Source organism: Phytophthora cinnamomi (genome assembly GCF_018691715.1).
Source record: "Phytophthora cinnamomi strain GKB4 chromosome Unknown Contig21, whole genome shotgun sequence".
NCBI classification, from domain to species: Eukaryota; Oomycota; class Peronosporomycetes; order Peronosporales; family Peronosporaceae; genus Phytophthora; species Phytophthora cinnamomi.
Genome location: NW_027150954.1, coordinates 291,795 through 362,793, shown reverse-complemented (window position 1 = coordinate 362,793; position 70,999 = coordinate 291,795). Strand labels below are relative to the sequence as shown.

Genomic DNA, 70,999 nt, shown 5'->3' with positions numbered 1-70,999 from the left:
GCCCGATGTCGGCACGCGTGACTGCATTACCAGTAGGGCGCCCCGCGCCTACTGGATGTTCGCGTTTTGTGTTGGTCCGCGGCGATGCCTCGCATCGCCACGACTGCCACCTCCAGGGGGCATGGGAGCTGTGCACTCCCGTGCAAAGTGACCGATCCTTCCGCAACGGAAGCATCGCACGTTACCTCCCTGCTGCTGGTAACCAGCAGTTGTTGCGCTCGAGAGGTCCATTGGTTCCGGACCTCCCGTCCTCACTACTGGGCGTGGTTGCGGCCTCGATACGTTCGCATGGAGTTTAGCCTGCCGCAGGCTAAACTCTGCTTGCATGGCAAGGTGATCGCAGCTTCGAGAGTACTCGGGTACTCTCGGAAGAGATAGGTCTTCACAGGCCCATCTCTAAGTCCTTTCATGAACGTGACGACCTTGGTCGCCTCGTCAATCGGGTTAGTCACGATATTTGAGACCAAGTATCGTGCGCGCTGCGCGTAAGCATGGACATCATGCTTACCCTGCTGTAGGTCGAGGAACTCCGCCCTCGACCGAAACTCGTTTTGCGGGGCTCAAATGCTTGTCTGAGCTCCTCTTTCAATACTTCGTACGTGCTCAAGCACGTAATTGCTTACGCTCAGTTTCAATGATTGAGCACGCGGTGTCGTCCCCGACGACGCCGTCACTGAGGAAGCAGCATCACGCTGCTCATTCATGATAAATCCTAGAGCAACACCATGCTCCGTCGGCGATAGCGTACGCAGCATTGTAGCTATCGCCGCTTCTCCAATGACTGTTGACAGTCGTTGGAGGGCTTCTCACTCTGTGTCAGACAGGTGGGGGCAGTCAGCGCGTGGAACATGTGTTGTAGGCGTATTGGAGCTCTCCATGGGCACCTCCGTGCTCATGTGGTCCTCTGCTCCGCGTTCGTACCTCGTACAAACGTCAAGCATTCGGTCGTTGGACGGACTACAAAGTGCTATCAGGTGTAGTGGGCCTACTTCGGGTCACTGATTTAGCTTACATGTTGCGCTACGTGTATGAGGAAGCGTAGGAGTTTCTTAATAATTTGAGTTAATTATACTTGAGTCCACAAGTATAATATAAATCCGATAAGACTCCAAGTGACTTTGAATAGGTAAAATGAGAACAGTATTGTTTGTAAATTGATCTTCCTCCTCAATCTGCTAAAACTGTTTATCATATATGAGAGGGGTTGACAGCGGCTGGCTGTCAGAGCCCCACCAATATGCACGTCTCTAATTGGTAGAAAGATGCTGCTTTCTACCAATAGGATCTTGGGGTATGTGTGGACCCTCATTGTAGTGGCCCACTTCAATGTATCCATTGGTGTGACCGACACCAAGGTGAGAAAGTATCTAAAACTTTTCACTGATATTTTTATCTGTTAAAATCACAAGTGACTTGTGGCCACTTGTCCGCGTAACCCCGTTATAGAAGGAGGGTGAGAACCTTCTCTTCTGATTTCGAGAGGTCCAGCTCGTGATGGAAGCTGCGCTCGTCTCGGACGAGCGACTCCGTTTCGCTTTTGCGATTTCAAACCTTAGTGGTCGCGCTAAGCGTTGCGTGTATACGAGCGAAACGCCAACGCCGGGATGCTTTGTATCATGGTCCCAGCTCTATGAGCAGATGCGGGCCACGTTCCTTCCGGCGAACTATGAGTGTCGCCAGACCTCGCGTTGCAAACAAGGAAGGCGCGACATCGAGGAAACGAGAGTACTCACAGCCTCGCTGGCGGGCACGCCCCTGCCCGAACACATCAAGGTGACCGTGTTCATGGACAGTGTGCGTGTTGGCCCAGCTCGCTCGACAGCGTTTCGGGTGCAATCAACGTTATGGAGGAGGCGAGACATGACACGAAGCGGCTCCACAGAATTTGCCCAAGAGCCTATATGGTAACTCTGCCTGCGATGGGTCCATGGAAAAACATGCGACGCTGGAGACCGTCAATGACGGTGGAGAGCAGAGACACGCACAAGCCAAGAGCCCAAGCAAGTGGAGGTGGAGTGCGGAAGGATGCTGCCTGAGAACACTTGGACGTGAAGTATACCGAGCACAAGTTATCTCCAGAATCCCCAGTCTTCCGACTCCATTCCGACTCCAGACGAAGAAATTTCGAACGCCAGGCTCCGAATGCCGACCTCACGATGGAGCGACCACATGCGACCAGTCGCCGCCTGACTTGTACCCAGAAAGTCCGGAGATGTGCCCAGAAAATATTTCCAAGTTTCAAGTACAGTCCATCCAAGATGTTAACCAAGATGACCGACCATGATATGTTATGCACCCGACCAGATTCCTGCCCGATCCAGTGCCGGTTAAACCGTCCTAACTGACGTCCTAAACTGTCCTATTTGTCCTAAAATGCAAATACTACCTAGACATAAATGTACAGTCCAAAAACACGAGTTTTAAATTACGTCCTACTGGTTATCCTAAACTCGGTTTGGAAACTGATTGCTACTACAGATGACAACATTAGGACAATGAGGACATTAGGACATTTTAGGACAACGCGGGAACTATAATAAAACACGAACTACTATTTTCTATGTTAAGGACAGTAGGACATATAAGACGTTTAGGACAACCCAGGGAACCATAATAAAACACTTACTGCTACTTTCTATCGTTAGGACATTAGGATAATAGGACAGTACGGCCAGACAGTACTACTATACTGTTACTATAGTATACAACTTACATGAGGACAACCGTCAGAATACTAAAAAGCATCACCCCTTAAGTGGCAGGACACTCGCGCGTTGGCTCTCGCCTGCGGACTTCGCGACGGGGGACCCGCCCCTCTCTCGGTTCGCTGCGCTACACTCGGGGAGCGCCGCTGCGCGACCTGCGTCACCCCCTTACGTGAAGTCCTCGACTCGGCCAGGCGAGGTGTCTAGGAAAAAAAATTATCGGGTTGCAGCGCTCGCTACGCTCGCTCGCACAGGCACGCCCCCGCCTAATCGGCGGGTGATGGAAACGGGTGAATGCACTGTATGAGGCTTGCGCTCGCATCCGCTCGCCCTCGCCCGAAGCATGACTGAATGCTCAAATACTTTAGTGCGACAAGTGCAAGATTCAACAAAAAACAAACGAGGTTGTCCTAATTCTGGACTGAGTTGTCCTAAAAAAATCAGTTTAGTGACCGATAGTGACCGTAAATTACGGGTGAATTTAGTACAAATAGAACGTTTAGGACACCAATTAGGACGTGTTATTTTCTACCCCCGATCCATGACCTGTTCGACGTGCGGCGTGATGACGCCACGCCCGATCATAGTAAATTCAAGATAAAATGACTGCTTCCAGAAAGATTGCAGGTACACATATCTAACAGACATGATAATCAGAGAGTTCAATTTGCCAAGAAGAGCGCAAGTGCTGTTGAGTCCTGAGGGGTGAAGTGTTGCTGTCAAGCAGTGAGAGGAACAATCCTTGCCCGGAGGAACCAACCCTGCCGGCGGCCATAAGCTGTGAGGACTGCGTCTGGACGCGTCGTGACAGCGATTACCGCCGCGGAATTTCCCAATGGCTAAGACCAAGTTAGGCGGTGACCGAGAGACGTGCGCCTCGCAGTGACCTGTCCTATTTCATATTCAAGTTGTTGAGTCTCCTTGTGGAGGTGTAACGGGGTTACGCGGACAAGTGGCTACAAGTCACTTGTGATTTTAACAGATAAAAATATCAGTGAAAAGTTTTAGATACTTTCTCACCTTGGTGTCGGTCACACCAATGGATACATTGAAGTGGGCCACTACAATGAGGGTCCACACATACCCCAAGATCCTATTGGTAGAAAGCAGCATCTTTCTACCAATTAGAGACGTGCATATTGGTGGGGCTCTGACAGCCAGCCGCTGTCAACCCCTCTCATATATGATAAACAGTTTTAGCAGATTGAGGAGGAAGATCAATTTACAAACAATACTGTTCTCATTTTACCTATTCAAAGTCACTTGGAGTCTTATCGGATTTATATTATACTTGTGGACTCAAGTATAATTAACTCAAATTATTAAGAAACTCCTACGCTTCCTCATACACGTAGCGCAACATGTAAGCTAAATCAGTGACCCGAAGTAGGCCCACTACACCTGATAGCACTTTGTAGTCCGTCCAACGACCGAATGCTTGACGTTTGTACGAGGTACGAACGCGGAGCAGAGGACCACATGAGCACGGAGGTGCCCATGGAGAGCTCCAATACGCCTACAACACATGTTCCACGCGCTGACTGCCCCCACCTGTCTGACACAGAGTGAGAAGCCCTCCAACGACTGTCAACAGTCATTGGAGAAGCGGCGATAGCTACAATGCTGCGTACGCTATCGCCGACGGAGCATGGTGTTGCTCTAGGATTTATCATGAATGAGCAGCGTGATGCTGCTTCTCAGTGACGGCGTCGTCGGGGACGACACCGCGTGCTCAATCATTGAAACTGAGCGTAAGCAATTACGTGCTTGAGCACGTACGAAGTATTGAAAGAGGAGCTCAGACAAGCATTTGAGCCCCGCAAAACGAGTTTCGGTCGAGGGCGGAGTTCCTCGACCTACAGCAGGGTAAGCATGATGTCCATGCTTACGCGCAGCGCGCACGATACTTGGTCTCAAATATCGTGACTAACCCGATTGACGAGGCGACCAAGGTCGTCACGTTCATGAAAGGACTTAGAGATGGGCCTGTGAAGACCTATCTCTTCCGAGAGTACCCGAGTACTCTCGAAGCTGCGATCACCTTGCCATGCAAGCAGAGTTTAGCCTGCGGCAGGCTAAACTCCATGCGAACGTATCGAGGCCGCAACCACGCCCAGTAGTGAGGACGGGAGGTCCGGAACCAATGGACCTCTCGAGCGCAACAACTGCTGGTTACCAGCAGCAGGGAGGTAACGTGCGATGCTTCCGTTGCGGAAGGATCGGTCACTTTGCACGGGAGTGCACAGCTCCCATGCCCCCTGGAGGTGGCAGTCGTGGCGATGCGAGGCATCGCCGCGGACCAACAAAAAACGCGAACATCCAGTAGGCGCGGGGCGCCCTACTGGTAATGCAGTCGCGCGTGCCGACATCGGGCACGCGACACTGAGGACTGCAGCCCCCAGTGAGACTAGCTCTCGCTACAAGAAACAAGATGACAGGCCGAACCTAGTCATCTTGAAGGTTTACTCGAAGAGAGCGAGTGACTCTCTTCGAGCTTTGGTAGATTCAGGCGCGTCGAACAACTTTGTTCGATTACGGATCCTGCCGAGTCTTAACTTCGAGGAGGTACATGTACCTCGAAGTCTTCTGGAAGTGCGACTGGCAACAGGTGCCATCGTGAAGACCGAGAAGCGCGTCGTGAACGTGCGCTTCTCGTACAAACAACGAGTGTTTGTCGAACACTTTATCGTCCTGGACCTGGACGATAAGTTCGACGTGGTAATGGGCATGCCATGCAAGCCACGGCATGATCCGGTAATAGACTGGAAGAAGCGCGCGCACCTGCTGGTGCGCGCGACTCGCCAGTCGAGGCAGCGTTTAATGCTGCTGTCCCGAAGTGCGCGAGGGCGCGCACAAGTGAGACCAACGTCGGCAATGCTGCCGACGTCAGAAGAAAAAGATGTACTGGTTCCAGGAACCAACACCCACGTTCAAGCGTGTAAGGGACAGTCCCTGACCCGAAGAGGTCAGGTCGACAACGACGCGTCGGCTCCGGGAGCCGACTCACCCTCGGTCATGAGGGGCTCCGCCAATGAATGGCGTCGAGGTGACAAAGGTGTGTCGACTCCGGGAGTTGACGCTGCAAACAGTGCGGACGGTTGCAAACGTACCGCATTGACGCAATTTGCATGCTGTCGTACGGCTGGGCTTGATACGGCGCGCCCACAGACAGGGTCCGCCGGCGAACAACTGTCCACGGCCGGGCCTGGACCAGAAGAACAACTGTGCGGAGCCGGGCTCCACACAACAAGAAGACGGTGCATGCGAAGAACGCTGCGCAAGTCTCGGTCCGGGATCATGACGCTACAAGAACTGTCTGCCGGGCAGACTGACGCGGTGACACCGGACGTCGAGACGCTAAGCGTCTTGACGCGCACCGATACTGGATTCTAGTATCGCGAAATGGAACTCGCTAATCCTCCGACGACGGCGTCGGAGTTTACTTCACTTCCAGTCATGAGCTGGAAGCGCTTCACGCGCGACTTACACGATGGAAGCATCGAGCAGGTCTGCGTTCTTTCGAACAGCGAAAGAACAGAGAGCGAGAGCGAAGAGCTGAGCCAGCTCTTCGTGGGAAGTACCACTGAGCGTGAAGACACTCTCAGTGCGAAGACGAAGCGAGAGCGCTTCGAGGAGCAAGACTGGGACTCGCTGAAGTCGAGTCCTTATTACGAATTGTTGAGGGAGTACAAAGACGTATTCCCGGAAGAGATTCCTGCGGAGCTTCCGCAGGATAAGGGCATTCAGCACGAGATTGATCTCGTGCCGGGCACGAAGTACTGTGTCACGCGGCAGTGGCCACTGCCGCTAGAGCAAGTAAAAGCAATCGACGACTTCTTTGAAAGTCGTCGCAAAGCAGGACAAGTGCGGGAATCAAAGTCCCCGCACAGTGCTCCGACGTTCTGTGTCAAAAGCCACAGGGCGGATGGCGCATCGTTCATGCCTACAACAAGCTGAACGATGCGACGGTACCGGCGCAGACGCCGACACCACGAAAAGCTGTTATCATCGATTCGATGGCCGGTAGCACCGTTTACAGTGCTCTCGACTTGCGAGACGGATTCTATCAGATCCTAATGCGTGAGAGCGATATCCCTCTCACGGCAGTGAGCACGCCAAGCGGCATTCTCTAGGAATGACTAGTGATGCCGCAGGGACTCAAGAACGCCCCTGCGACCTTCAACAGGTGCGTGACGCACTTGTTGCGCTCGGAGCGCGATTTCGCACCGAGCTACTTTGTTCATCCACAGCCGGGTTGTGGACGGGAAGACCGACGTAGAGATGCACAGGGTGCGTCTCCGGAAGCTACTTGAGCTTATGCGAAAACATAAGCTCTACGCGAACTTGAAGAAGTATATGTTCGGGGCGAGCGAGATACCCGTCCTCGGGTGTATCGTAGGGAAAAATGTCCTGACCTGGAAAAGGTCAGAGTGATCAAATGAATGGCCGCGGGCAAGATCCGCCCGCTGTCACAACTTCTTAAGAAAGAAGCTGTGTGGAAGTGGACAACCGATTGCCAAAAGGCATTCGATGCAGTCAAGCAGGGCTTGACTGAGGCGCCGATCTTGGCAGTGGCTGACCAAGATCGCCCATTTCACGTCGTGTGCGACGCATCCGACTTCGCGATCGGGTGCGCGCTGATGCAACACGATCACGAGGGCCTTGATCGTGTCGTCTATTACCAGACGCGTCAGCTGAAGGCAGATGAGCGTAGTCATTCAGTGTGCATGACAAGGAACTCCTTGCCATGAAATACGCACTCGCAAAATTCCGAGTGTATTTGCTTGGAAGTAGACCGTTTGTGGTCTACACCGACCATGCATCACTGCGCACTGCAGTGACGTCACCACACATATCACAAAGAATGGCGAGATGGCTCACATTATTTGCGGAGTATAACTTCCGGGTCGAATACAAACCCGGAAGATTGAATGTAGTGGCCGATGCGTTATCACGTCCGCCGGACTACGCAGAAGCTGCTGACGTCAATGCCATTGATGCTATGCGATCGAGCAAACCCACATCGTCTCTGTTGGATGATGTGAAGGCCGCGTACACGCACGACGCGGATGCGAAGCTCTTGCTGGCCTATGGCACAGCGCCTTCTGACAAGTCCTGTCAGAATCTGCCCAAACACCTTCGAGCGCGTGCACACCGCTTTCAAGTGCACGACGGGTTACTGCTTTACAATGCAGTCGGCGCCAACGCAATCCGCGTTGTCGTGCCGAATGACCATGACCTGCGACTCAGGATCATGTACGAATATCATGATGCCCCGTCTGCGGGACATCTCGGACGTGAGACGACATACGTCCTTCTCACGCGTGACTTCTACTGGCACCACCAGTATAAGTGGGTGCGCAAGTACATCCGTGCTTGCGAGGTATGCCAACGCGTAAAGCCTGCGCCATTCGCGCAGGCTCCTTAACAAGCACTACCGACCCCGTCGGAGTGCTGGAAGTCCATGTCTTTGGACTTCACCTTTGGTCTTCCCTGGACAGCGGAGGGAATACTGGTGTTGTGGTCTTCGTCGACCGCTTCAGCAAGGTGGTACATCTTTCTGCGGTGCCGACAGAGGTGACCGCGAAGCAGACGGCCCGTCTGTTCGTCGACATGGTGTTCAAACACCATGGCATGTCAACCGACATCGTGTCGGACAGAGACCCGCGCTTCACAACGCACCTGTGGCAAGAAGTGTTTACACTTCTTGGGAGCCAGCTTTCCATGTCGACTGCGGATCATCCGCAGACGGACGGTCAAACCGAGCGCGTGAACCGCGTGCTCGTCGACATTCCGAAGAGCTACGCCCACTCGTTCCAATACTGGAGCGAGTGCTTATCGATGGCAGAGTTTGCCATCAATAACTCAGTGCATGCCTCGACCGGGCATACACCGTTCTACGTGAATGCCATGCGACATCCACGTCTGTCGAGTATACTCGAAGTGATGGCTCCCACTTTAAGTGGGGGAGGATCAACGACTGCAATACAGCAGCCGCAGAAAACCGCTGACACTTGCACATTGTCAGCTGCAACAACGAACAAAACGTACGAGTCTGCACAGGGCGCAGATTCCTCTAGCAACAAGACCAAGGACCACGGGTCTCCGCAGGCCGCAGACACCGCAAAGAACCACGCAGACGCCGGTCCTCTAGCGGATAGTGAGCTGATGACTTCAGCTCGGATGCAATCGACTTCATCAATAAAAGAAAAACCGCGATTCGGTTTGTCCAAGATGCAATAGCAGCTTCTGTTGACCAACAGAAGGTGAACGCAGACAACGTAGGTAGAGGCAACACAAATGAATTCAAAGATAGTTCATTGGTTCTGTTAGCTACGCAAAACATGCCTAAACATGCAGTTTTGGATTTAGGAGCAAGCAAGCTTGCTCCGCGCTTCATCGAGCCGTTCACTGTGTTGGCCCGGCTCGGCAACGCTTACACGCTAGACATACCGTCTAGCATGCGTCTCCATCCGACCGTTTACGTCGGGCGGCTGAAGCCATACCTGCAGCACGAGCCATCTAGCTCGGCTGACCCGAAGCCTCGGCAAACGCCGAAGCAGAAGCGGAAGCCTTAGCCTCGGCGACGAGCAGCCTCTCCTCCAGCATGTCCGCGCGCTGGAGCAACACCTTCATCCGGCTCCCAAGTCGCCCTGAATATTCAAGGCGGTCTGCGAGACCGCCGCGACCTGCGCCTTCTCGTTCGCCAGCTCCGCGCAGATTCTGCGGAGGGTGTCCTCGAGCACCCTGTTGACACGCTATGTCTGGCCGTCTGTCTGCGGGTGATCCGCCGGCGACATCAACGGCCGAGTGCCTAGAAGACGGAACAGTGTTTACCAAAACGCAGCGGTGAACCGCGGGTCTCGATCAGCGACGACGGCCTCGAGATGGCCGTGGTGTCGGAAGCCACAGTCCATGAACAGGCGAGCCACGTCGTTGCCAGTGACGGTGTCACGGTCTGATGCAAAGTGGACCATCTTGCTCAGACGGCACACAATGGCTACAACACCGGTATTGCCATAGTCATCGTGTAGTGGGCCTACTTTGATTCACTACTTTACCTTACACGTTGCGCTACGTGTATGAGGAAGCGTAGGAGGTTATGATTTAATTAGAATAAAATATACTTGAGTCCTCAAGTATAATTTAATCCGAATAAAGACACCAAGTAGCTTAACTAGGGTAAAATGAGAATTGTATTGATTGTAAATTGATCTTCCTCCTCAATCTGCTAAAACTGTTTATCATATATGAAAGGGGTTGACAGCGGCTGGCTGTCAGAGCCCCACCAATATGCACGTCTCTAATTGGTAGAAAGATGCTGCTTTCTACCAATAGGATCTTGGGGTATGTGTGGACCACTCATTGTGGTGGCCCACTTCAATGTATCTATTGGTGTGACTTACACCAATGTGAGGAAGTATCTAAAACCTTTAACAGATATTTATCTGTTGAAATCATAAGTGACAATTGTCACGCACAAGTGACTGTTGTCACCAGTGTGTAACCCCGTTACACCATCCCCCGTTAAGCTTAGCACGTGAGGGTTCGGGCGCTAGCGATGACCGCAACGCTCGCACTACTTCCGCTGCGCCAGCGCGTACTGCTCTTCGTACACCCTCACTATTTCCGGCACGTCCTCCAGCAAGGCGTTCCGCGGCTCCCGTGTATCTTGATGGGGAGGAAATCCTATCCAACGCATACGAAAACGAGGGTTCTTCTTCGGAATACTATGGTAAACATCCGCTCAACAATCCAGCGGGATGAGCCGCGGGCGTCACGGATCGACGGTGGCGGGGGTGGGAACACGCCCGTGTATGATCAGCCCCGGGCTGATCAACTTGCGTCTCTCCACGACCGGGTGACCGCCGTGGAGCGTTTGCAGGGCGCTGAGTTCTGACATGAAGCGGCTCCGGAAAATTTGCCCAAGTCTCTGCTCAGCGGCCCGGCCAGCGACAGGCCCGTAAGACATGCGACAGAAGAGCACAAGAGAAGAGCGAAGACTCAAGCGAGAACGAAGGCTCAAGCAAGTCCAGACAGAGAGCCGAAGAAGATTGCTCAAGATCGTCCAGACTCCCGCCATAGCGAAGTCAAGTCAAACTCCAGACTCACTGGTCTCCGGACCCCGTACGCAGGATTCCAGACACCAGGCTCCGGACGAAGATCTTCGATGGGCGACCGGTCGCGCCCTGTCCCAGCCTGATTTGTACCCAGAAAGGTCTTCCAAGTTTCAAGTATACTCCGACCAAGATGTTAACGACCGACCAAGACGACCGACCATGATATGTTATGCACCGACCAGATTCCTGCCTTATCCATGACCTGCTCGACGCGCGACGTGATTACGCCACGCCCCGACTATAGTGAAACCAAGATAATAGAGCTGATTCCAAAGAGAACAGTAGATACAGAAGCCTAAGAAAAGATAATCAGAGAGTTCAATTTGCCAAGAAGGGCGCAAGTGCTTCCCCGTCCCCAGGGACGAGGTGTGCTGTCAACTAAGCGAGAGGAACAAGCCTCGACCGGAGGGATTAACCCTGCCGGCGGCCCTAAGCTACAAGACCTGCGTTTGGACGCGTCGTGACCGCGAATACCGCCGTGGAACTCTCCCAAAGGCTAAGACCAAGTTATGCGGTGATCGGGCGACGCGCGCTCCGAAGTGACCTGTCCTATTTCATATTCCAGTTGTTGGTCCTTCGTTCGGAGGCCCCATTTCATAGTAACTGCGTTTCTAGGAGGTTGTGTGTAGTCACCCCTGGATCCGATCGATTGACTACTGTGTGATAGGATTGTATATTGTCTGACCGGAGGTTGTTCTCCTTTTGGAGTTGAACGTTTGGAAAGTCTTCCGCCTGGAGTTAATTATCTCCTTGTGGAAGCTGGTGCGCGTGAGTGAAGGGTGCTTTCGGACGCGACCGGTGGACCGGAAGAAACTCCAGTAGACCGGTGTACAGGCTCCCCGCTCAAGGGCCCCCCAAAGAATAAGTAGCGGCTGTATATTTGTATATTTGCATATTAACTCTCTGATTTTGAAGGTTTGGCTGGAATGATCTGCTTGTGATCTCAACCCCAGTCGCTGAGACCTACGTTTGAAGTAACGTAAGCGCTCTACACCCAAGACCTTATCATTGTGAAGACAACTCACCAGGTGAAGTTCGTTCTATCGAAGATAAACGACACCTACAGAGATTCACAAGGTCACACGCCACCTCCGTTGGGAGCACCTAGTGCTGCTATCGGAATCTGCCCCCATTGGGAAAATCCGTAAGGAGGAGTAATTCTCCGGACGGGCGGCCCCGTGACATCGTGCTACACACCTGGGCGGCAAAAGGCACTCACCCGCCTCGCCACAGCTGGTGCGCGTGCCCGGATTTTGTAGTCCGTGGAATTTCACCGAGTTGTTTTTATATTATATTGATTGAGATCTAGGGTGTTGACTGCTAACGATCTTCTAACCGTGGTTGATATGGCTGGAAGTGGAAGCAGGAAAAAGGAAGGGCGACGTCAGTCGGCGGAGTCTGAACCAAGCCGGCAGTCGCGCCGAGACGCGAACTTGGGGGTCGAGCCACATCGACCTCTGGAAGACGTCGAACGTGACGCCCGGAAGGCCATCGCGGCTAAATGCAAGGCTGCCAAGGAAGCGAAGGAAGCGTCGGCTCCAGACGAGACGACTTCTGGGCCCGGTGTTCCAGACGCGCACCAAGTGTTCAAGGACGGCGACCAGGAGACGGCTCTGGAAGATGCTGACACTTCTATGTCGACGGACTCGAAGCTGGGTCTGGACGACGAGGACAAGTCCGCCCCGGACATGTCCGCCAAGGCGTCTGCGGGAGGCGCCGATGTGGTTGAGCCCCCGGTGGGTGGTCGAGTTTCGGACTCCCCCCAACTGGAACATGAGGTCGAGGTTTCGGACGTCGACGACGAAGTCCAATACGTTAGAATGAAGAAGCCTTTGGAAGGTCCGGCTGGCGACGTCGAAGTTGTCGAAGTTGACTCCGAGCCGGACGACGAAGTGCAGCTGGTGAAGGTCGAACCGGCGGTCAAGAAGGAAGCTCACCTGTCTACAGTTCAGGAAGACCAAGTGCTCGAGGACACAGAAGTGTCTTCGCCGAAGTCCTCCGCAACGGCTTCTGCCCGAATGACGACTCAAGTCCGACCGACACCGGTGTCTCCATCGGAAGTTCAAGTGAAAGCGTATGTGGCTGACCAAGTGCGACGATGGGAGAGGGATGTCTCCGAAAGAAGTGTTTCTCCGAACATCAAGTATGAATGGCCTCAAGCTGATTTGGATGCAACGGCTTACATGTCTGCGATCCTGACTACCTCTGAGTACTTACGGAAGCGGACTTCGATGGCCGTGGAGGCGGACGCTTGGATCGCCGAGATGGAGCTGACACGTCGGACGTTTGGGGTCACCCGAGACTGGACGGCTGCGACGATTCCGGTCGGACTCTTCTCCCCACGCGAGTGTGTGCGGTCCTTCAGACGCACCTGTTCGAGTCCGGCTTCAGTTTTCTGAACTTGGTCCCTGGCTGGTTCCGGACACGAGCTAACAAGGCGCACCCGGACTTGGTCCACCACGTCGTCGAAGAGATGCTCCTGTTGCTGTCCATCGAGATGGCCGAGCTGAAGCAGCTGATGACCAAGGCATCCGAAGTCCAGGCGCAGATGGCTCGCCCCGAACGACCGCGTCCAGACTCGGCTGCACCGGAGCTTGATGAGGAGATGACCGATCACGAAGTCGAGCTGCTGGGACGCGGCTACATCCGGATGCTCAAGGTGTCTGGATTTCAGATGCCGCGAAGTCCAAGAAGCCCCGCGGTGAGTGAGCCTGGACCCAAACGCGTCCAACGTGTGCCGGCGCTCGCACCTCCGTCGTCCATCCCGACGCCTGAGTCCCCGCAATCTGTGTCGTCGTCCGCTTTCCGAAGTCTGGAAGGCGCTCGACCTGGCAGTGTGGCGTCCGGTCCGGATGCCTCGGTCAAGTCGGAATCTCGAGCATCGCCAAGCCTCTTCGGGACGTCAGGTGGCTCGGACGAGTCGCTTGCTAGCGCCACGTCCGGATCGCGAACTTCGAGGGACAGCTCGTCCGGATCTTCGGGACTGAGCTGGGGTCAGGACGCTGGATCGCACATGCCGGCCGTTCCGATGGCGATGACTGCCCAGACGCTTGGTGGTGTGGCTCCGGTCGAATCCGCGATGGCCATGTACGTCACCCAGGAAGCTCTCCCTCTGAACCCGGTGCGCGTGGATCACGACGATGTCGTTATGTCGGAGTCCGAACGATCGCACGCCCGGGGACGGGGGTCGAAGGCATTCCGGCGTCGCTCCAAGCGTCGAAGTCCGTCGCCATCCGAAAGTTCCAGCAGCGACGATGATAGCCGACGCCGCAGGTCCAGCCGACGCTCCCAGTCTGAACGTTCGTACCGCTCGGGACGATCGCATGGTTCAGGCAGTTCTGGAAGCACGCAAGTCGCCTTGAACGCCATGTTCCAGGTGCAGGAGGCGGTCGCCCGGATGGAGAAGCACCAGGACTCCGCGCTCGAGAAGCTGAACACCAAGCTGGACTTGGAAGTCGCTCGGAGGTTCGGATCTCCGGCTCGGGACCCACCTGCGAAGGTGGAGTTTACCCAGAGCCCGGTAGACGACACTTGGACACGCCGCGAGGCGGAGACCCGGGAAGCCGCTCGACTGGAAGACGCGCGTCTGGAACGTGAGCGAGCGAGCGCACTCCTGGCACAGTATCGTGCCCAGACGAAGGCATGTCAGGCCGAAGAAGCGCAGCGCGTGGCAGCCATGATGGAGTCCTTGCAGTGCGAGCTAGAAGACATGCGCGCGGGGCGGGCCCAGGAGCGAGAGGCGGCCAAGAATGTCCAGAAGTTTCTGACTGGACAGTTGCGCGACCTTCGTGCAACATCCGCCCAGACGCCTCCGCGACCATTCGCATTCAGACCTGATTAGGCAACTCTGGACCCTCATATGACAACGGAAACACCGGGAAATCCAGTGGCGACCAGTCGTCAAGTCAGGCGTCCAGAATCCAGTGGCGTAATCAATGATGACGTAATCAGGGGAGATGTCACACGGACCCCGACGAACCTCGACGAATTCCTGGCGGCCCAGCTTCAGGCGACCCTCAGCGCCGCCACCAAGACCGAGGCTGCACCGCCGCGCGTCAAGACCGAGAGCGCCCCCGACGCCTCCGCACGTGGACGCGCCGACGCGCGCCATGAACGGAAGGCGCAGGCGGAGGACGTGCCGCAGCGCAAGGCGCAAGCTGACTCGGCGAGACGGGCGAAGTCTGCGAGTGGCAAGGCGACAGAGCGAGGGGGAAGGGACGCCTCGTCCCGTGGGGAGAAATCGAAGAAACCCCCCAGCACCGTGGTGATCCGAATAGTTCCGATTCGGGCTCAAGCTGCGACGGGAGTTCTTCGGACTCCGACAGCTCCGATAGCTCGTCGTTTGAAGATGTCGCCCCGAACACACCGACTGTTGCAGGACCTGGAGGGACGCTGTTCACGTTCCGGCCGTATGTGAATGCGAACAGCCTGGAGGATTTCGATGAGAAGGCGTCGCTGGCGGTCCGGACAAGGTGGCTGGAGAGATTCCAGAGCATTGCAGCTCAGGGCGGATGGACGGAAAAGGTCAAGATATACGAGATGAAGCTCAAGTTGTCCGCCGCCGTCCGGAACTGGCGCGCGAACCTTCGTCCGAAGGTGAGACGAGACTGGAAGAAGTCCCTGAAGGAGTTCCGTGAGATGTATTGCAAAGCAAAGACCTCAGACTCCGAACGCTACTACACGATGGTTCAAAGGAAGTCCGAAAGCCCGCTAGAGTTTTACTATCACCTGAACAAGGTGGCAGATAAGGCGGGTATCGACTTCGACTCGTCGTCCAAGCAGCGGGAACGTCATCTGAAGGTGTTCACGAAGAAACTTTTGGACTCACGCCTTCGAACGACGTTGCAAGGCCAACGCATCCGGAGACTACGTGACTTGGAGTACGTTCTAAAGCAGCACGAGGGGATGACCCAAGGTGATCACTACGATACTCCTCTGGCCAAGCGGGACTTCCGGGCGGACAATGTTCCGCACGGACGGTTCCAGTCGAAGCGTTCCGGACGCGCGTATGTGGTTTAGGACGAAGATGTGTCGGACGAGGATGAAGACGATCGGGAAGTGCGTTTCCAAGATGCGGTGGAAGAAGTTCCTGCCACTCCGTCGACGGCAAGTTCGGTTGTTGGAAGTGCGCCGGCCGGAGGTGATTCTAGACGAGACGAAGGTCGCGTGCAAGATATTTCAAGCACTGTCTTCCGGATTATGGAGAACTCCGGTTGGAGATCTCCTTCGGGCGGAGATTTCCGAACACCACCTCGGTCTCCTCGTTTCGACACTTCGAACCGCACCAAGTTCTGTGAGCGCTGCAATGATTTTGGCCACTCTACGGAGAGCTGCTGGACCGACCTCAAGTGTGATCGCTGCGGCCGGAAAGGGCACCCCGCCCGCCTGTGCAGAGTTCGACCCTGCCTATTCTGCAAGAAGATTCATGAAGACCAATGTGAAGAGTGGAAGAAGTTCCAAGCTGTGAAGACTCTCGCTCGTCAAGGTACACTGGACCTTCCGTCCGCTATCCGGAATCAACTACTGGATGGGGACGTCGATTCTGGGGAACAACAGTTAAACTAACAAGCCCGCTGGATGGGGATCCAGAACGCGTCGGGCTCAAGACTACCCCGGAATTGTGTGTCCTAGTGTATATTGGACCAGAGTTGAGGAGCAAGCACCAAGATAACCATCAATGCATGACTGTGATTTCAGAGGAAAACGACAAGTACCTATCCGATCAACAGCGTTTGGAGCGGTCTCGGTTGGAAGAAGGTCGTCTGGGAGATAATGATTCGGACGACCCTCCCGAATTCCGACTGGGACCCGGCCAAAGGTACGGATGGTGGAAAGAGCACAACCCTGAGGACACCAAGAAAGTGGCGATGGTGCATGGTGCTGTGAACAACCGTCGAACGGATATCCTTCTGGACTCCGGAGCATCTGTTAGCATGGTGAGTTTGGACCTTGCGAGTAGGCTCAAACTCCGACTGAAGTTTTGCAAACAGCTCCGGGTGTCCGGACTGGGTGGTGTCCCGACGATTATCACGGCTACTACTGAGGTGAAGATTACCTTGGGACCTCGCGTGGTGTACATTATGGAACTATGGGTCGCGAACATTGGCGAAGGTGTGGATGTTCTTCTTGGTATGAACGTCATGTACTCGGCGGGAGTTTGATTGTGCGCTCAGGAAGGATTGTTCAAGCTTCCGGACGAAGAGATGGTACTGCTAGCTGGTCGAACTGCGGACCACATGGGACGTAGTCTGGACTTGGCCGTCACTCCAAAAGAGAGTCTGTAATTGGCCCCTGGTGAGTCGGCCGTCGTCCGAATTGACTACGGTCAGAGCAATCCGCAACGCGAAGTCGTTTGGGCTGGTCGAGGTGACCGCTGGGTTACGCAGATTATCTATGCTGCGAAGTCCTGGCCAGTTGCTGTGAAGGTGGTTAACATTTCGGACAAGACAGTCTGGATCGACTCTCGAACGGCAGTGGCCCGGGTTGTGGAGTTTGGATTTTTCCCGACGGCTGGAAGGGTTGTCCGTCCGGGATTACGGAGATATCGAGAATGGCAAGTGATGATTTATGAAAGTAGCAACTCGAGGGAGCTCAGAGAGCGTGAGGAGCGACTCGCTCGAATGCATCAGAGTTCCGAACCACCGTGTGTCCAGACTCCCGATTACCCGTGGCCCACGAAGTTGCTCACTCGGTCACCAGTTGATTCAGCGCAGGTGCACATGGTGCGTCTGCAGCCTAATCCTGGCGTGAAGTCGGAAAGGCGTCTTCCGGATCAGACTCCTCGACTTTCGGAAACCGAGAGTTCCGGAGAGTCCGAAAGAGAATGCACGGTTCCTGAGGCTGCTCCAGGTGAGGTACCCGGACCAGGCGAGAATGTTGAGAATGCGAGCTCGGTGTCTGAAGTTGCGAAGGCCCAGCTGGGAACGAACGAAGATCCTCATAGGAATCCGGATGAGGACTCTGGTTCGGACTCGGACGAGTTTTATGACGCGATCAGTTTTGACGATAAGTGTCTGACCAATTGTGTTCCAGAGGTCCCCGTCGAAGTCGAGTCGAAGGTTGAACGGAGTCCTGAACGATTGTCTATTCCGGTCCGAAGGCTCGAAGTGGAGTACGAACGGTGCATGCAGATGAGTGCGGAAGAGCTGAACTTGGAACCAGCCGTGTACATACACGAAGGTAGTGAGTTACTGGCTCAGCTGCGCGACGAACTGGCCATGCTTCCGGAACTCCAAGAGCTGAGTCCAAGGTGTGATATCGAGAAGGCCGATGTTGGAGAATCTGGACGGACTACTTCGGCCGAGGAGGAGCAACTTCGAACGCACCTGAGGTATCACCACAAGATATTGTTGGGAGACGGGAATGCTGCCCCCGCGCCGGCTCGTGGAGTGTGTGGTGATCTAGATGTCGGTGATGCTAAACCAGTTGCTCAGCGTCCGAGGCCGATCGCCCCACACTTAGAGATCAAGGTCTACGAGTTGCTGAAGAAGCTTTTGGAGACGGGGCTGATAGAACACTCCGAATTCCCGTGGGCTTCCCCGATCGTCATCGTCCTGAAGAAGAACGGCGTGGACATCCGGATGTGTATCGACTACCGAGTGGTGAATGGATTCATTCAACTGTCCAATTATCCTCTGCCTTTGATCGACGATCTATTGATTGGCTTTGAGAGTGCAATGTGGTTTATGAGTCTGGACATGGCGAGTGGATTCTGGGCCATCCGGATGACTGAGCGTGCGAAGCTGATCTCGGCCTTCGTCTGTCCGTTCGGGCACTTCCAGTGGATTCGGATGCCGTTTGAACTCAAGAATGCACCTCTCGTCTACCAGGCAGTGATTAATAACTGCCTGTGGGGTTTCGTGAGACTGTCCCCGGAAGAAGAATTGGAGGTGGACCAAGATGTTCTGGACTTCCTGAGTTTGGACCCGTCCAGAAGGAGTGATTCCGAAGGCCAAGTGTTGGCACTGACGGATACAGCGACGGTGTTCCAGAGGAACATCCCTGCTCCAGACAGCATGGGTCCGGTTTTGGGACGGAGCTCGTACATTGATGACGTCGCACATGGCGCGCCCACCTGGGACAAGCTTTGTGAGGATTTGAATGCTCTGCTATTCCGCTTGCGCTACTGGAATATTTCTGTGAGTCTCCCGAGAAGTGAGTTTGGGAAGCTGTCGATTCCATACCTGTCGCACGAAATTAGTGCTGAGGGGATTCGGGCAGTTCCGAAAATCGCTAAGGGAGTTCAAGACCTGCCATTCCCGAAGACTCTGAAAGGAGTGCAGTCCTTCCTTGGAAGTCTGAACTACTATCATAAGTTTATTGAAAACTTTCCGGTAGTGGCTGCAGTCTTGTACGAGCTTTCAGACGACCAAGTGCAGTCCGGACGAGACCTCACTAGGGCCAAGGCTGTGTTCGAGATTCTCAAGAAGAAGATCGTTTCGACCCCACTGCTCCGGCATCCAGACCGGACAAAGCCGTTTGTGATCATCCCGCATGCCAGCCGTTGGGCTGCTTGCGCGGTCTTCGGTCAGGAATACGATGGGAAGACGCAACCGGTACGGTTTACTGGACGAGTTCTGAACGACGCTGAGCTCCGATATCGCATAGCTGAGAAGGAGGTGATTGCTGTGTTAAGAGTCTTTCAAGTCTTCCGAACACTTCTCGAGGGTTGTCATCTGGAAGGCTACACTCGGCACTCAGTCTTCAAGTGGATACTCCAGTCGAAATCCGCCGACGGACGCTGTGTTCCGTGGGGAGTTATGCTCTTACACTGGGACATCACCGTCTGGAAGGTCCAGAAGGATGAAGACGGTCTGGCGGCTATCATGGGAGCTGGGATCACCCCACGTGAACATTTGGACGAAGTCGCAGAAGCACTGATACCTGCCAAGGGACGCGTCCGGAAGCCACCAGGTCTCAGTGTGGAGATGCTCGACGATACCTATCACGGCGTCGTCCTGAGTTTCGATGGTGCGGCCAAGACCTCGACTCGGCAAGGAAGCTGCGGATGTATTCTCTGGCAGCTTCCCGGCTGGAAGGTACTCGAAGCCCGAGGTTTTGTTTTCGATGACGTGACAGTCAACGATGCGGAGTATCATGGATTCCTGAAAGGAGTCCAGATGGCACTCGATCGTCAGGTCGAAGACTTGGTGGTTGTGGGAGATTCTCGGATCGTGATTCAACAAGTCCAAGGTCTCATCAACTGTCACCAGCCGAACCTCCAGAAACACTTGGCTGAGTGTGAAGTCCAGAAGGACAAGTTCCAGACGTTGCGACTGGTCCATGTTAAGCGCGAGTACAACCAAGATGCCGACTACCCGACGTCGAAGACGCTCGGAGGGCCCTGGACAGTTCAGGATTCCGAAGAGCGGACTCACCTGGAAAGAGTGTCGAAGATCGCAGAGAAGCTGATGAAGCCAGAGGTGGTCCATCTGGACGGAGACCCATCTCCGCGTCCGGAGACTTCGGTCCGGATGGAAAGTGACGCAGTGGCTGCAGATTCACAGTCCGCGCCTCTCTCTCGCGCGGCAAGAGTCTTCGCCGCGTTGACAAGGTCGAAGGCCAGGGGCGCCGTGCGTCCGGATCCGGGAGTTGAGGATACTGCTCCTCCTAGTGATGGTGAACCTCAGCGACCCATGGGCCCCCTCGAGTACCAGGCCGAACGGTGGAGACGTATCCGGACGCACCAGGATCAGGATGCCTACTTGTCCGAAATCAAGTCGTTCCTGAAAGGGGATATCGACAGATTGTCGCCGAGAAGGCTCCGCAAGATTGCCAAGGTGGCGGACTTGTTTGCGTTAGATGCTCGGGATGTGTTATACCGTCTGGCCCGATCGACTCGAGACCGCCCTCGCGACTTTGTAGATGAGCCGAGACTGGTGATCCCGGAATCTCTGCGACCAGACATGCTGCACTACGCACACGAGGATTTCCAAGGTGGTCACCAAGGCATCACCCGGACGTACGAGAGACTTCGTTCGGAATTCTACTGGTCAGGGATGTACGCCGATGTTGAGCGCTGTGTCAAGGAGTGTGTCGACTGTGCGAGTGGCAAGGGACGACCGCCCAACGAAGGACCGTCGCCCGGAAATATTGAGCCCAGAGGTCCGTTCGAAGTTGTCTTGATGGACTTTGTCACTCACATGGCGGAGTCCGAACGTGGAAACACCTTTCTGCTGCTGTTCCAGGATGCGTTTTCCGGATTCGTGATGTGCAAGCCCATGCGGTCGACTACTGCTCAAGACGCCGCAGAGGTCTACGAAGAATGTGTGTTCCGGAGGCTCGGAGCGAGCTCCATGGTCCGACATGACCAGGACTCCCGCTTCATGAGTGAGGTCTTCACGCGGTTCAGAGAACTTCTGGGGAGCAAGCAGCGAGCCACTCTCGCTTATCGTCCGCAAGCTAATGGTCAACAGGAGCGGTCCGTCCAGACTGTCGTTCAGAGTATCCGAGCGTACATCGCCCAAGTAGAAGGGCGTCTAGACACACCCTTCTACTTGGGGTATTGATGGGACGCTCAAGGGACGCTGTCTGCGATGTTGGGTCCGAAACCCTCTAGCGTTCCGGAGCGGACTGCCTATGAGTGGCGTCGGAAGATTCAGCGGCAATATAGCTATGCGCAATCATGTGCCGAGGATCTGCAGAAGAAGGCAAAACGGCAGTGTTCTGAGGTCCAGACGCAGAAGTGGAGAGAGCTGTCCGCACGACTGAAGTCTGGATTCGAGAAGGGAGATTCGGTCTGGCTGTACATTCCGAAAGTCCAGCCGGGTCTCAGCCGTAAACTCGCCCACATGTGGCATCATCGCCCCTTCCGGATTGAGGAGATGCACGACGACTTCCGAGTCGAGTTCAAGATCGATGACACTGGGTACCGGGTTAATCCCTGGGTTCATGTCAGTCGACTTAAGCCGCGTGCCCTCTTCCCGAAGCGTCCAGTCGGAGAGGTCGAAGTGTCCGGAGACGATGACTTCGACGCGGCCTTACTTCCGGAGGACAGCTGGGAGCCAGACTCAGAGCGTGACAAGTATGAAGTGGAGAAGATTCTGGACATCAGGTGGTCCAAACGGACACGAACGTCTAGACGCACTCGAGAGTACCTCGTTAAGTGGAAAGGGTATGACGACCCCGAATGGTTGCCCGTGTCTCAGCTCAGTTGTGGAGCAATCAAGGTGCACGTGCACGAGCCCGGTTCCAGACGATGCAGGCTGGCGACGATCATCCCAGAGCCTAGTACATGTCTGAACTGGATCGACTGCGTGGATGTGCCTCTCGACGGAATGTGCTCTGAATCGATAGAATTGCGATGAGAGTTCAGATATGATATTTCAGAGTTCCAAGTGGAGAACGAGTGGAGAATTTTGGAAAGATGAAGTTTGGAGTTTCAGGACTAAGGTGACAGAAGATAGGAATGAGGAAAAGGAGAAGATGTATTCAAGAGGAATTACGCATAATGAGTGCGGACGCTACGCCTGCGACTTGGTCCGGAGATTAATCTTCGATCGAGTCACGCTGTCCGGCTGGAATCAGAGTACGGCGAACATCTTCCGGCAGATGGGCGATGTGCTCGTCGTCCGAAGAGCAGAGTCCCCATTCCGTACGAGCCGGCTCGCGAGCATCCAGAAGCTCCATCTGTTCCTTCAGAGTGTAGCGGACATCGGTTCCAGGCTTGGTGTGGTCCCGACGCATCAGGATCCAGTAGCAGGCACGTTTAGGAAACTTCCAGATGCCCGGCTCGTTCCAGATGGAAGCCGGGACGACCTAGTCAATGTGCTTCTCCTTGGTGGCAGCCCGCTTCCTGACGCTCTCATGGTTCTTGCCACGCCGGTGGCTGAGCTTCCGGACGAACTTGGAGTCGCAGTCCCGATCCAGCACGATCCAATGGAGCGCATGCCAAAACGCCTCCGAATTGTCTACCATGAAATAGATCCAATCTTCGATTGCCTTGATCGTACTTGTGCTGAGACTGGAACGCCGGTGGAAGAAGAACTCCGCCCGGCGCTCGCCGGACATCTTGACTCAGGGATGTGTAGCCAAGAATTCCTTGAGCTCGTTGGGTTGACAACGGTCTTTCAAGATGTCCAGGTCGTGTCGATTTGGCTCGAAATCCGGAAAACCCAGCGTCTGGAACGGTGCATGTGCGGTCGGACTACCAGGCTTCATACCGACGCCAAAATACATCCATGACACTTCGTTCGGGCCAGGTGACTCAATCAGTCGTCGCTCTTTCGCCGTCAATTTTGCCGGACGCTTGTCCGCGAGTGCAGTCGGGCCTCCAGAGTTCCGGCGTTTCGACTTTCCAGACTTGGACTCCGCCTTGGTCCCGGACCTGGACTTCTTCCTGAACGATGACTTGGACTTGGTTTCCGGCTTGAGCTTCTTGGGCGTGCCCGATTCAGCTGAAGACTGACTCAGACGTCGACGCTTGGAGAATCGCTTAGCAATGCTAGGAGGGATGCCATCCGGAGAGCCGTCATCATCATCGTCTGCCTCACCGTGATCGGATACTTTGCCTGCGTCATCATCCCCGTTGCCCCCGTCATATTCGTCGTCGACACCGTCGTCCGGATCTTGCTGAGGGTCGTATTCTTCGTCCTTGTCTTCAGCCTCGTCATCATCGTCGTCCTCGTCTTCTTCGAGCTCGGCTGCGTCTGGATTGAGACTTGGGAGTGAGCCATCCCATTCCGGAACATCGTCGTCGATCTTGCGCAGACCGTCCAGAGCAACCGAGGCGACTGACAGGTAAGGACGCGGCACGTGCTTAGTCCACAGCGCAGTATCCAGACGGTGCCAGCGCATCATCGACACGAGCATGGCAACTAGGTGATACAGGAGGAACCTCGAGTGGAGGCACTTGTCCTGATTGATCAAGTCCAGTGCATCCGGAAACTCCAGACCATCCTTCATCAGGAGCTAGAGACCCGGACGCAAGTCCCTCCAGACAACTGGATAATCCACCAAATACGCCCGGGCCTTCGCGCTCGACAAAGGCAGAGGCGACACCTCTGGACGGCACCGGGAGTTCGATTCCGGAACCCAGTCCGTTGGAAACTCCTGTGCCTGGTCCGGGGCCACCTTGCTCGACTTGGACCTCGACTTGGGAAGAGACTCTGCTTGACCCGAACGCTTGCGTTTGGACCTGGACGTCTTGGACGGTGAACCCTGTGACAAGTCGATGACAGGACCCGGCGGAGGCGGCCCACTCTCCTTGGTCTCCTCATCCTCGTCCGCAGGCGGGTCCAGCTGAACGAAGCTTGGTGCCTGGAATCCCAGATTGTCGTTGGCCATAACCGTAATGACAGTCTGCCACTCTGGAGGGACTGGGGTTCCAGACTCCAGATGGTCCAGGAGGTCCCGGAGCCTAGGCCAATTCATCATGACCGTCGCGTGCGCGTGGAGGAAATTCATCAGATGGGCCGTCCGGAGACGCGGTCTTTGGGACCGTCGAGCCAGGGTCGGTCGAGACGCCCGCGCGACCTTCAACTCCGCTTCCAAAGCCTTGACTTGAGCGCGCAAGCCCCGGACGTCGCTCTCACGCTCCTCCATCAGAAGTAGGAAGTCAGCACGCGCTTGAGCCATGGCCACGTTCTTCTCTTTCTGGAGTCCCGCCACTTTGGAAACCCAGTAGTCCGCTTGGAATTGCTGCGCGCGCTTGAGCCGAAGGACTTCCTCCTGAAGTTCGACCTCCGACTTCACTGCTGCGCCCTGTCCCAGTCGGCGCTTGATCATGTCGTACTTGGCTGTCACCTTCGGAAGGAGGAACACCGCTTCTATTGTTCGATAGTCCAGTTGCTTGGCGTCGAACTGAGACAGGATGCTCGCCAGCTTGCGCTTGACCCGGAAGCTCTTGAGTTGGGTCGTGAGCTCGGACTCCGAAAGCGGATCCTCGCGCGGAGTCAGGATGAAGTCGCTGATGACGTCGTCCTCCTCGAAGAAGTCGTAGAGGTGGGCCAACTCAGTGGCCCCCAGACTATCCATCTGGACTAATGCCTCCAGACGCCGAAGCCATCTTGCCTGCCGTCGTTGTGTCTCTCGGTTGCCGGAATCCCGACAACCCGGACGGTGGTGTCTGGAGCCTCCCCTGGCGCGATGTCAAACGCCGCAGGCTGACTAGGCGTGGAGCCCTGGTCGGACGAAAGCTGATCCTGCGCTTGGAGAACCTTCCCTTGCTCTGTGTCGAGCGTTTGAAGGCTCTTGGGGACCGCGGCACCTGACCCTTGTGGCTGATTTGCCGGGCTCGAGGCTTTTCTGCTGGGTGGAGGCGTGGGCGCCTTGTTCTTGGACCCGGAGTCCGGAGTCCCCCCTTTCGGGGCGGGCGGCTGCCACTTCGTCTCCTCCTCCTCCTCGCTCTCGCCGCACGAGCTACGAGGGGCGCTCGGAGGAGGTCCCTCGCCTACGCCTGGTGTGGCGGAGCCAGCCCCGTCCGGGGCGCTGCTCGCGGCGCTCGCTGCAAGTGCGACCACCATCGTCTTGTTTGGCTGATGGGAAATCGCGATTTGGCTGCGTTTCGACGAGAAGTTTCCGATTGATGTTTTGCGACACGATTAGCTGACGCGACATGGGACAAAGAAAGGAGGCCACTTCCGCGAGCTGGGCTACCTTGCCGCCCTCCGGACCACTCCGACGTTTGGACATTTTCGTCCCCCTTGCTATGCGTGGTCTCATCGCAACCTATCAGTTCGGTAGTAAATTCCTCTATGAGAGATTGGGATGAGAGGGCGGTTGACACGAAGCAGCTCCAGAAAATTTGCCCAAGTCTCTGCTCAGTGACCCGGCCAGCGACAGGCCCGTAAGACATGCGACGGAAGAGCACAAGAGAAGAGCGAAGACACCAGCGAGAACGAAGGCTCAAGCAAGTCCAGACAGAGAGCTAAAGAAGATTGCTCAAGATCGTCCAGACTCCCGCCATAGTGAAGTCAAGTCAAACTCCAGACTCACTGGTCTCCGGACCCCGTACGCAGGATTCCAGACACCAGGCTCCGGACGAAGATCTTCGATGGGCGACCGGTCGCGCCCTGTCCCAGCCTGATTTGTACCCAGAAAGACCTTCCAAGTTTCAAGTATACTCCGACCAAGATGTTAACGACCGACCAAGACGACCGACCATGATATGTTATGCACCGACCAGATTCCTGCCCTATCCATGACCTGCTCGACGCGCGACGTGATTACGCCACGCCCCGACTATAGTGAAACCAAGATAAAAGAGCTGATTCCAAAGAGAACAGTAGATACAGAAGCCTAAGAAAAGATAATCAGAGAGTTCAATTTGCCAAGAAGGGCGCAAGTGCTTCCCCGTCCCCAGGGACGAGGTGTGCTGTCAACTAAGCGAGAGGAACAAGCCTCGACCGGAGGGATTAACCCTGCCGGCGGCCCTAAGCTACAAGACCTGCGTTTGGACGCGTCGTGACCGCGAATACCGCCGTGGAACTCTCCCAAAGGCTAAGACCAAGTTAGGCGGTGATCGGGCGACGCGCGCTCCGAAGTGACCTGTCCTATTTCATATTCCAGTTGTTGGTCCTTCGGAGGTCCCATTTCACATTAACTGCGTTTCTAGGAGGTTGTGTGTAGTCACCCCTGGATCCGATCGATTGACTACTGTGTGATAGGATTGTATATTGTCTGACCGGAGGTTGTTCTCCTTTTGGAGTTGAACGTTTGGAAAGTCTTCCGCCTGGAGCTAATTATCTCCTTGCGGGAGCTGGTGCGCGTGAGTGAAGGGTGCTTTCGGACTCGACCGGTGGACCGGAAGAAACTCCAGTAGACCGGTGTACGAGCCCCCCGCTCAAGGGCCCCCCAAAGAATAAGTAGCGGCTGTATATTTGTATATTTGCATATTAACTCTCTGATTTTGAAGGTTTGGCTGGAAGGATCTGCTTGTGATCTCAACCCCAGTCGTGGAGACCTACGTTTGAAGCAACGTAAGCGCTCTACACCCAAGACCTTATCATTGTGAAGACAACTCACCAGGTGAAGTTCGTTCTATCGAAGATAAACGACACCTACAGGGATTCACAAGGTCACACGCCACCTCCGTTTGGAGCACCTAGTGCTGCTCTCGGAGTCTGCCCCCATTGGGAAATCCGTAAGGAGGAGTAATTCTCCGGACGGGCGGCCCCGTGGCATCGTGCTATACACCTGAGCGGCAAAAGGCGCTCACCCGCCTCACCACAATTCGCCAACCTGAAGCAGGAGCTAGCGAACCAGAAGGCTCCGGCCGCGGCGGTCTCGCAGACCGCCTCGAATATCCAGGTCGACTTGGGACCCGGATGAAGCAGTTGCTCCAGCGCATCCGCGCGCTGGAGGAGAGGCTGCTCGTTGCCGAGTCCAAGGCTTCGGGTCAGCCGAGCTTAGTGGCTCGTGCTGCAGGTACGGCTTCAGCCGCCCGACGTAAAAGTTCGGATGGAGGGGTTTCCCTCCCCAACACGACACATGGGAACCACGGAATTTCCTGATGGAAGGCGTTCCGGACATGGTGAAGGAATACGAAGCCTAACACGCACTACCTGCAAGAAGGTAGTGCGAGCGCTGTGGTAATCTACAACGCCCGACGGCTCGCGTGCTGGATAATTAGCACGGAGATCATCGAAGCTTTCAGGTATACACATAGTATACCTGTTGAGGTCGCGGTTGCTAATACGCACTGCCACCTGGACGAACAGTGCGCACGGTGCACAGATACCAGCCTTGACCGCAACAGCATGGAGTTGCTAATACTTGCTTCGCTTCGAGAAGGACTCGAAGTGCTTTGGCGCTTACTTAACCGGATCAGGGTAAACAACATGGATTCGTTTAGAGATGTCGACGCACAGACGCGGTCGACATCGAAAAATCGCGCACAGACACTGTGTTATCTGTCCCCGTGGCAGCGGCGCACCTCGCGCTGCCGCGCATGGTACTCAGCAACAGAGAGCTTACCCTCTGTTGCAATGGCGGTCTTCAGCTTAGTCGTGCACATTGCGGATGAGCTCGGATCTCCCCAACACAAACAATTGACAAGCAGTCAATATTAATTGATGTGTCGAGACCGACACGTCTAAGAACTTAGCACGGAGCTCTTTGAGACTTTCGGGCACACGGAACGACGTGTACCCGTTCAGGTCGCGGTCGCTCAAGCGGACCGCGCCTGGGAAGCACTTCGCGCACTGAAAGCCCTCGGGCACAGCGCACGGCACATTAGCCTCCTCCCCAGCAACGTGGAGTTGCTCCAACTTTCCACGCTTCGAGTACGTCTCGAAGCGATCACGCGTTTGCTTAACCCGATCGCGGTAAGCACTCGGCTTCTTGTTGAAGTTCTCAACAAATGCGTTCCAACTTTGACAAAGTGCCTGCCACTCAGGCACTTTGCTGCGAGAAGATGACTTCTTGCTTTGAAACCATCGGAGCTCATGGAAGAGTCCGATGTAATAATCGCGCTTTTGATGCGTTTCCGCATCAAAGTGCAGCTGGGCAGCCACGGCGTCATCTTTGATGGCGCTGCATACGTATAGCGGCACCTCATTCGGAGGTACCGAGTTCCCATACCGGTCCGTAATCTCGGACGCGGACGGCATCCACGGATCGCGCGCTGCAGGCGCAGCGCGCGGGGAAGTGAGAGCCCCAGCAGAAGCGAGTGGGGGATCCCTCTCAGTTCGATTCGTCCCCCTCACGCGGGCGGACATTCCAAGCGTGGGGGTCGAGCGACTCACTCGACACTGAGTCCTTGCGCTTTGAGGACGAGTCCTTCTCGTCTTCCATGTCTTCATCGTCGTCGTCGAAGTCGACGACGTCGCCATACTTCGGCGTCTGGCGCTCGTAGTACTCATCGATGGAGAGATTACTCTCCACCGCCTTCGAGTCCATCTTCTCTTGGGGTGCGCTCATCATTGAATGAGCGCGGGTTTCTTCTCCAAACGCGGAGAATTGACGAATGGTCTATTCAGAGATTGACGTGCGGGGACCCCGCGCGTCTAACCTTAGGGGGGGGATGTAACGGGGTTACACGTACAAGTGGCTGCAAGCCACTTGTGAATTTAACAGATAGGTTATCTGTTAAAAGTTTTAGATACTTCCTCACCTTGGTGTAAGACACACCAATGGATACATTGAAGTGGGCCACCACAATGAGTGGCCCACACATACCCCAAGATCCTATTGGTAGAAAGCAGCATCTTTCTACCAATTAGAGACGTGCATATTAGTGGGGCTCTGACAGCCAGCCGCTGCCAATCCCTTTCATATATGATAAACAGTTTTAGCAGATTGAGGAGGAAGATCAATTTACAAACAATACAGTTCTCATTTTACCTTAAACTACCTATTTGGTGTTTTATTTGACTTATATTATACTTGTGGACTCAAGTATAATTAATTCAAATTATTAATAAACTCCTACGCTTCCTCATACACGTAGCGCGACGTGTAAGCTAAAGTAGTGATTCAAAGTAGGCCCACTACATCTTCCCTCAAAGCGGTAAACCTTCAGCCTCAACGGTTTCGGTTACACCGGCTTCGGCGCGTCTGCGGAAGCCTGCAGCCCCTGAACATGGGCGATGAGCCCTTGCTCGTAGGTGCCGAACGCGCTGATGCGCTCGACCTGGTCAGCCGGCGTCGCTGCCGCTAAGCTGCGCAGAGCATCTTTTCCAAAGATGCCTGCCATCTTCCGAACGGACTCGAACTGCGAGCTGTTCAAGTGAGGAAAGTCACTTCTATCCATCTTGACTCACTCGTTGAGACCACAGACGATTCAGGTAGTCCAATCTACCGCGTAGGTGTAGGATTGACTACAAGTGCGACCAGTGTGACGGGGCCACATGAGCACCTTGCATAGAGGAAGTGTGCGAACGAGAGTATACAAACTCTCAGTGAACGGCAGTTCACGTGTCCCTGGTCTAAGGGGACGGATTGATCAGAAGTACGGTAGACCTAAGACTGAGTGTATTTATAGGTTAGTACAGATTCAGCCTGCATACAAATCCGAAGTTCCCTATAGTTTATCCTATATAAAATGCATAGGGCACTACTCAGGGGAGTGACCTTTGTGTAGCCATCCCTGAATAGTGCCAGGGTCACTATTCCATGTATCCCCGTTACAGAATTTGAGGAAACGGACGCCACCATTGGCTCCGCAGCGTAAATTTGCATCTAAACAGCCAATAAAAAAATCGATTTTCAGTCTGGGACAAAAGATAATTTTTCCTCAACATTGTAGCTCAGTCAGATCTTGGTTCTAAAAGACGTGCGGGAGCTCAATAGAAAGAGGAGACACTCTTCTTTCCAATAGTGTGCTTAAATCGCGATTCGTACTTAGGTTCATTAGTTTTCTTTGGTTTGATGTTGTCTCAAAAGAGATATGTTGACATAGCGCTCCGAAGTTCCACCGCAATCACCTTGCATGTGCCACTTGTGTACGCTTGATATCGCCCTGAAGCAGGCAACTGCAATAGCCGCTCGATGGCTCTGAAAATGTACCCGTCACTTCACACCAGACACCACCAACGCCGCACCCCTTCTAGATCTCATCACTTTCGGATTTGACGCGCCTCGGGCAAACGTGTCGACGCGATGGCTGCAGAGGACGTCGATGCGCATATATTGTATGGTACAGGAGGGTGGGTCCACCAGCACGTAGTCGAAGAAGTGATGGAACTTGCTCGGCAGGTTGGCGGGCTCGTTGTAGTCGTAGAACACAAAGTGGCCGCTGTACTTCTCGTCGAAGCGGCGGTCGTACTCGAACGATGGGCGAGTCGCTCTCCTCCTGTATTAATAGGCGTCCAATTGGTAGATGATTATGCTCAAATCTCAATTAATAATCTGTACCGGTATCAGGGCGCGTGTAACTCACCAGGTGCGTCCAGGGCGCATCGACCAAACTCGTGAATGGCTTGTACGACCACCTGTTCTTTCTGATCCCGCGTTGCACAACTGCTATTCTTCGGACTCTCCGATAAATAAAGCCCCCTTGCTCGTGACGTTTTGCACACGGGTGTCTTTAATAGTTCGTTAGTGATCGTGACAACAATGTTGGCCACAGCGCACTTCGTGAGCGAGCAGATGGGGCTGTATTTTTATCGAAATGGTGCGGCATAAGGCAAGGGTTGCTGCTCTTGGAGGCAAATTTCGCCTTTGGTAAAGTCTAGGGCTGAATGCACGGGTTTGCTATTCTATGTTCTGAACTAAGCATTACTCGGTGAAAAACTCCTACTGTACCTACCAATTGTTAGTGTAGTCCAGACTAATTAGTTCGCAAAACCTGCAGCGCAACGGTTAAAGTTGTGTGTATGGGTCAGTCGGTACAGTATTACATTACGGAGAACGGACATGCCTAAGCGAAAGTTATGATTACAGTACACTTGCTTCTTCGTCGGCACAACAAGTTGAGGCGGGGCCAACTTCTGCAGAAACACTTGTTGCCAGCATCAATTTAGAGTAATCAATAAACTGTAGGTTTTATACACGTATATCCGATACAGTATCGGTACACCATACAATGCATGCACAATACATGTACTAGTACATTGTATACATGTACGTTCCATGGTATACATACATGTACGTGCTCCACAACAACACACCGTCGCTGCCGTCTTTCTTCGAATAGTCTGGCTACACTCCTTAACGTCGTGAAACCAACAGTGTGGATACCTACATGTAATGTCGGCTTGTGATACGTGTAAGTTGCTGAGTTTTGCAGCAGCCTCGACGAGCCGGTACTGTGACTGTGGTACAGTGCGTTTGGTCGAGTTGAACGGGACTACGAGGTTTCCATGCTACAAGTCCATGCAGCTAGAACAGCATGTTGGTACCATCTGGTACGTACAGTTGCGTGGACAAGTGAAGCGGATCGTCTCAGACTCTTCAAGCCGGTCATGCTACAGTACCAAATCCATAAAATCGAGCATCAGTGGTCGTACGACCACCCAACATCGGTAATATCGACCACGTTGATGATTTTAGATAATAACTTCGATGTGCATGGATTCCGGGCGGTTCTTAGCCCTCATTTTCAATTCTGCCTCAAGTGAAGTACATCAAGACAGCAACTTTTCTACTGTAACACAGGCGTTAATCATGAAGTTCATCTCCGCGGCATTTGCGACCATTGCCTTGGTTGCGGCTACTGTTAACGGCTCGCCCATGATGCGTCAAGTAGTTGAGGGCTCCAAGCATGTCCAGCAGCAAACACAACAACAACAACAACAACAACAACAGCAGCAGCAACTGGATGGGCAGCAGCAGGACGAACAGCAGCAGCAGGAACAACCACAACAGCAAAGCACAAGCACTGGGGGCAGTAGCACGTGCAACCTGACTGGTATCTACAAGAAGGGCACTGATATTTCGTCCTGCAGCACTGTCACCGTCGGGCCCCTAACTGTTCCTGCCGGAGTGACGCTGGATCTAAGCGGTGCCAAGACCGGAGCTACCATTCAGTTCACGGGGACAACCACCTTCGGAACACTGAAGTGGAATGGGCCGCTTGTGACGCTTAGTGGATCGAGCCTTACGGTGAAGGGCAACGGCAAGCTGGATGGCCAAGGCGCTTGGTACTGGAAACAGGGCCAGTCGATCACTCGCCCGGTCTTCTTCCAAGTGCACAATGTCCACCACTCAACGTTATCCGGTTTCACTATCTTGAACACGCCATACCGCACGTTCAGCATTGTCGACTCAGAGTACACGACACTCAGTGGCCTCACGCTGGACGCTAGGGCTGGCAACGGTATTGCCACGAACACGGACGGTTTCGACCTCAGCTGCAATGACCACATTACCATCACGGGCAACACGATCTACAACCAGGACGACTGTCTCGCCATGCAGTCTAGCACCAACACGTTCTTCACCAACAACTACTGCTACAAAAGTCATGGTATCTCGATCGGATCGCTTGGTGGTAAATCGGTTGACAAGACGACTACGGTTCAGGGCCTTACTGCCCAGGGCAACCACATGATTGACTGTACCAACGGTCTCCGCATCAAGACTATTATCGGTCTCCAGGGACTCGTCAGTGATGTAAAGTTCCTGGACAACACTCTGTCGAACGTCTTGAACGCAATCGTCGTGCATTCGGACTACAGTAAGTCCCTGGGTCGCTACACTGGTGCAGCCACCAGCCAGGCGCAGATTACGGGCGTGACGGTGTCTGGCCTCAAGGGCACTGCCACAAACTTGTATGACATTGTGGTGAACTCGAAGGTGGTTTCTGAGTTGACCTTCTCGGGCATTCAAGTAGCTGCGACAGCCAAGGGCACGCTTAGTGGCTTGCCTAACAGTATTGCTGTTTAAAAACACCACGACATTTGCGTTTCCGCCACGTAGGGTGCAACCCAGCGGTCAACGAAAGACCGACGAGTACGAACAAATTTGATGTTAGCGAAATACACGGAGGACCCTCCCTACCTCCAACATGTTGTCCCATGCTTTCAGTAGTGTACTACAATGGCAGCTCCTATCAAACTAACCTTGTGGTCTTCGTTTTACTGTTATCCAGATCGACGTTCTACAGGATCGTGGAAGCAGAATACAAGATTTTCGCTACATACGGCCCCGCGAGATAATATAAATCAAGCAACGCTATTCCACGAACACAATGCTTGCTCGACAATGACACGAGGCAATTCATTTTCTGTTATTCACAGTAACCAATAAGCTCATGGAGTCGACACGTTTTCCAGCACTACTAATTTGCCGTGGTCGCGAAGATGCAAAGCTGAATTCAACAAACCACACGAGTGATGAGTCAACGAATGCTGAGAACGACAGCATCCCCAGCGTTGTCATACAGAGCGACTTGAACAAATGAACAAAAAATCAGAGGTCGTCGTTGACAGACTCGACTCGGCCGCAACTTCTTGATGCAATCAGGGGTAGATGCAGTTGGTAAGGTAGACTTTTTAGCGGGTCACCGAGAGGTCTGGTCTCGTTTCAGGTCACCTCACAACTTGAGACCGAAGGTGAGACCAGACCCAAACAAGACCTGAAATGCAAACAACTGGAAAAAATGAAAAGGTTCGAATTACTTAATATGAACTAGTAAGTAAATACTCTGGGTTGTGTATCTTATAAAGTCGCAGCTACTCTGTTCGACGCTCGAGTACTACGTCTCGTGGTCGTATTGGAACGCTGTTGGGTTCGGCGAGTACGACGTGTTTGATAACTGCGTTCCGTTCGAGTTGGTGCTTCAGTGGCAGCGCTGACTGCCCGACGGAAGAGCATTGACTGGAGTTGGTAAACGAATTTCATAACGGGCTGGGGTAGTTGCTCTTCTTTGGGATATATCCGTAAGTAGCTGAACGTATCTACGAGATAGCATATCTATCACTCCGACGAAGGCAGGCAAGTTAGTATGCGGAGATGTTATGGACGCATTCAATTCACGATTGAAGCGCTCGAGAGGGTTATTGATTCGTGGCACTATCGACAAGTCCATACCATGCACGTTCCACAGGTCGACTGGAAATCGTCTAACCCATGTGCGTCGGAAATAGTTCCAGAACGTTGTCCACTTACTGTCTGAGTAGTCTAAATTTCGGGCTAAGCATTCTTGGCGGATCTTTCGAGTCACAAAAGCAATTCCGTGCGGGACGACATGTTCTGGGCTTATAACTGTTAGCATATCAAGCATTCCAGTTTCCATTGCTAAATCGATGACGTTGTTGCTCAATCTTAGTTTGATCATACGTCTGCAAATAGCCTGTTTGAAGTGAGACATGCATCCAACGATACGGGCAGTCGGGAATTGGGCTCCGATAGAATTAATTAGCGCCTGTTCAAAGTCGCAAACGACACGACTTGGCCTTAGGCGTTGCTCCGTTGAATCTGCTACTAGCAGAAACGTTTTGCGATAAGGTATTGCCGACATTCCAGTAGCTAGGATGTACATCACCGGAACAAAACACGACTAGCAGGATCGTCGACCATTACAACAAGACATTGGCGAAATGGTCGTGGAACCGACCGGAAAGTTCCATCCACAAAGATAGAGGCGTTCGGGTACAACAACAACTCCAGAAGTCGAGGGTGTGCCCATGCAATAAGTCCATGTAGAGTGTTGCCTTCGTAATAACCATTCTGAAAACGTCCGCGGTAACCGCATCATCGCGGTATGTGTGATAAACGGGGTTGGAAAAGATTGAGGACAATAGGTTGAATTCAATCTTCCCTTTGCATCCGGTCCGACGATAGATGCTGCAACGGTAGGTAATCTTCTTGGAGGAAACTCGTGCGTGTGTGTACTGAAAACTATTCCTGATAATAGCAGTTCCATACCGGTCATGCTGTGTATGAGATTCGTTTAGTTGATGAGTGTAGTAGGTCTAACTTGACTCACTACTTTAGCTTACACGTTGCGCAACGTGTATGAGGAAGCGTAAGTACTTAGTAATTACTTAGGTTAATTATATTTGAATACACAAATATAAGTTAACTTAGACAAGACTCCAAGTAGCTAGTTTAAGGTAAAAATGAGAACTGTGTTGTTTGTAAATTGATCTTCCTCTAAAATCTGCTAAAAACTGTTTATCATCTATGAAAGGGTTGGCAGCGGCTGGCTGTCAGAGCCCCGCTAATACGCATGTCTCTGATTGGTAGAAAGATGCTGCTTTCTACCAATAGGATCTTTTGGGTATGTGTGGACCACTCATTGTGGTGGTCCACTTCAATGTATCCATTGGTGTGTCTTACACCAAGGCGAGGAAGTATCCAAAACTTTTAACAGATATCCTATCTATTAAAATCACAAGTGGCTTATCGCTACTTGTGCGTGTAACCCCGTTACACCATCCCCCCCTTAAGGTTAGACGCGCGGGGTCTCCGCACGTCAATCTTTGGAATTGACTATTCGTCAATTCTCCGCGTTTGGAGAAGAAACCCGCGCTCATTCAACGATGAGCGCGCCTCAAGAAAAGAAGACTCCGAAGTCGGTGGAGAGTCGTCTCTCCATCGATGACTACTTCGAGCGCCAGAAGGCGAAGTATGGCGACGTCGTCGACTTCGACGACGACGATGAAGACATGGAGGGCGAGGAGGACTCGCCCTCAAAGCGTAAAGACTGAGTGTCGAGCGAATCGCTCGACCCTCACGCCAAGATCGTTCGTCCGCGTGAAGGGGACGAATCGGACGCTTCGAGTTCGAAGCGTTCGCGTACTGAGAGTGATACCCCACTCGCTTCCGCTGGGGCTCTCAGTACTCCGCGTGCTGCTGCTGCAGCGCGTGATGTCAAAGCTCAAGGCTCTCCGCGCGCTGCAGGCGGAGCGCGCGATCCATGGATGCCGTCCGCGTCCGAGATCGCGGACCGGTATGGGAACTCGGTACCTCCGAATGAGGTGCCGCTGTACGTATGCAGCGCCATCAAAGATGACGCTGTGGCTGCCGAGCTGCACTTTGATGCGGAAACGCATCAAAGACGCGATTACTACATCGGACTCTTTCATGAGCTCCGATGGTTTCAAAGCAAGAAGACCTCTTCTCGCAGCAAAGTGCCCGAATGGCAGGCACTTTGTCAAAGTTGGAACGCCTTTGTTGAGAACTTCAACAAGAGGCCGAGTGCTTACCGTGATCGGATTAAGCAAGCGCGTGATCGCTTCGAGACGTACTCGAAGCGTGGAAAGTTGGAGCAACTTCATGTTGCTGCTGAGGAGGCAAATGTGCCGTGCGCTGTGCCCGAGGGCTTTCAGTGCACGAAGTGCTTCCCAGGCGCGGTCCGCTTGAGCGACCGCGACCTGAACGGGTACACGTCGTTCCGTGTGCCCGAGAGTCTCAAAGAGCTCCGTGCTAAGTTCTTAGCACGTGAGGGTTCGGGCGCTAGCGATGATCGCAGCGCTCGTGTTACTTCCGCTGCGCCAGCGCGTACTGCTCTTCGTACGCCCTCACCATTTCCGGAACGTCCTCCAGCAAGACGTTCCGCGGCTCCCATGTATCTCGATGGGGAGGAAATCCTCTCCAACGAATACGAAAACGAGCCCCTTGAGGGTTTGTTTTCGGGATACTATGGCCAACAATCCGCTCAACAATCCAGCGGGTTGAGCCGCGGGCGTCACGGATCGGCGGTGGCGGGGGTGGGAACACGCCCCGGGTATGATCAGCCCGGGGCTGATCAGTATGCGCCTCTCCACGACCGGGTGACCGTCGTGGAGCGTCTGCAGGGCGCTGAGTTCGCCGCCCTGAAACAGGAGCTGGCGAACCAGAAGGCCCAAGTCGCGGCGGTCTCGTAGACCGCCTCGAATATCCAGGTCGAGCTGGGGGCCCAGATGAAGGGGTTACTCCAGCGCGCGGACGCGCTGGAGGAGAGGCTGCTCGTCGCCGAGGCCAAGTCCTCCGCTTCTGCCTCGGCTCCTGCCGAGGCTTCGGGTCAGCCGAGCTAGATGGCTCGTGCCGCAGGTATGGCTTCAGCCGTCCGACGTAAAAGGTCGGATGGAGGCGCATGCCAGACGGTATGTCTAGCGTGTATGCGTTGCCGTGCCGTGCCAACACAGCGAACGGCCCGATGAAGCGCGGAGCAAGCTTGCTTGCTCCGAAATCCGAAACTGCATGTCTAGGCAGGTTTTGTGTAGCTAACAAAACTAATGAACCAACTTTAAATTCATTTGTGTTGCCTCTGCCCGCATTGTCTGCGTTCAGCTTCTGTTGATCAACAGAAGCTGCTATTGTGTCTTGGACAAACCGAATCACGGCTTGTCTTTTGGTGATGAAACTGATTGCATCCGAGCTGAAGTCATTCAGCTCGCTCTCCGCTAGAGGCCCGGCCTCTGCGTGGTTCTTTGCGGTGTCTGCGCCCTGCGCAGACCCGTGGTCGTTGGCCATGTTGTTGGGGGAGTCTGCGCCCTGCGCAGACTCATGTGGTTTGTCCATTGTTGCAGCTGACACTGTGCAAGTGTCAGCGGTTTTCTGCGGCTGCTGTATTGCAGTCGTAGATCCTCCCCCACTTAAAGTGGGAGCCATCACTCCGAGTAAACTCGGTAGACGTGGATGCCGCATGGCATTCACGTAGAACGGTGTATGCCCGGTCGAGGCATGCACTGAGTTATTGATGGCAAACTCTGCCATCGGTAAGCACTCGCTCCAGTATTGGAACGAGTGAGCGTAGCTCTTCAGAATGTCGACGAGCACGCGGTTCACGCGCTCGGTTTGACCGTCCGTCTGCGGATGATCCGCAGTCGACATGGAAAGCTGGCTCCCAAGAAGTGTAAACACTTCTTGCCACGGGTGCGCTGTGAAGCGCGGGTCTCTGTCCGACACGATGTCGGTCGGCATGCCATGGTGTTTGAACACCATGTCGACGAACAGACGGGCCGTCTGCTTCGCGGTCACCTCTGCTGGCACCGCAGCAAGATGTACCATCTTGCTGAAACGGTCTACAAAGACCACAACACCGGTGTTCCCTCCGCTATCCGGGGGAAGACCAAAGATGAAGTCCAAAGACATGGACTTCCAACACTCCGACGGAGTCGGTAGTGATGGCAGTGGAGCCTGCGCGAATGGCGCAGGCTTTACGCGTTGGCATACCTCGCAAGCACGGATGTACTTGCGCACCCACTTATACTGGTGGTGCCAGTAGAAGTCGCGCGTGAGAAGGACGTAAGTCTTCTCACGTCCGAGATGTCCCGCAGTCGGGGCATCGTGATACTCGTACATGATCCTGAGTCGCAGGTCATGGTCATTTGGCACGACAACGCGATCCGCGTTGTCGTCGACTGCGTTGTAAAGTAGCAGTCCTTCGTGCACACGAAAGCGGTGTGCACGCGCTCGAAGGTGCTTGGGCAGCTTCTGACGGGACTTGTCAGAAGGCGCTGTGCCATAGGCCAGCAAGAGCTTCGCGTCCGCGTCGTACGCGTACGCGGCCTTCACATCATCCAACAGAGATGATGTGGGTTTGCTCGATCGCATGGCGTCAATGGCATTGACGTCAACAGCTTCTGCATAGTCCGGCCGACGTGATAACGCGTCGGCCACCACGTTCAATCTTCCGGGTTTGTATTCGACCCGGAAGTTATACTCCGCAAAGAATGAGAGCCATCTCGCCATTCTTTGTGAAATGTGGCGACTTCACTGCGGTGCGCAGTGAAGCATGGTCGGTGTAGACCACAAATGGTCTACTCCCAAGCAAGTACACTCGGAACTTTGCGAGTGCATACTTCATGGCAAGGAGTTCCTTGTCATGCACCGGATAGTTGCGCTCAGCTGGCTTCAGCTGACGCGATTGGTAGTAGACGACACGATCACGGCCCTCGTGATCGTGCTGCATTAAGGCGCATCCGATCGCGAAATCGGATGCGTCACACACTACGTGAAATGGGCGATCTTGGTCAGCCACTGCCAAGATCGGCGCCTCAGTCAAGCCCCGCTTGACTGCATCGAATGCCTTTTGGCAATCGGGTGTCCAATTCCACACAGCTTCTTTCTTAAGAAGCTGTGACAGCGGGCGGATCTTGCCCGCATAGTCCTCCACGTACTTGCACAAGTACGTGGCCAAGCCAAGGAACTGCCTCAGTTCCTTGACACTTGAAGGCGTTGGCCATTCATTGATCACTCTGACCTTTTCTGGGTCAGGGCGGACACCATTCTTCCCTACGAGACACCCGAGGACGGGTATCTCGCTCGCCCCGAAGATACACTTCTTCAGGTTCGCGTAGAGCTTATGCTTTCGCATAAGCTCAAGTAGCTGCCGGAGATGCACCCTGTGCATCTCTACGTCGGTCTTCCCGTCCACAGCCCGGCTGTGGATGAATACATCATCGAAGTAGCTCGGTGCGAAATCGCGCACCAAGCGCAACAAGTGCGTCACGCACCTGTTGAAGGTCGCAGGGGCGTTCTTAAGCCCCTGTGGCATTACTAGCCATTCCCAGAGCATGCCGCTTGGCGTGCTCACTGCCGTGAGAGGGATATCGCTCTCACGCATTAGGATTTGATAAAATCCATCTCGCAAGTCGAGAGCACTGTAAACGGTGCTCCCGGCCATCGAATCGATGATAACATCTTTTCGTGGTATCGGCGTCTGCGCCGGTACCGTCGCATCGTTCAGCTTGTTGTAGGCATGAACGATGCGCCATCCGCCCTGTGGCTTCTTGACACAGAACGCCGGAGCACTGTGCGGGGACTTTGATTCCCGCACTTGTCCTGCTTTACGACGACTTTCAAAGAAGTCGTCGATCGCTTTCACTTGCTCTCGCGGCAGTGGCCACTGCCGCGTGACACAGTACTTCGTGCCCGGCACGAGATCAATCTCGTGCTGAATGCCCTTATCCTGCGGAAGCTCCGCAGGAATCTATTCCGGGAGTACGTCTTTGTACTCCCTCAACAATTTGTAATAGGGACTCGACTTCAGCGAGTCCCAACCTTGTTCCTCGAAGCGCTCTCGCTTCGTCTTCGCACTGAGAGTGTCTTCACTCTCAGTGGTACTTCCCATGAAGAGCTGCCTCAGCTCTTCGCTCTCGCTCGCCGTTCTCTCGCTGTCCGAAAGAACGCAGACTTGCTCGATGCGTCCATCGTGCAAGTCGCGCGTGAAGCGCTTCCAGCTCATGGCTGGAAGCGAAGTCAACTCCGACGCCGTCGTCGGAGGACTAGCGAGTTCCATGTCACGATACTGGAATCCAGTATCGGTGCGTGTCAAGACGCTTAGCGTCTCGACATTCGGCGTCACCGCCGCAGTCTGCCCAGCAGACTGCTCTTGTTGCGTCTCGGTCCCGGACCGAGACTTGCGCAGCGTTTTCCGCTTGCGCCGTCTTCTTGTTGTGCGGAGCCCGGCTCCGCACAGTTGTTCTTCTGGTCCAGGCCCGGCCGTGGACAGTTGTTCGCCGGCGGACCCTGTCCGCGGGCGCGCGGTATCAAGCCCGGCTTGACCGCATTTTCCTTCGTGCAGCCCGGCTGCACGGTAACGTGTCCCTTCGCCGGCAGACCCTGTCTGCGGGCGCGCGATATCAAGCCCGGCTTGATCGCATGGCGCTTCGTCGTGCAGCCCGGCTGCACGACAGCATGCAAATCGCGTCAGTGCGGTACGTTTGCAACCGTCCGCACTGTTTGCAGCGTCAACTCCCGGAGTTGACACGCCTTGTCACCTCGACGCCATTCATTGGCGGAGTCCCTCATTACCGAGGGTGCGTCGTCGACCTGACCGCTTCGGGTCAGGGACTGTCCCTTACACGCTTGAACGTGGGTGTTGGTTCCCGGAACCAACACATCTTTTTCTTCCGACGTCGGCAGCATTGCCGACGTGGATTTCTCTTGTGCGCGCCCTCGCGCACGTCTTGGGCACTCCGGGACAGCAGCATAAAGCGCTGTCTCGACTGGTGAGCCGCGCGCACCTGCTGGTGCGCGCGCTGCGGTAACAGGGCCATCGCTCTCTGTTCCGCTGTCGCGTCCGAAGCGCACGAGCGTGCGCTTCTTCCAGTCTATTACCGGATCATGCCGTGCAAGCCACGGCATGCCCATTACCACGTCGAACTTATCGTCCAGGTCCAGGACGATAAAGTGTTCGACAAACATCCATTGTTTGTACGAGAAGCGCACGTTCACGACGCGCTTCTCGGTCTTTACGATGGCACCTGTTGCCAGTCGTACCTCCAGAAGACTTCGAGGTGTATCTACCTCCTCGAAGTCAAGTCTCGGCAGGCTTCGTAGTCGAACAAAGTTGTTCGACGCGCCTGAATCCACCAGAGCTCGAAGAGAGTCACTCGCTCTCTTCGAGTAAACCTTCAAGATTGTTGAATGAGGAGGCGCGCAGCGCGCGCCCCGCTCGTAGAATGGCTGCAGGCAACGCCTGTCTGCCAGTCGAGTAATTGAATAATGAAAGAAAAACCTCGTTAAGTTGTTAATGTTTATATTAGCAAGTACGAGAGGAAAATGTTCAGATCGCCAGCTGCGATCTGGATAGTGCAGAGAGCTTCCTGCCATCCATAGTGCGATGACGACAAGAGGCCGAGGAGTGAGCTGTCGAGGACGCAGTCCGAAGACGAGCTCACTTCCTCTTTTGCCTCCAGGTACCGAGCACGGACCTAGAGTAGTAGGCATAGGAATAAGAGGTTAAGAGTAATATATTGTTGAGAGTTACCTACAGTATTCTGTTCATTTTAACATTTCAAGTAACATGAGCAAGCCCCAAGTTGACAAGAGTTCGGTCGACTCGCTGCGGTTCAGCGGAAAGCCTCTGCACTTCGCATCATGGAAGAGCTAGCTGGTCATCCACCTCAAGGCGTTAAGCGAGCAACGCGCGCTGGAGGAGCTGCAGCACAAGCGTGCAAAGCCGCTGACTCGGTTCGAGGATTTGCTCGAGAGCCAGCCGGTAATGCCGCCGCGTCCTCCTGCAGAGGATAAAGACGCGGCATGGCAGCACGATTTGCACGAGACGCTGCTGAGTCAGCAGTCGTCGTACATCAAGCGGCTGCTGTGCGAGACGCTGCCGGGCGATTTCAAGGGAATCGCGACCAAGCGCATGGACGAGCCCGTCCATGTAATTTGGCGGCTCGTTGAAAAACAGTACAGCCTGAGCAACGCGGCAGGCGTCGTCGGGCTGGTTCGGCAGTTCATGGAGATGGTGAACACCGACTTCAAGAGCGTGGGACAGCTCTTTCAAGATCTCAACAGTGTGCGTAGTCAAGTCAACGTGAACGCGCACGAGGCTCTGCACAGCCACATGTTGACCTCCCAGCTCATGCTGGTGATGGTGCTCGGAGTGCTTCCGAGGCACATGTGGGGCTCATCGGTTGAGCTGACCCAGGATGGGTTTACGCTCGAGAAGGTGAGCGACAAGCTCAATGCCATCTTCGGCACCAAGAGCAAGAGCGAGATCTGGGCTCTGGCCAGCGGAAAGGCGGTCAACCATGTCAACGCGGCTCCTTCAAATCCGAAGGGGCCTGTGCTTGGCAAGCGCAAGGCCGTAGACGGGCCGGTGCGCGATTTGCACTACAACATTGGTGCAATGAAGTGCCACTACTGTGGTGGTGAGCACAACAAAATGAACAATGTTGGGCCACACAAGATGATCAACTGCCCCAAGCGTGCACATGACAAGGCAGCTGGCGTGCACCGCCGGAACATCTGGTCAAGGCCAAGCCGCCAGGCTCGCAAGGAAGTCCACGAGCCAACGCCCAAGATGAGGGGCAGCGGCAAGGGAAGGGCCAAGGCCAAGGTGAGACGTGAAGTCCCACTGGATGAGTGCCTGGCTAAAGCCGTGGCGGTGGACGCGTGCAACGCTGAACACGGCGCGTCACCAGCGACAGCTGATGGGTACACGAGCCCGCCTCCGAGCAACTTCGAGGTGCCCGTGACCCCGGGAAAGGGCACGCTGCCCTTCAGCGACGAAGACGAGCCAATGGATACCGTCGTCAACGCAGTGAATGCTGACGCCACGGGCAAGGCTCAAGCCGCGGGTAAGGAACCGGACGGCGACGTGGACATGGAAGAGCAGCCAGGCAAGGACAGCAATCAAGAGATTGCTGAGACGACGAAGTCTTTCGCCGGTATGCTGACTGAGCTCGAGAAAAAGGTGCGAAGTTTGTATCCATTTCTGTTAGATGATGAAATGTATCTAACCACAAATTCTTGGGTACTTGACTCAGGGTGCGGGCATGGCCTAACTAGCGAGACAGCGCGGTTTGTGCGGAAGGAGCCCAACACCCAGTACATGTTTACATTTGCACAGGGCTCTAAGCATTCAAATACACATATTGGTACAATAAAGTTGTATTTGCATGGTCCACGAGGAATTAGACCTTTTCTGTTCGAAAATATTGCGTTAGTACCGGACGCTACCTCGAACATTCTGAGCGAGTTCTGGCTCAGGCGCGGTGGGTACCAAATTTTGGGATCCTTAACTGGCGAGTACAAATTTGTACTTTTCAAAAACGAATTAGTTTTTGTTGCGAAAGCTATCAACGGGGCGTATTATATGCAAAATAAAACGCTTCAAGAAAGACAACTGCTGTGTAACGCAGTGAAGCAAGGGCCATGTAAGCCGCTAGCTCACCTTAATAATAAAGGTTTGAGCGCACACTGCAAGAGTGGCATGTCAAACTAGGCCACCTCAATAAAGAGGCAGTTATTGCGATGCTAAGCGCAAAGTTAGTGGCTGGAATGCCAAAATTACCCGCGTCAGGTCTAAGAAAAATTCCGTTCTTCTGCACAACGTGTGCAGAGATGAAGAAACGGAGGATGTCCTACCGGAATGCGAGGGGTTCGAGAGACGAACACCCGATTAGCACCATTCACATGGACACAAACGGCCCCATGAAAACAATTGGGGTGTATGGCAGCTGCGGGAAAATTAAATACTTTCTGAGCATCATTGACGACAACACGTCATGGCGTTGGACTTATGTCCTGCGCAATAAGAAAGAAGTATTTGAGAAAGTAGAGGAGCTACTTTTGCAGCTGGAGCGTGAGGGAAAGTTCACGATTCGTCGGATCAGGTCCGATGGAGGAACTGAGTTTGTGAATGCAGCCTTTAAAAGCTTTTGTAAAAGCAAAGGAAGTGTATTCCAGACATCGAATGCCTACAGCCCTGAAGAGAACGGTGCTGCAGAGCGAGATCATCAGAGCAAACTGGACAGAGTTCGCTGCGCATTGAAAGACGCTGATATGGCACACAAGTGGTGGCCAGAAGCGCTTATGTACGTGACGTATGTGCAAAATCGCACACCTATGGCGCGGTTGGGAAATAAGACACCGTATGAGATGGTGTATGGGAGACCTCCCAACGTGAGCAAGCTACCCGTGTGGGGCTCTGTGTGCTTTGCGCATATCCCTGCCGTCCTAAGAAAGGACAAGAAGCTGTCTGCTCGTGCCGTAAAGTGCCGGTTCCTCGGAATGTCGGAGGAAACGAAGGGTTATCGACTCTGGGACATGTACAACAACAAGCACATCCAATCACGAGACGTGTTATTCGATACGACCAATGTAGCCAGCATGGTCCAGCGAGCGTTCGGGCAGACTGATGAGGCCCTCACAATTGAATCTGCCGCGCGAGAGTTACCCGCAGCAGAGGGAGCCGATGCACTTGCAACCGAGTCTACCGGAGCAGTGGGAGCTGAAGAACCTGTGGGAGGGTCTATTGGTGCAGTGGGAGCTGAAGAACCTGCGCAGGCCAGTAACCCAGCAGTGGGAGCTAAGAAACGCCGACGTGCGGGACTCGTGGATACGCCACCAAGGCGCGAGCCCCGCCCACGTCGAGTGGCGAAGAAACCGAAGAGATACTCGGACTATCAGTGCTTCCAGGCAATATTAGAGCACAACGTTGCGCAAGACATTCTAGAGCACAGAGTGCCTACACCACGATCGCTCAAAGATGCGTTGAGTGGCCCTTATAGAGAGCAGTGGAAACAGGCTCTGGAACTTGAGTACGACTCCTTGATCGAGAATGGGACGTGGAGACTCGTACGACTGCCACCTGGGCATAAGGCTTTGCCATGTCATTGGGTACTAGTTGTAAAGTATAACGCTGACGGGACTGTCGAGCGGTTCAAAGCACGCCTCGTAGCACAAGGCAACCACCAGGAGTTTGGGGTAGACTGTGACGAGGTATACGCACCAGTGGCACGATTCGAGTCACTACGCCTAGTGCTGGCGATTGGAACGATATTGGACTGTCATATCCATCAGATGGATGTCCATACGGCGTTTCTGAACGGCACGATGGAAGGAGAGCAAAAGATCTATATGAGGCAACCTCACGGATTTGCTAAGCGAGGCCATGAGCATTTGGTCTGTGAACTTCAAAAGAGCATCTATGGCCTGAAGCAAGCCCCACGCATCTGGTATCGAGTTTTACATACCTTTTTGACGTCGATGGGTTTTGCACGCTGCCACAAAGAGTTTTGCATCTACGTGCAAAAAGTGGGAGAAGAATGGATCATAGTCGTGGTATATGTCGATGATCTGACGATCATGTCTCGAGATATGCGACTCATTAACAGGCTGAAAGCCGAATTGTCAAACCGGTTCAAAATGAAAGATCTGGGCGACATTCACTATATCCTCAAGATGGAGGTGCACCGCAATAGAAATCAGCGTGTGATGATGATCTCACAGCGCAAGTACATTGCAGAGCTGATTACAAAGTACAAACTGAGCGAATGCGCGCCAGTAATGACACCACAAGTGCCTGGCCTCGTACTCGAGCCCGAGACGAAACTAAGCGCAGAGCAAATTGCTGCGCAGCCCTTTGACTTCAGAGGTATTGTTGGCTCACTCCAATATTTGGTCCGTGGCACACGCCCGGATATCGCCAACGCGGTTAGAGAATTAAGCAAATTTCTATCTTGCTACAACCGCACGCATTGGGATGCAGCTAGGCGAGTACTCAAATACTTGAAAGGGACGTCAACGTACGGTCTGTTTCTCGATGGAAAAACGAGAGACGTGACTTACGAAGTGTACACTGACGCGAGCTTCGCGTGTCAATCAAAAGAACGTAAATCCGTAACTGGGTATGTGATCCAAATGGCCGGAGCGAGTGTGTCATGGTGCAGTAGCAAACAGGGAGGCGTGTCACTCTCGACTGCTGAAGCTGAACTTATCGCACTAAGTGAGGGAGCCAAGGAAAGTGAGTGGTTGTGGCATTTGCTGGGAGAAATGGGATTTCCTCAAAAGGTACCAGTGCAAGTATGGTGTGACAGCAACGCTGCCATCAGCATTGTGAAAAACCCTGGAAATCACAAAGCAAATAAGCACATTGAGATCCGCTATCTGTTTACGAGGGACCTTGTTGAACTCGGTCGCCTTAAGATAGCCTATTGCTCTACAACAGAGATGACAGCGGATATTCTCACTAAAGCTCTTCCCACAAAACAATTCCTGAAACTAAGAGAGAAACTAGGCGTTCGCGAACTGAAATTGTCCCCTAGTACTTAGTGGGAGTGTTGAATGAGGAGGCGCGCAGCGCGCGCCCCGCTCGTAGAATGGCTGCAGGCAACGCCTGTCTGCCAGTCGAGTAATTGAATAATGAAAGAAAAACCTCGTTAAGTTGTTAATGTTTATATTAGCAAGTACGAGAGGAAAATGTTCAGATCGCCAGCTGCGATCTGGATAGTGCAGAGAGCTTCCTGCCATCCATAGTGCGATGACGACAAGAGGCCGAGGAGTGAGCTGTCGAGGACGCAGTCCGAAGACGAGCTCACTTCCTCTTTTGCCTCCAGGTACCGAGCACGGACCTAGAGTAGTAGGCATAGGAATAAGAGGTTAAGAGTAATATATTGTTGAGAGTTACCTACAGTATTCTGTTCATTTTAACAAAGATGACTAGGTTTGGCCTGTCATCTTGTTTCTTGCAGTGAGAGCTGGTCTCACTGGGGGCTGCAGTCCTCAGTGTCGCGTGCCCGATGTCGGCACGCGCGACTGCATTACCAGTAGGGCGCCCCGCGGCTACTGGATGTTCACGTTTTTTGTTTGATGCCCGGCATCGCCACGACAGCCACCATTGTAGTGCACGGGAGCCGTGCACTCTCTGGCAAAGTGACCGATCCTTCCACAACGGAAGCATCGCACATTACTTCCGTGCTGCTGGTGACCAGCAGCCGTTGCATTCGAGAGGCCCATTGGTTCCGGACCTCCCGTGCTCACTACCGGGCGCGGTTGCGACCTCGGCACGTTCGCATGCAGTTTAGCCTGCCGCAGGCTAAACTCTTCTTGCATGGCAAGAGTAATCGCAGCTTCGAGAGTACTCGGGTACTCTCGGAAGAGATAGGTCTTCACAGGCCCATCTCTAAGCCCCTTCATGAACGTGACGACCTTGGTCGCCTCGTCAATCGGGTTAGTCACGATATTTGATACCAAATATCGTGCGCGCTGCGCGTAAGCATGGACGTCATGCTTACCCTGCTGAAGGTCGAGGAACTCCGCCCTCGACCGGAACTCGTTTTGCGGGGGCTCAAACGCTTGTTTGAGCTCCTCTTTGAACACTTCGTACGTGCTGAAGCACGTAGGATCGGAGAGTCGGCGTCCATACGCCCAACTCCTTGCGCGTCCGCCAAGGCAGGACATGGCGAACGCGACCTTCGACAGCGGGTCGACGATGCGTCGAGCCGCTATGGCTGTGTCGAGTTCGACAAGCCATCGGAGGAGAGGCTCGCCCTCTCTTCCCACGTAATTGCTTACGCTCAACTTTAATGGTTGAGTACGCGGCGTCGTCCCTGACGACGCCGTCACTGAGGAAGCAGCGTCACGCTGCTCCTTCATGATGAACCCCAGAGCAACACCATGTTGCTCCGTCGGCGATAGCGTACGCAGCATTGTAACTATCGCCGCTTCTCCAATGACTGTTGACAGTCGTTGGAGGGCCTCCCACTCTGGGTCAGACAGGTGGGGGCAGTCAGCGCGTGCAACATGCGTTGCAGGCGTGTTGGAGCTCTCCATGGGCACCTCCGTGCTCATGTGGTTCTCGGCTCCGCGTTCGTACACCGCGTACGAACGTCAAGCAGTCGGTCGTCGGACGGACTACAAAGTGCTACCAGGTGTAGTAGGTCTAACTTGACTCACTACTTTAGCTTACACGTTGCGCAACGTGTATGAGGAAGCGTAAGTACTTAGTAATTACTTAGGTTAATTATATTTGAATACACAAATATAAGTTAACTTAGACAAGACTCCAAGTAGCTAGTTTAAGGTAAAATGAGAACTGTATTGTTTGTAAATTGATCTTCCTCTAAAATCTGCTAAAAACTGTTTATCATCTATGAAAGGGTTGGCAGCGGCTGGCTGTCAGAGCCCCGCTAATATGCATGTCTCTGATTGGTAGAAAGATGCTGCTTTCTACCAATAGGATCTTTTGGGTATGTGTGGACCACTCATTGTGGTGGTCCACTTCAATGTATCCATTGGTGTGTCTTACACCAAGGCGAGGAAGTATCCAAAACTTTTAACAGATAACCTATCTGTTAAATTCACAAGTGGCTTGTAGCCACTTGTGCGTGTAACCCCGTTACAATGAGGGTGTTGAGCGGGGTCACGAATTCCGTCCGTACGATCCACGACAACACTGATGGTCATGGCAGCTCGTCGTGCGCCAGTACCCTCTTCACCCTGGAAGATGGAGTCAGCTCCGCCTCCGCCAGCTGATGGATGAACGTAGTCAGGTCTTTCGTACGTCCATGTTGTATGTTGCAGAGCTTTCTGGTACTCTCCTTCCACTTCCTCTTCTTCGGGGCCGCTTTCGTATGCATAAGAATCTTCCGAGCTTGCAGCATCTTCTTCTTGAGAAGGCTCAATTGTAGCGATGCGTGTCATCTGCAGTAGATAGTGCCAAAAGGAAATGATCTGGCTTTCGTCGCCTACAAAGACATCAGTTAAAGATATACAGGCGTTGGTTTCAGATGTGAAGGATCGCGTCTGTTAGGCATCAAAGTATAGAGTTGCTAGGCCGCACGAAGTGGTTACTTCCGCATGATTTCCCAACAAAAGCAATGATCCTTTTGATTTAGTCAGAATAGTCGGAAAACAAACTGAACCTGCAACGAACGCTTAAAAAAGTGAGCTGTCATTAACTGCCGAAGGTTGCATGAAACCACCAGACATTCGTTTGAAACCACCAGAGGTTTGTTCAAAACTGCCGGAGGTTTGCCCAAAACTACCAGATATTTGCTCACTACTGCCGGAGTTTTTCTCACGAGAACCGGAATATTTGTTCATAACCTCCGGAATATCACATAAAACAGGATGTGGTGCATCCAACAGATAAGGATAAAAACATACGTGTATTTTCTGCAAAATGCCTACTTCTGACTTCGAAAATACATGTCCTTGTAGAGATTCCCAGTGTTAGTGCCTAACTACGTCTGCGGTGGTTGAAACGGTCGACGGCAAAATGGGTATGGTGGCGGGCCGCTACGACGCCCATACACAGGGTCTCGCTCGTGGTAAGTTCTTATCAATTGTTTGTAGCATTTAGTGTGTAATGCATGCACACAGTTTCTTGAGTGTGTCATCCTCACGGCGGTGTCGATGCGAATCACGCATTTAAAGTAAATTCTCTTCTTTACATACTTTGCACGCTTGCGGGCGGCATCCCTCTCGCGAGTCCTGGCCTTGGCCTTTTTTAGACGAGCACAGCTTAGGATTCCGTGTCTCCCTGCAGACGCGCCGCCTTTGATGCTGCTGTAGATTACGCTTAGTCTTGAGAGCGTGGCCACATTTCTTGCATGTGAACATTTTTGATAAATGAAAAGAGCGACTGTGGTTCACTTGAGAATCCATCGTACATTCTAGAATTGTGCATAATGCTCTGAGACCAAACGGTGACCCATCAAAAATTTTGCTACTGGGGTCACGTGACCCGAAACAAGACCTGACCTCTCGGTGATCCGCTAAACATCCTTCCGTTGGTAAAGAGCAAGTTGATTAATTAATCTCTTCAAATATGTATCGGAGAAGTCAGGTAGGTACATGAACTCCAAAGTAGTGTACGAACCTATTGCGGGCCTGAGGCTTCATAGTGTAGTTGGAAAATCCTGAACAACAGCTGAATAACAGCCGAAGCTACTTCAATATGACATGTGACTGTGCGTAGACTTTCAATGACGCACTTGCAATGCAGAGCGATTGCATTCTGGCCTGGCCCGCCCGACCAGGACGTCACTGCGAAGTCGGGAAGAACGTCACCCTTCGTCCAATGGCTGCCCAATTGCATTGACCGCGCTTACAGGTGTAGTGCCGGTGTGCAACGTAACGTGTCCATCGTGCAGCGGTGATTTGTGACGGTTTGATTCTGCCTGAGCATGAAAGTTGTAGATTCAGGAACAGTCTAAAAGCATGCGAGGTAGGCTAGCGTACCGTTCGAAGTGAGTGATTCCCCCGAACCGAGGTTATCTAGGGTAGCTTTTGGGGCCTTTTCTGAATAAACAATGGTATTGAAGCAAAGCAGTCCATGAGCAACAACAACACGCAGCACCAGGATGGCAAGCAGTGCCACCAGCAAATCTAACCTGCTCAAAAAACGGTGGGAACGCACATAAGCAGTTCAATGCTCGGCCAGCTAACCCGCGAGATGGCGGTCCCAATCCTCACCGTACCCGACCCTAGACCTCAGCTCTGCTTGCCAGTCTTGTTTTGGCTGGCCATACGAATTTGTGCCGCATGGCGCCTACATCTCGAGGAGGAGCAGCAGCGTCGACCCCCGCAAATGCTTCGCTCAAGTCTCCGGAGTCTAGCGATGTCGAGGATAAGCGGTCCCCGAACGCACAGGGGGCCACTCCGATGTCTTCACCGCAGGCCTCTGACGATAGCGAGACCAGGAACGACGAGCACACGAGCGCAAAATTATCCCCGCGGTCTCGACGGAGACAGAAGAACCGAGACCAAATGCGGTTGGCGCGCCAGAAGGAGAGGGTATGTATGTGGTTATCATTCTAAAGACCGGACACATTCTTCTCATCTATCGAATATGTGCTTTGCATTCGTCACAGGACACAATGCAGCAGCTTCGCGACACCGTGCATCGGCTAGAGGTTCGATACCAAGAGACCGTGAATCGCGGGATTTTGCCGCCTCCAAACGCGACCTCTGCGTCGCCTTCAGAGTACGTCAAACTGATCGAAGAAGGAGCACGGCTACAGGACGAAAACTTCCGCTTTCGGCGGGCTTTACACGAGAAGAACAAGCTTCAGGAAACGTTAGAGCGGGTGTACGACGATTTCCACCAGCCAGCGACGCAGGAGGAGACAAGCATGAGACGTTGCGTGTTTGAAGAACAGTGTGCGCATGATCCGTGGAATCCGTTGACCGAGGAAGAAACTTGGACTTACGTCCGGGCAACGCACGAGAGAGTGGCGAGCGCAATGCAGGCCATTTCGCGGCGTGCTGCACAGCAGAAGATGGACCCCACCATTCGACCACTGCCCCCCTTCTTGGGTTGGCAGGTACGATATCATCGAGAAAACGACGAGGTGCTCTTCTCCTTCGAGAAACCCTTTTACCACGTGACTGCTCTACATGCCATGCAGCACACGTGGACCAACGAATTAACCATGCAGAGTTACCGCAAACCGGTGGATGCAGCCGCGCAGTCTATGGCCGTGTTTCAGGTGATCAACGACGACACTTACGTCTTCCGGCGGCGCATTCGAGTTCGAGAGAAGGTTGTCACTTCGCATTATCTTCGCTTCCGACTCAAGACGAACTCCGGCTACGCTATAGGCAACTGCTCCGTCAACAGGAAACCCTGCCAGCAAGAGGGGCAAATCTGGGCCGCGAAGCTATCGCTGTGGACCGACTTCAATGCTTTGCGGTCGGAATTCGATCAAGAATACTGCGTCGTGCGAATCACCGGTAGGATGAGCGTCGACGCCACGGAAGCTGCAGCTAGTCAAGCTGCGGTTGACATTATCTTAGGACTGCTCCGTTGGGAAAACTTAAATATTGGCCCGGTGTTCACCTTCGCGGAGGGTTGAACAGGGCGAAATCACTTCAAGCTGTAGACAAAATCAAAACGTCAACACGCAAGTGGTTATCGCGTGCTGGGAAAGTATTCAGTGGTGATAACCAGATCTCTACCAATACGGGAATTTGCGAAATCACTGATAACTCAAGCATGCAAAGACTGCACTTGGCGTGGGGCTCGACTAATGACCAGCAGGTAGAGGTGGTCAGTGGGTGCCGAGACTGGAATAGGATGGAAACTCAGCGATGCGAACCACTATCAGGATGGCAGGAGCGAGAGCGACGAAGAAGGCACGACAGCCTGCTCCCAGATCAAAGTGCGAGAAATGGAGTTTACAAGACGAACGTACACGTCCTCCTGCGTGTTGTACTCCGTGCGCGCGATGAACTTGACGAGACATCCAGGTTCTCCGGTGTTGGCATCCTGTTCAGCAGAGAATTCTACCCAGTTGGAGTTATCAACGTACTCGAAACTCGAGTTTCTCTCGGCCGTCGCGCGAACTTCAGGTGAGGTGGGGTTCACCGAGTGGCGGCCTATTACGAAGCCTTTCTCAGTTTGCATGCGGAAGTTGAGGAAAATCACACGCATGACCTTGTCGTGTTGCACGGGATGCTCAATATCCGAGCCGGCAATGTACGTGCTATCGTTGATGACCTGCAAGATCTCAAAACGCAGTTGGCGTCGGAACGGCGTCGATTCGGGCTTGGCATACCTCGTCCAGCTGCCCATCATGGCTTGATGCGGTGTGATCCCAACGAAGAACTTGGAGAAGCTCACGTAAAAATCTCCGTCAGGATTCGCTTCATGGCGCACCTCCCAGCCGAATGTCGCTGACGGCGGAAACACGCAGCGCTTTCCTGTGCTTGTACGTCCTCCAGGAGTGCCCGGGGAAGTCGGAGAGCTCGGGGACTCGGCTTCCGACGTGTCGCCGTCCGGGACCTCGTAGTGCGAGACCATGGGTTTCACCGTCTCCTCCATCAACCTCATCTGTTGGTAGCAGTTGCGTATGTGTTCGTTCGCCTGGTCCTCCGTCATGGGGACATACTCAAAGTCCGAGTACAGCGTCGAGTCGTCCGTGGTGAGCGGACACTCGAGCTCCAGCTCCTGTTTCCGGTCCACCATCACCTGCTGGAAGCGTCGGTGGGTCTTCTGCTTCTCCATGAGCATCTGCTCCAGCAAGAACTTCTCCTCCTTGAGCGTGTGCGATAGGTCCGCCAGCGCGTAATAGTCCGCCTCCAGCGCCAAGGCGTCGCGGCCATTGCTGCAGTTGCAGTTGCTGTTGCCGCTGCTCGCTCGGCGACGTCTCGCCTGCGATTTCTCGTTCAGCTCTTGGTAGTGCTTCTCCAGCTGCTGCAGCGTGCCCTTCATGCGCTCCACGTCGTCTCGCTGACGACGCCTCGCACGCTGCATGGACTCTCGGTTCCGCTTGCGGCGGATCTCCAGCTGCGAGAGCTTCTTCTCCTCCTTAACATCACCCGCACTTGCAGTTGCAGTTGCACTCGCAGCTGCACTTGCCGCGGGCACTTTCCCCACGGCCGGTTTCCGTTTCCGTTGCGGCTTGGGCGTCTTGCCCCGGACCTCCTTCTTGCCGACGGCAACTGCGTGTGGTGACGTTTCCTTTGCCGCCACCTGTTTGCTCTTGTTCGAATTTCGCGTTGCCATTGCCGTCGACGTCGCCAACGCAGTGACGTTAGCCCCCGCGCCCTCCGACTCGGTTTGCGAATCATCCGACACTTCAACTTGCCGGGCGGCGCTGCTCCTGGAAGCGTTGGCCTCCAGCTTGGAGCGCGTCTGCTTCACCTCGATGGCCACGGGCGAGATGGTCTCCCTCTCCGGGCCGCCCAGCAGCAGCTCCACGGCCTTGCCCCCCGCGTCGGCCAGCGTGAGGTCCCACCAGGCCTGCGCGCCGCCGCCGCCCTGCGCCTCCAGGTCGCCCCAGACGCCGGCCATGGCGTCGTCCGGCTCGCCGCGCGCCGGCGCGTCCGTGGCGGCCGAGTCGTCCAGCAGGAAGTCGGCGTCCGCCGCCGCCAGCAGCTCCAGGTCCACGGCCATGAATTCAGCTCCAGGTCAGGTCAGGTCGCGCTTCCAGCGACAAAGCGAGAGTGAGTGTGGGTCTAGAAGGGCGGCCACCTTCGCCGAGGGATTTGAAGCATGCGCTCATCTCCTGGCTGGTGTAGCGCTCGTGTGGCGCGTGAATGATGGTCAGTCCATCACTCGAACAGGTTCACTTCAACGGCAACTTGGACGGCATCGGGGGTGTCCAGTCCCGGAGGCTACGAGAGTGTGGATACTTGACTACAGTATACATATGAACGGCGGCTCGCTGCAGTGCTGTGCGCAGCTCGCAGCGAGAATGGCTGGCCTTGCATACGCCCCGCCTCAGACCTCCTCGGCCTGTCTGTGGCTGTGGTACGGGGAAGCTGGTCGACTGACCGACCGACCGACCTGCAGGCTGCAGCGCAAGGTGTCCCCGCCGTACGCTGCCCGATGGCGACGCTAATAAAGTGACGGCGGGTTCGTCTACATTGAAGGGGGAACCCGCCGCAGCGATGACCACCGCCACTTTTGCAGTGGACGCTGGACGAGGGCATCATGTTGCCAATCATTTTCGTGGTGCTCGCTGCGCGATTTGAAGCGCACGGTTTACCGCCAACAGCAAGTCGAGGACAGCGAATGTGGAGCCAGATACCGCGGGCGTCACTTCAGTGGAGACCCTGCACACGGGACGATTGGCCTGGAAGCGACTCCGTTGGTTTCCCCGAAAAAAACTTTTGAACTTAGCGGTTTGCACTGTGGAGCCCACTGTTGCTCGAGACCGCTACTTCGCCAATCGAAATCCGTCATAGCCACCAGAAAAATCCGCACAAAGCGTAGCGAAATTGAATCCCCTCAGCCAGTTTTGTTAGCCCAGAGAGAGAGAGAGAGAGAGAGAGAGCTTTCTCCGTAGGGATAAACTAATGCCATGTTCACACGGGAAACTTAGGATTTCGTAGGAAGTCTTTAGCCGAATTGTACTTCGAAGTACTTCGTACGTTGAAAAGAAGAAGAAAAATAGCACTGTTCTGGGTCGCAGACCAAAAACTTACCCCCCCCCCCCCCCCCCCAGATGATGAGCATCTGTGTGAGATTCCAGATGTCAGATGTGATGCATCAGCCGCCGCTCTCACTTCGCTGTAGCCAAGGACGCGACCAAGGACGCTGTGCAAGCTAGGTAGCTAGGCGAGCAGTAGGGAGCCGTAGAGAGCGACGAACTCTATCTTACTTTCAATTCACTTTGCAATTTACCTTGAACAAGGCACTCCTCGACCGCGAATGCCGAGGACGCAGAACAAAGCTACCTTTAGTACTGTGTACTAATTGCTGGGTCGCGCTGTGCAAGCCGACTCTTCGCTGTGCAAGCCGACTCTTCGCTGTGCGAGCCGACTCTTCGCTGTGCGAGCCGACTCTTCGCTGTGCGAGCCGACTCTTCGCTGTGCGAGCCGACTCTTCGCTGTGCAAGCCGATCTCCCGCCGTGCAAGCCAACACCTCGCTGTGCAAGCCAACACCTCGCTGTGCAAGCCAACGCATCGCTGTGCAAGTGAGCGCTAGACGCTTCAGCTGTTCACCGTTTAGCCAGCTCATCACGGATGGCTGGCTTCACGATGGAAGAACAAGTAGCGCCACCCGCTGGGGACTTTGACCCGAACGCCCAAGACGCTGACACTGCTGCCCCCGGAGCCCTTCCGCCGACGGTTGTGCCCGCCAACCTGGAAGAACCCGACGCTACCACCCAACGCGGCTCAAATGCTCGACGGACTAGCCTACGGGTTCTACATGCTGCATCCGGTGGCCCCTTCGCCATGTCGCGCCGCGAATATGGCGGTTAGAATGATGTAGACATGGAAGATGTCAGTGGTGATACCACGCGCTCTAGGTCGGAACAAGACCGGGCGATCTCATCGGAGCTGGGCAAGCGTGTGCAAACGATGCCAACTTTGCCAAAGCCGCCAACGTTCCGAGGGTCTACGGCGTTGGAAAAGCAGCGCTTCATGAAGGACTATGAGGCCTACTGCCGACAACTATCGGCCTTGGAGACGGCGTTCTTCCGCCCCTATCGAATGCCCGTCGGAGCCTGTGTTGAAGATGAGCGTCGGCGACTGATTGCGATGTTTGACATCTGCAAATTGCTCGACGACATCACAGAGAAGGACTGGATCGATTACTTTTGGGAGGGTCGGATCGTGGGCGAGCTGGATTTCGACAAGGTGAAGGCTCTGATGAAGGAGAAGCTCCGCATGGACGTGAGCCTAACCGATGCTGACTCTCGTGTGTCCAAGCTGGCACACGAAATGTACCAAGTATTGGAACAAGCGAACATGGAGTGGATGGTCAAGGGCGAGCCGAAGAAGATTGTGAACTACCTCATCGACACCCTCTCACCGGAGGAGTTTCGACGAACAATCAAGAATGAGATGGCGCGCGAGGCGAACAAGCCCCTCTACAAGGACGTGGTAGCCTTCATCAAGTGGTTTCGGGCCCGCTGTAAGGAGTACTTGCGATGGGAGCCGGCGAATGCCAAGAAACCGCAGCCTGCGCCGTCGGGAGGAAAACACGGTGATAGTAAAAAACCGGCCGCGAAAGGGGCTTCAGCGAGACCGAACACCAGCGGGGTGCCTGGCGCAAGCGGGAAGCGGACATGCTTGAAATGTTACAGCACTGCCCATCGTGTTAAGGACTGCCCCCAAGCGAACCCCGGAGAAAGTGAGACTCTTCTTCGCGAATGGCGTGAGAAACGCACTGTCGCCCAGACGGCCACTCGCACGGCTCCGCCAGCCCAAGCTGTTAAAGCTCTTCAGCTGTCGGACGGGTCGAAGGACACTGGCAGTACTTGTCAGGTGATGATTGAAGATGTCCTGGAGCTGGACAGAGTGCTGTTGGACTCTGGAGCTGATGTGATCGTTGCTAGCCGCTCATTGGTCGCACATCTGGAGAGAAACGGTGTTTCGGTACGAGTGGAGACGTGTTCGCCGAGATCGTTGTCCATGTTCGATGGCAAGACGCTCACGGTGATGCAGAAGGCCTGGTTCGACACGATCAAGATTTACACCAGTGCTGGACCGCTGCTGCTACGACGTACCCCAGCTTGGATCTTTGGGGACGACGCCGAGCCGCTGACCATGATGCTGTCCCGCCCCGTAATGGAGCGGCTTGGCTACTCAGTTGATGCTATTCTCGCTAAAGCTTACGGTACCAGGCCTGAATGGGATCTGCAGGACCTCGCAACCGAGGAGGGTGCAGTGAAGGCTCTTCAAGATGACAGTCGTGGTCAGCAGGGGATTGATGAGCGTTTGCGGACGGCCACTCCAGAATCCGGCCCTCTAGAAGCTGATGAAATGGTGACAAGATTGTTGGAGGAACGAGTCCAAGAGGCAGCCGATGCGGGACTTGCCGAGCCTCTTGTGTCCCAACTGCGAGAACTGCTCGTCGAGTACAGAGACGTCTTTCGAGTTCGGCGGCAGGCTTTGATTTTTTGTATTGCGCCAAAGTGAGGACGGGGGCCTAGTAAGTTACTGTCAGTTAATCTTACGGTTTTTGGAATTTGCTTAGCCCTCGTTAGTGTGCGGTAAAGGTGTTCGTGTATTCTGTTATGTTCTTATACACGAAGTAGAACAGATTTATTGTAGTGTATTCCAGGTATTCACCTTGGTATCACCACAGCACTGCCTGGTGCCGATGGGTACACCAACACTATGCATGGTCAGCCAGACAGTCCGTGTCTGTGCTGGCTGGCAATCTACATATACTGCATCTCTATGTTTGCTCTTCGTGTCGTCAGCAAGATATATCTCGCTGAATCTTCTCTATCCATAATACACATGACATATACGGGAAACGTCAAATTTCCCACTTTTCAGCAAATTTTCAGAGCAAGATATGGAAAAATTGGGATTCATGATTAAGCAAAGTGTCTATTAGCCGAATTCGGAGCCAAGTTGCAACTGCCTGGAATATAGACTGCTCGAAGAGCAGTTCCATCGGTAGGGATAGTAATTATGTTGCCTATCGTTATATGACGTTCACGCTGGCTTCGACATGCCATGAACATCGCCTTGGCCCTAGAACTTCACAAGGTTTACGAGTCCGTCGCGGTTTAATTAAAATAAACTCGCGGCTGTAAGTATTGTCAGATTGAACATGTTTGCGGGGGGGGGGCACCGACCCGTGAAGCATGTTGCGTTTCTATATTCTGCTCTAAACCTGTTCAATTCTATGAAAGAAAATTATTGTCCGGAAGAGCTAACGAATAGCTTTCTCGATCCTTTCTTTTGGGTATGCGGGGCGCAGGTAGCTTTTATCACAATTTTTTTGCCTCGAGAATCCCTACTGTTCGCTTGTCGCTTTCTCAGACAATAGAGTAGACAGTGTCTACTTGCAATCGGGTACCCGACCCCGGGTAAATGCTTACCCGACCGGGTGTACCCGAACTTCGGGTAGGGTGCGGGCACCCGAAATCATCCTCAGGTGGGTACGGGTATACTCAAGTCTACCTATCTATAATGTTGTATACAGTATTACCGCTTGTCTGCCTTTGTTATAGATGCTGTATTGCCCGCTGTGCATTCTGGCGTCAAGCGCGATATCGGAAAGCGATTTCTCTACTGCGGGAACCGTAATGTGTAAATCGCGGAGTTCCCTCCAGTCATTGATGCTAGATGATATTCTCGTAGTAGCGATCTCATCGACTTAGAGTAAGTCGATTAAAATGAACTCACAATATATTGCACGCTTTGTTAGAATGGCTCTGTAGTATATAATGATATAATGGGCCGGGTAAGTTCGGGTACCCGAACTGAGCTGTTGGCCGGGTGCGGGTACCCGAGGTGAACCAAGAGATGCGATAGGGCGGGGTGGGTAACCCGAAAATCGCCATTTGCGAGCTCTGGTAGACACGAGCATTTAACGGGTTGTTGCCAACAATCTTAATACTTAAAGTACATGTATATAAATGTTATATTATAAAATGGGTGGGTGTGCGTGACGCCTAAATGCGGCGTTTTGATTTGTTGTTAAATGTCTCGAATCGTGTTTTGATTAGGTAAAATTGGATTAGTGATTGATCAGTCGACGTAATTAATAGTGGGCCAATCACTCCGTTACTTGGGCAGAATCGCCCTCTTCTCTTGAGAGACATTTCGAATTGTGTGCTATGGTCGGCTTCGAGGTACAGACGAACGCTCCACAACATGATAATGGTTGATGTGGCGCCAGTGAAATCCTTGTTGGTAGTATGCTTTTGCCGAGTCCGCTCGAACAATCGCCTAGCTACCGTCGATTTCGAAAACCCAATCGGCCACCCGAGTCAACACTTTCACAGTAGTGCATATCGGGGGAACCTTTTATCGCGGGGACGTCCTCCACGTTGGTTCGTTGTCAATAGTTCACGAGATCAAGGCAACCGCGAGAGGAAAGGGGGAGTGGAACAAGTTTATACTTATCGAACATTTTAGACACTGTCTTTGGTCATATTCCAGACACTGGTCGACTAATACACGGCAAGAAAACTAAATTGTACTACTATACAGCAAGCTGAAAAACCAAATAATCGATAATCGATTCTTCTTCTCCAGTCAGCTTACTGATAATAAACTCACAGCCTGTACGTGTTGGTGTCCACAACTTCTTACGCAATATAAATACGGCAGAATTCTGTCGAGATCTCCGTCTTTGAGCGGTGTCAGGATGCGACCGACCATGGCGGTCGAACATGGAAATGCGGAGTCCGATACCACGTTCATGCGTGCGTCGGGGCAGTACGTGGGGTCGAGTAACTTAGTTCTGAAGCCGAACGTGGTGTCCGAGTCGTTCCATGACCCGGGGCAATTATGCTTGCACCAAATGATGCAGCCATCGGCTGCAAAGCAGATCGTACCAGTCACGAATACTGTGTGCAACCACCCGTTATACATGGCATTTTGCAAGTCAGCATTAGAAGGCTATTGGACCTAAAGTATTAGTTATTAGTACGTTGTATTTCTCTTTAAGCAAATAACAGTTTTGCAAAGTGAAACTAACCTTGAAGTTCTTCCCATCAATGAAGCCGAACGTGTGCTTGAGAAGTGGCTCGCGGGCTTCCACGAGCTGTGCCAATTCGGCTTGGCGAGAGGGGGACGGCCACGAGATCCTTGCCGGGGCGTAGCCGTCTAGCGCACCTGCTAGTGCCTTCTCCGCATGGCGTAGTGTTCTCGATATGGTGCTCGGCGGAGCACCGAACATCATACACAGGGAGCTCTGCTCCATCGATCCAACGTAGAAGCACAGGACCAGGCCCAGGATCTGGTGGTAGTGGCGTAGCTTCGGGGGGGGGCGCCCACGTGACGTGCTGCGTGGAATGTAGTAGAAGCGGCGAAACCGCCGCAGTAGCTGGTCGAAAGCAGACCTGACAACGTGCACGTATTAGATGTAGCGCAGAACATTAGCGACACTAAGATAACATCATACCTGGTTAAGCTCGTCGCGTTCAGGAAATTGATGTCGCTGCCGTACGTGTACAGCATCTTCCTCGCGGAGTCGTTTGGCGTGTCCAGGCACTGGATAGTCAGGTAGTGTCGGCTTCGCATGGCAATTTTCCACGCCTCCTCAACCAGCTTGTTGTACACCTCCCTGCGCACCTCGTGCAGCGCTTCCTCCTGTCTGAGAAAGGCACCAGTCAGCACCACCAGCGCATCGACGTCCTCTGCACCCATCGCTTCGACACGTGGGCCCGAGGCGCGCCAAATCCGAAGTGATGAAATCTGGAAGGAGTGCGGCGTTGGAGGTGTCCGGTGTGAAGTGACAGGTACATTTTCAGAGCCATCAAACGGCTATTGCAGTTGCCTGCTTCAGGGCGACATCAAGCGGACACAAGTGACACATGTAAGGTAATTGCGGTGGAGCTTCCGAGCGCTATATCAACATATATCTTTTAAAAACCTGTCATATCTGCTGCAGATATGACAGGCGTTTAATGTATTTATGGTAGGCACCCACTGTACTACAGTCGTCTATGTTCATGACTCGTCAGTGCCCTGAATATATTGTATTAATACTGTATCGTAACCTATTGTGTTGCCTCTTGACAAACACACCCTCACAATGTTGCCGAAGCAACAGCTGGTACAGAGAGTGTTGGTCGAGGAGCACGCAAATTTTGCATGGTAGGAGCAATGTACAGCACGACGGGGAAATGAAGGGTTCGGCCACTAGTCTGTAAAAAATTCCAAATTGTGCGCCATATGACAAAAGCGGGCACTCCAACAAATTTATGGCACAGTACGACTGAATGGGGCAAAATGTCGCTGCCCTGCTGGAAATTAATCGCAAGGCTACCTAATGGTTGAAGCTAAGTTGATTTGCTTCTTATGAAACATGTTGCCTCAATAGACGTGATTGATATACATTCTCCAAGTTAATTACACAACAGAGGTTATCGAACCTATCATTGAAGGGATTTGTGTTTTATACAGCTACTCGTTTCAGCAGGTTATTTGATTCTATGGCTGTGCTATTAAAGCAAAATACTGTAATACTCCACTCGATGTATTGTACAATTAGCGACAATCATAAGCTGGTGACATCATCCAAGTTTGCGTTAATCCGTGTCCTAAGAAGTAATCAGAGTGGCGTACGTGAATTCTGACTGGACAAGATTGCGGTCGAGCGCACCCCCGCCGAAGGCCTCGTCACACTGCGCTGCGGGCCCAACAGGGCCCGCCCAACCACTGTATTACTAACTTAACACTGCGAGTAGCCGCAGGGCGAGCGGGACGGGGGTGCCACTGCCGCAGCGAAGCGTAGGCAGCAGACCTCGGAAAAAATATTATTGAATTGCAATTACTGTCTTTTTGTACGGAAATATGTATTATTGGACCCCAAGGTCTCCAGTACAATTATTACTGAGACAGCAAAAGCAGTAGACTGGATTTCCATACAAAACATAAGCATAATACATTTTCAATAAAACAATAAATTACAATAAATATGTATTACTGATCACGAATTTATTGAAGTGATTATTATGGATTTTGAATTGTTGCAATTCAATACTATACTGTATTTTCCGAGGTCTGGTAGGCAGGCCAGCTCCAGTAGTGAAGGGACCATATCGAGCAGAGCGCTCCAACCAAACAATACTATAACAGGTAGTAGTACGGCAATAGTCATTCCAATCGATGGACTCCCAAGGATGCAAATTTTCTTAAGCTGGTTTGTCGTCTGTGCGGGGCGCCATACAGACATAAGTACGTGTGATGTGCCGCTACAAGTTTAATGAGGTTTAAGCTTTAATTCATACTACGTAGTACGACTTGCTGTTTTCATAGGTATTCTAGAAGTATGACTTGGTAGGCAAGACCGTCAAACATTCAGTTACAATACCAACAGAGACGGAAGAGAACTCGACTAGTACGACTCAGCGTATTCATTTCAAGTCGAGACATTTATCTCGCCGCCGTAAAGGTCTTAAGAGTATCGGATGGCCGAGATGGTCTGGTGCAGGGTGTACGTCTGGCCAGCAGGCAGCACCTGCTTCTCGCTGACACGGCCAGGCTCGATAGCCAGCATCTTGAGGTACTCCTCCGGGCCGAAGTCATCCATGGTCTTGGCGCGATCGGCCCACGGGTTCCACACGACCACATCGGTCTTGGTAGCGATGCCGTTGATGGATCCCGACTTCTCGACCCCCACGGTGTAGTCAAAGTTGGTACCCCTGATAGGAGCCTCAACCTTGTCCGGGGCGTTGCTGTACACGTTGTCGGTCTGGGACGTGATGCTGATGGCGTCGCGTGTCTCCGTCTTGTTCGCTTTGGCGACCTTATCGTAGTAGTTAACGCCGTTGAGGCCCGTAACCATCACGCCATTGTCGCGCACGTCGTTCACCCCGATATAGTTGTGCAATAGGGCGTGGAAATCGATCTCCTTAGTGAACGTGTTGTGTACGTGCAGAGCAGTCTCGAGCTGGGCCGAGTACAGCTTCACCTCGTACTGGAGCTCGAAGTCGACGGGCCACATCTTGCGGGTCGCATCGCTCGACGCCATCTTGAACGTGGCCACGCTGGGGCGGGTCTCGTCAGCAGCCTGCTCAACGCTGGCCAACGTCCAGTTGGTGATGCGGGCGAAACCGTGGCTTGGGAAACCGGTCGCACTGCCGAAGTTCGGGAACACGACGGGGATACCGCCACGAATGGGGTTCACACCGTCAAAGTGTGACCGGTTCGACATGAACAGAATGTCAAGGTTCGGATCGAATACGGAGCGGAAAGACTTGACATGAGCACCGAAAAGGAACACCTCTGCGCTCGCGCCAGTCGGGTGCGTGAGCTTCACGGTCTCCAACTCAGCGTTAGCGGCGCTAAGTGCGGCCAGCATAGCCGAAGCCACGGCTGCAGTCTTGAACATGAAGGAGTAAACCATTGTTGGGTGTTGTCGCACTTGAGTTTGCTGCCGAGACGGTGGATTTCTCAATGAATTTCCACTCGTGGGGACGAGAGATGGCAGCAGGTCATGGCGATAGAAGGCTTCCGGCGAGCATCACCAATGGCGACTGTCCCAGCGTCCACATGGAAGCGTAATCGCAGATCGCGGAATGGATCACAGGGGACATGTTGTGCATCTGTACACATGTACATGAACTATCGGAAGTCGTGTTCTGATGGGAATGTGTTGTCCGATCGAATGCAGAATCGCTGGATATCTAGGAAAAACGATCGAGCATATATCCCGACCACCAAGTCGAATTTTGGATCCTTCGTCCCCAAAACTAGATATCTTTACAAGCTAGCAAACGAGAAGTTCACTATGTGGTAAATTGGGTCGCTGGATCTCGGCGGTCAGCTGTATTACAGGATACCATGTAGTTTTAATAAAAAAAATAATCCTATTATACCAGTTAATATAATAATCGTGTTCTAATACATTACAGACTGTACTACAGTCGTCTATGTTCATGACTCGTCAGTGCTCTGAATATGTTGTATTAATACTGTATCGTAACCTATTGTGTTGCCTCTTGACAAACACACCCTCACAATGTTGCCGAAGCAACAGCTGGTACAGAGAGTGTTGGTCGAGGAGCACGCAAATTTTGCATGGTAGGAGCAATGTACAGCACGACGGGGAAATGAAGGGTTCGGCCACTGGACGCCTACCAAAAATAGGGAAATCACCCAACATAGATGCAGCAGATATGACAGGACATAACGAGACATAAATCTCGTGAGACGTAAAAATCGTCTCAATAAACAGCCCTACCCCTATGTTTATTTCGTGTAGCCATCTTAAAAGTTATTGTTGAAATTTGTATAGAATATGCAGACCATCACTCTGCAGATGTCGCTGCCATATATCATGGACATAACTCATTTCGTGCGCACCAGCTTCAACCTCTCACTTTCGAAAAATCGCGGCCAAGTGGCAAGTGCTTGGAAGCGCTGCGTGCAGCAACAAAGAAGGCGTACGCAATACCTTGACTAGCGAGCAAGTCGAGTCTATTCTAACTTCTCTAACGTGCACAGCAACCATGGTTCATCTCGTCCACTCCGCCGTGCACTGGAGCTCGCGCTGTATCGTGGACACGTCGAGCGGCGACGAGAACGTGTCGCCCAACTTGCAACGAGGCGGCGTCCAAGCGCCGGCTAAGAGCGCCAAGTCTTCTTCGCCCGCCAACTCCACGGGGACCACGACGCCGCCGTGGATGTCGCCACAGCACGGTCTTCGCGTGCCGAGGGAGACGTCGAACCCTCCGCCGACGAAGCCTTCGAAGGCTGGTGCGGCAGCGCCCACGCTGACCACAACGGATCCTCTCCCGCCTGAAACCCCGCCGACCACTTGGAACCCACGCAGTCCGACTACGTCGTCTCCCGTCCTGCTCGAAGACCCGCCTGCTTCACGCCCACGATCTCCGTCGCCGGTCCTGCCTGAAGCAGCGGCTGCTCGACGTTCACGAACTCCGTCTCCACCATCTCGGCGGCCGCTTCGCGAGCGCCAGAGTTCGCGGAGGGAGCGTCGAGCGGTCGTCGCTCCATATCAACGTCGTTCTGGCCAGCATCAAGAGGCCACGTTGCCGACGGTGTCCCCCCAGGCTGTCATGCGTGCAACCCGTGGGTCGCGTGTTCGTGTCAGGCTACGTGCTGCCCAACCTCATGCTCTTCACCGCCAGCAGCAAGGTCGCTTCGTTCCTGCGCGGTGGCCATTTGCGGTGGCGCACCTTCGCGAGCAGTTTAACCCAACAGGGATAATCTTTCCTGCGGTTCCTCATTTTGGTTGGTGCGACTGTGTGGACCCGTGCCGAGTTGGGCGCTGCCGCAACTCGCTGATGCAGCTATACTGCAATATTAATTGCTGCCCGTACGGCGGCAACTGTGGCAACGGCCTGGCCGAGTCGTCGAAGGTCGCGTTGGCGAGGAACGCGGCGACCCGCGAATTGGCCGTGGTGGCGCAGGAGTTCATTGATGCGGGTGAGGTACTGGGTGAGTACTTGGGCGAGATCGAACACGTGAGCGTCTCTCACGCGACTCGGCCCGCCAACGAGGGCTACTGCCTGATCATGACACAACGCCCCGAGAGGTCCAACCACCCAGTCCGCGTTGCCATCAACGCTCGGCAGATGGGTGGCTTGATGCGCTTCGTCAACCACTCGTGCGCACCGGTGGCTCAGTTTCTGGAAGTGGCGAATGGACGCCGGACGACTGTCGTGATTGCCACGACGCACGCCGTGTACGAGGGCGACGAGATCACCGTCGACTACGGGCCCGACCTTTGGTTCGTGTGTCGCTGCGGTTACCCCAATTGCCGCCATCGCGACATCCAAGATCAACAAGACCCGTAAGCGTGACGCGCACGTGGAGGACAGGTTGCAGTCATGAGGAAGATAGTGGCAGCTTTGCTGCATTGGTAAGCATGGAATTTGTATGCTGTATTCACGTTAATTTGATCCTGCTGTTGAAGATAACTGCGTTGAAGTTACCTCGAGTGTTAGAGCTTTGCCAGCTATGTTGACGTGTCAGCGGAGATTGCCGCTACGTTGGCGCCAAAATGAACAAGCCTCTGCATACTCTATTCGAATCTACTGCAAGCGCACTCGGTTTGCGCGCGAACTCGGCCAGCAGGTTAGACCTCACGACTATCAGTTCCGAGGCGAAAACTTCAAGCTATCTGAGTTGTGCCGGCCTCGTTCAAACCTCGCCCGACCGAGCGGATGCCAAGCCCTACTAACCTTCATTCTTGCTTTTACCAAGCCGTCACAAGTCACCTCCTCCGTACCACCAAGACGGCTCTCCTCCTTCATCATCCCTGGTACGCTGATTTGCTGGCTAGTGCTACCGTTACCGATCACTCCAACTTACGTGTTCATGCTTTTTGTTCAGATGGCGAAGCTGACCGGAAGTACTAACTACAAGCTGTCTGAAGTGCGCCGCCTCCTGACGCTCGTCGAGCACTACCTGCCCCTCGGTAAGGACGAATGGGAGCGACTGGCAATCGCTTACAACTCCAACCGAGTGCGTGGCGTCGCAGAGCGAGACCATGAGAGCCTCCGCCTAAAGTTCAAGATGCTCTTCGGAGCACGCAAACCCACCGGTGTGGGCGACATGCCGCCGCACGTGAAGCAAGCGAAGCTGCTAAAGCAGTCCATCGACGCCAAGGCCAGTGTGGTCGACATGGACGACGGCGCCGACGTCGACAATGAAGTCGAGGAGGAGGGCGAGGAGGAGGAGTATCAAGCCGATTTGTGCTTTGACCTCGAGGGCGACGAGGGGCTCGGTGACAACCCGCGCGTGGGCGGCGATGCGGACACGAGCGAGAGAGTCTCCACCAGCGACTCCGTGCATTCTGGCGAGACGCAGACATCGGTCGGGGACAACACCAACATGGCCAGCGGCGTCTTCTCGGACTTGCTGCACACGTCCGGTGTGTGCGAGGGGTTGGAGGCTTTCGCTACGCCGCGACCGTCTCCGCTGGCTGCGCAGTTGACGCAGAGAAAGTTGCGATCTTCTACAACAAAGAAGACGGGTCAAGGCCCGAGTGCGGCGGGACCGGCGGTCTCTGCTGCGTTCACAGCAACCGCCGACGCTGCTAGTGCAATGAGTTGCCCCCAACCAGCCTCGGCTGGACGTCCGCAAGACAAGAAACCACCGACGGAGAAGCGCTACGCGACTTCCTCCAACAGGCTTGGAGGCATCAACTTGGCTGAGCTCCGCGATACCGTGGGACGCAAGCGTGCTGCGGACGAAGACGAAGAACTGGCTGAGGCAAGCTATGCTAAAACAAAGCGCGTGAAGGCTATGAGGGCGACCGCAGAGCTCAAGAAGCGCTTGTCTGACCTGGAGAGCAGCTCCAGCAACATGGTGGGCACCATGTTCGAAATGCTGCTCGTGATGCGCGAGGAAAACGAGCGCAAGGCGGAACTTCGCCGCGCTGACGAAGATCAGCGTCGTCGTGACGAACAAACGGCACGCGAGGCACGCTATCTAGCGGACAAGGCGGAGGCAGAAGAGCGATGCCGTCACGAGAAACAGGAGGCGGAGGAGCGGCGCCGTCAGGAGAAGCAGGAGGCGGAGGAGCGCGCCCGTCGTGACAAGGAAGACGCTCGTGCACGCACTCAAGAACTCTTGCTCATCCTGGGAGCTCTAACAAAGAAAGAATGAGCTGTGAATTCTCTAGTGTGGTGAAGATAACAGCGCGGAAGATACAAAGAGGGAGGAAGTGCATTTAGTAGCGTAATATCTCAAACAGCCCTTAGTAATGACGATCACAGCAACACAGTCCATTTACATAGCTTCGAGTGCGAACCCTGTTCTGTATTGGTTAGTAGCTGTGCCGATGCATCCAGCGGTAGCGCTGCTGTACGAAAACTAAGGAAATCAACTACGAAACTTTGAATTCAACCATCTTTACACCAACGCAATCATAGAGCTTCAAACACGCCCTGCTTCGGCAAATCCATCACGCCCGCGAACGTGGTCTTGATCTCGGAGATGCCGACCGTGCGAACTCTGTAGTTCGCCATCCTAAATAGGTTGTTGAGGCGCATGCCTCGTAGGATCGGGTCGTAGGGCAGCGGCAGATTCAGGCGGCTGTAAACTTTCTGGACACTGCCCATTCCCCACTCGGCAGCCTGCCGAATGGAGGTGATCGCATTGTGCAGTGTGCGTGCGGCACTGCGAAGACAAGGCTCAATTCGTTCGATGTCTCCGTCCTTCAAGGGGGTCAGGATCCTCCCCGTCATGGCCGTAGAACAAGGAAATGCAGAGTCAGACACTACATTCATGAGCTCATTGGGGCACAACTGCGGGTCCGTCAGCTTGTTGCGGAACTCCAAGGACGTGTCCGAGTCGTTCCACGACCCCGGACAGTTGTGCTTCGACCAAATGATGCAGCCGTCGGTCGCAAAACAAATCGTGCCGGTCACGAAGACCGAGTGCAGCCAGCCATTGTACATGGCGTTTTGAAGGTCGGCGTTAGAGGGCTGCTGGACCTGTACATTACCCACGTCACATCCGTCTAAAGTTAGTAGATATAGACTAAAAAGACTAAAAGCAGCTAATATCATTCACATGTACAGTACACGCACGCGTAAGTTTTTACCGTCGATAAATCCGAACGTGTGCAGAGGTTCGCGTTTGTTGACCATGCGTGCAAGCTCCACCTGACGTGAGGGCGAGGGCCAGGAGATGCGTGCAGGTGCGTAACCAGTCAGCGCTAGCGATAGCGCTTCTTCGGCCTTGCGCAGCGTTCGTGATAGAGTGCTTGGCGGCACCCCGAACGTGATGCACAACGAGCTCTGTTCCATAGATCCCACGAAGAAACTTAGTACGAGCCCCAGCACTTGGTGTAGGTAGCGCAGCTTTGGGGGACGGCCTCGTGACGACGGGGGCGGGAGGTCGTAGAAGCTAGCGAACCTACCCAGCAGCTGATGAAATGCACCCCTATATACATGTACATGGAGGAGGTGTTAGCGTAGGAATAGAGTCATAGATGTTAGTTGCAGCTTACCTGGTTAGACTCGTTGCATTCAGAAAATTCAGGTCGGAGCCATGCTTGTAGAGAGTCATCCATGCGGACTCGTACGGTGCATCGAGGCACCTAGTAGTCAGGTAGTGGCGCGCGCGCATGGCGATGCGCCATTCCTCTTCCAGCATCAGCTGGTGGACGTCGCGTCGAGCGTCGCACACGCGCTCGTTGTGCGTCCTAAACGCCTCACACAGGAGCAGGAGCATGCTGTCGTCGTCCTCGAACATCGCGCTCGCAGGAAGCTCGCAGGAGGGATCTCGAAGGGAAATGGCGACCTTCAAGCCAAACTTCAAGCAGAACGGGATAGATTTGGCTGTACAAGTGTCCCGTTCGAACTGTCCTATGCAGTGCAAACTGAATCGATATCTTTCTAATATGAGACCGTTTGAATCGACCAGAGATTGGTCATTAAGATATTTGTGGTGGAAAGAATTTGGGCTATGTTGACATACTTGGTGATATGTCCTGTCATATCTGCTGCATCTATGTTGGGTGATTTCCCTATTTTTGGTAGGCGTCCACTAGTCTGTAAAAAATTCCAAATTGTGCGCCATATGACAAAATCGGGCACTCCAACAAATTTATGGCACAGTACGACTGAATGGGGCAAAATGTCGCTGCCCTGCTGGAAATTAATCGCAAGGCTACCTAATGGTTGAAGCTAAGTTGATTTGCCTCTTATGAAACATGTTGCGTGTAGCCATTATAAAAGTTTTGTCTTGGTGTTTGTATACTTTATGCTGATCATCACTCCTACGCTTGCATCCTTCACTCTGCGTGTATATCGCCGTGCATATATCTTCCGCCAGAGCAAAGCGACGCTCATTTTCGAATCTACCTCCGACGGTGCGAAGACGACAGCAAGCTCCACTTCAAGAAGGTGTGTGCGGCTGAAGAACTGAATGTGCTGCTCTTTGAGAGGACTCACCAGCTGTTTGTATGCAGTAACAATGGTGCGCCTGACGCACTCTGCAGTTCACTGGAGGCTTCGGTGCATCAACGACACGCCAAGCGAGGACGAAAACACGCCTCCGAACACCCAGTCCTGTCAACAGTACGACCACGGCAGCAAGCACCGTGACGATGGTGTCAGCGACTCCGCCAGTGCTACTGGCACGGCAACCCCTCCGTGGCAGACACCTGAGAGAAGCCGCCCCCTGTCCAAGGCAGCGACCAACCCGCCACCAAGTCCGGAGACGACAACTCGCTCATGCTCCAGCCCCACCACGTCGTCGCCAAGAAGGTCGGCGCACACGTCGGGACGCTGCAGCGCCTTACTCTCACCAACGATCGGTGCCCCATCGTGATGACCGTCCGGTCATCAACCCACGCGGGGTAATGCGGGTCAATATGGAGGTGGCAGCTCGGGCTCGACTGCACGCGCCGCGACCACGTGACCAGTTTGTGCCAGCCCAGTGGCCGCACCACGTGATCCACCTGCGTGTGCAATTCAACCCGCCCGCGACGGTCTTCCCGACGGTGCCTCACTATGGGTGGTGTGACTGTCCGTCAGCTTGCCGGAAAGCGAAGACCGTGCACGCCGTGATCGCGAAGAAGCGCGTGCCCGTACTCAAGATCTGCTCCTATTGATTAGTGCGTTGACCAAGAAGGAGTGCGTGGAGGTTGACAAGTTCAGATATTATGCGTGATCAGCAAAGCGAGGCTAACCATTTACCTTGCAGTTCCTTTGTATTTGTCACTTACCACTAAACCTCCCAAACCAAACGTGTTGTTCATGATCTTCTACCGTTTGCATAATAACTTCATGACATTCTAGCATGCTCGCTAGAACTTCATGATCCGCTAGCGCGTT

General features: G+C 53.7%; 6 protein-coding genes across 6 annotated transcripts; 3 read left to right on the top strand and 3 right to left on the bottom strand.

The window, feature by feature from the left end:
* Positions 1–29,300: 29,300 nt before the first annotated feature.
* On the bottom strand, positions 29,301–29,516 carry IUM83_03503 (Gag protein; the record flags this gene model as incomplete). The annotated part of the gene is made up of 1 exon (XM_067927508.1): positions 29,301–29,516. One exon carries the CDS (start codon positions 29,514–29,516, stop codon positions 29,301–29,303), a length of 216 nt encoding a protein of 71 aa, XP_067795343.1.
* A 2,591-nt stretch (positions 29,517–32,107) lies between these two features.
* On the top strand, positions 32,108–33,091 carry IUM83_03502 (putative polygalacturonase; the record flags this gene model as incomplete). Its single annotated transcript, XM_067927507.1, has 1 exon — positions 32,108–33,091. One exon carries the CDS (start codon positions 32,108–32,110, stop codon positions 33,089–33,091), a length of 984 nt encoding a protein of 327 aa, XP_067795342.1.
* Positions 33,092–50,860: 17,769 nt separating this feature from the next.
* On the top strand, positions 50,861–52,173 carry IUM83_03501 (uncharacterized protein; the record flags this gene model as incomplete). The annotated part of the gene is made up of 2 exons (XM_067927506.1): positions 50,861–51,112; positions 51,190–52,173. 2 exons carry the CDS (start codon positions 50,861–50,863, stop codon positions 52,171–52,173), a joined length of 1,236 nt encoding a protein of 411 aa, XP_067795415.1.
* A 248-nt stretch (positions 52,174–52,421) lies between these two features.
* Positions 52,422–54,215, bottom strand: IUM83_03500 (Obg ATPase 1; the record flags this gene model as incomplete). Its single annotated transcript, XM_067927505.1, has 1 exon — positions 52,422–54,215. One exon carries the CDS (start codon positions 54,213–54,215, stop codon positions 52,422–52,424), a length of 1,794 nt encoding a protein of 597 aa, XP_067795412.1.
* Positions 54,216–56,042: 1,827 nt separating this feature from the next.
* On the top strand, positions 56,043–57,692 carry IUM83_03499 (DEAD-box ATP-dependent RNA helicase 36; the record flags this gene model as incomplete). Its single annotated transcript, XM_067927504.1, has 3 exons — positions 56,043–56,763; positions 56,858–56,928; positions 57,039–57,692. 3 exons carry the CDS (start codon positions 56,043–56,045, stop codon positions 57,690–57,692), a joined length of 1,446 nt encoding a protein of 481 aa, XP_067795157.1.
* Positions 57,693–62,640: 4,948 nt separating this feature from the next.
* On the bottom strand, positions 62,641–63,591 carry IUM83_03498 (Aldose 1-epimerase; the record flags this gene model as incomplete). Its single annotated transcript, XM_067927503.1, has 1 exon — positions 62,641–63,591. The coding sequence occupies one exon, from the start codon at positions 63,589–63,591 to the stop codon at positions 62,641–62,643; it is 951 nt and encodes a 316-aa protein (XP_067795156.1).
* Positions 63,592–70,999: the final 7,408 nt, after the last annotated feature.